This window comes from Juglans microcarpa x Juglans regia, chromosome 3D (assembly GCF_004785595.1).
Source record: "Juglans microcarpa x Juglans regia isolate MS1-56 chromosome 3D, Jm3101_v1.0, whole genome shotgun sequence".
Classification (NCBI taxonomy): Eukaryota; Viridiplantae; Streptophyta; class Magnoliopsida; order Fagales; family Juglandaceae; genus Juglans; species Juglans microcarpa x Juglans regia.
Window position 1 is genome coordinate 19,769,984 of NC_054598.1, and position 72,089 is coordinate 19,842,072.

The window sequence follows — 72,089 nt, forward strand, 5'->3', positions numbered from 1 at the left end:
TCCACATGTTCGAAATAAACAGAATCAAAATATCTTCATTTATTCAAAGCAAAACTTTTATATCTCATGCATCAGACATATTTATTTCATCAAAACAAATCTTTCAAAAAGAAAGAACCATATTAGTTCTTTTCCAGATCAGAAACAGAATGCAAAAAAATTAGCTCATGTCTATACCAATCATGACAAAAATACTCGTCTCTTTCTTACGAATCTCATGAGTAATGCAGAGCAAATAACTGATGTTATTTTCACATTTCTTTTTAAAAATAAATATATCATGCACATTTTCATAAATCAACATTAGTTCATTTTCTTTTCATACAGAGTCTAGCATAGGAACCCCACTTACCTGGACTTATTAGTCTTTCGAAAATTTTCTCAACAATGCCGAACAAATATTAATCGTCACCTATAAAATAATCACGTAATTCTCGTAAATTTTCAATCAAACACGTATTTCAAGATTTAAGCCTAAGATGCTAAAATAACCTATTTTAATTCCTCAAAACCTATAACCCTAAAATACCATCACTTCTCCAAATCCATCAATAACCACTTAAAATGCTCTGACTAAGCTATTAAATTCTAAGACATTTTCTAAAACTGTATAATAATATTAGTAATAAATTCAACTATGCCACAAAATACAATTCTGGTTTAAAGATTCATTATAACAAAACTGATTAAAGTAGGAGGGCAAATATTTCATTTAATAAAAATAGACTAATTAGTTTATTAAAGGGTTAACATAAATATTTCATACTTACTATTTACATACTGAACTTAGTTGTAAAAAAAATAATTAATTCATTAATCTAGACTTCTAAAATATTTTCTATATCAAATCTTATACTACAGACAAATCCTATGCACAACAAGTTTATAAAAACATGTTCAATAAACACCTATTTAAGGGCATTTTGGGAAAGAAAAAGAAAATATAACCTGCATGGTTCTTTGAAAACAAAAATTGGGATTTACGAACATGTAATAGTGGCCATGCTTACTGAGGAGGAAGGAGGGACGCAATGGTAGGGTTGGGCGGATGTTGCAGGTGGTCCACATGGCAGTAGAGCACTGAGAGATAGAGATACAGATTGATGAACGAGAGAGAGTGAGTGGTGGGGAGAGAGTCCAAAAAATGGTGAGAGAGATCGGAGAGGAAACCATGGCACGGCGTGACCTTACTAAGCTAGAGTGGTGACTTGTGGTGGCGAGAGGTTTCGGGTGGCACTTTCTGTGTGCCGTGAGGGACGACGGGGTGGCAGGTGGCGGCGTTGGTGGATGGCTTGAGGCTCACGGTGGGGAAGATCACTTCCTTTGTTTCGGTGAAGCAAACATAGAGTACTCTCTCAAAACTTTTGGTGGTCTTGGGCTTTGGTGTTGCTCTTTCCCGGTGGAGGGAGAGGCTATGGTGCAACGTTGAACATGGCTTAGCTTCCTTTTTTTTTCGATTCATCCAGGTGCAGCGGCGGAGGAGTCTTGGGCTATCTTCTATATGCTGTGATGAGGATCTTCACTTATATATATGACTAGAAACCCTAGAGAAAAAGAGAGGGAGAAAACTCCATAACGTGAAAGAATATCTCCTAATGCAAGCTGTTGCCGTGAATACCATGGGGATAGGAACGTGCATGCCATAGAGAAATTGACATAAAGAGTAAAGCTAGTTGAGGAAGGTTCTTCGTGCATGAGATGATGCCTAAATAGGTGGTTGAAACTTAGGAAAGAAAAATAGAAAGGAAAAATGCACGGCATGGGGCTTAACAAAACTTGGTTTTGACAAGCTAAAGCATTCCAAAGCATCTTCGTAGCTTATTCACATTTCCATCGATTGGATATATTCTAAATACTACTGGCCTCAACTCATATTTCAACTAGCCTAACTCATTACATAACTTTTCGGCCAGAAAACCAAATAAAATAAATCATGCTTGGTCCACAAAATATTAGCTGAATTTAACCTAATTATCAATCTCAAGAAAAACTCATAAATCGCCGAAATAAATCTTTGGGGCCCGTAACCTATTTTCAAAATTACTCGTTAAAACCCAAGTGGGCTTTTTATCCATATTAAAAAATTCGGACGCGAATTTCTTGTTGGGCCCGAGTGTTACAAAATCACTATGACCATATATTTTTATATAATATTAATATCACTATTAGTATAGTATATAGTATTAATAATAATTTAATATCAATGTATTATTATATAATATATAATATATAGTCTATAACGTATAACATATAGTATTACTATTAGTGAATTTATAGCAGTTTTTTTATTTTTACATAGCAGCTTTTTTAAAATAGTAACAAATTTTTAATAAAATAGATATTTTTAAAGTAGTTTTTTTTTTAAATTTTTATAAACATATTTTTTATGAGAAATTTGCATTTTATTAAAACTGAAAAACCGGACTGAAAACTGGTAAAATCGGAGGTACTAGTTTAGAAGGGTAACTGGTGCGTAATCAGTTTTGAAAAATGCAAAATCGGTGTATACCGGTTCGATCCTAAATTTTGTCCAAAACTGTACTGGACTGTACCAGACCCATTACAGCCTACTAGGAGCAACACGTCAATTAATGGGATCTAATTTTATTTCTTATTTATTTATTAGTTCTTGTACTATTTATTATTAGTGGCCCAACAAACATAGGTCTGTTTGTAGGTTATTGTCATGGTCTTTAGGAATCAAGGGCTTAGTGGTCCAATTGATAGGTTTGTTTGTGAGACTAGTTGTAGTGGGTTAGTGTTCCTTAATTGATGGTTTATGGTAATTAGTTCTAGTCGAGATATTATGGAGTCTTTGTATTTAAATATCCAATTTACGTTTAATGAAAGCATTTGACTCCTTTTGTTCATTGCCTTGCGTGCATTGTGGTGGATTGGTCTCTCGAAGTACCGTATTATTATTTGCTTTTGGCTGGGACACATAACATTCGGTGCACAGAGCCAGGCTAGTTTCCATGATAGAGAGGACCTGACTATCTCAACTCTCTGAATCTGTCACCTAGTTGAAAATTGAAAATGTTGGCTTGAACGATGCTTAGGCCCGACAACAAACCTTGTTGGAAGAGCTCATCCAACAAGTTGGCAACCTTGCCACCAGTTACACATACCTTTCCAATATCATAATCCATCTATTGTACAACTCTTCCCATACCCAAAACACTGACTCTAGCAACAGTAGCCATTCCGGATTACCTCACCACCATGTTAACCTAGTTTTTGAAGCACAAGGTGGAATTCATAGTCGTACCATGCGACTTGACTTTCACAAATTCAATGGATCTGAACCCATTGGTTGGGTCTTTCGGACCCAACAAGTTTTTGCTTACTATAGTACCCAGACACCTAAGAGATTCAACTACCCTCATTCCATATGGAGGGCAAAGCTTTAACTTGGTACTAGTGGTTATTGGTTTTCCATCCCATTCCCACCTGGCCTAAGTTTGTGCAAGCTCTGCAAATATGCTTTGCAGCCACACCTTTTGATGATCTAGTGGCTAACTTCATTAGGTTAAGACATACATCTACGATGGAGAAATATCAAACACATTTTGAGATTCTCTTCAACCGCATCTTAGGCCTCCTAGGGGACTTCCGGATTAGCACATTTCTTAGCAGATTGAGGGATGACATTCTAATTATGGTTACTATGTTTCAACCCACACTCTACCTAAGGCTTTTGAGCTAGCCCGATTGTGCGAAGAGAAGAGGTGTGGAACAAATTTAGAAACCAGAGGCCTTCTAATTTACCCTAACCAACCCCAATCTCAAACCTCCCTCCCAGAAATAACTTTTCTAGACTTCTAGCACCCAACACACCTACTCCTCCTCGTCTAATAGAAAACCAACCTCCATGCCCAAAACCAAAACACCAACTCCAAAACCAACCTCCCTGTTCAGTGTATTATCTTAGCCAAATGAAGGAAAGGCGTGATCGTGGACTTTGCTACTACTGTGATGAAAAATGGGCTCCTAGACATAGGTATTGAGCACCTAAATTTTTCTTACTGGAAGAGCTGAAACTAGAGATGGAAGAAGAAATTTTTTAGGAAGTTTCCAATAGACTGGATTCGGGCAAGGTTCAAGGTGCCAAATATATTTAGGAATCTCATTTATTGTACATACCGTAATTAGAAAGAATATTATTAGGTGATTATGTCTATAACATATGCTTAAATTAAGAAGCATGATTGTTATAAATAGTTCTATATAATGAAGGAAATGCTCAGAAAAGGGCCCACACTTTTGACCACAACTCTTGTATTGTGTCTTACAAATTTGAATATTGTGGTTTTGACATAGTATTAGAGTCCCTCTTTGGGTTCTAACCATCTTAGTCTTCTCATAGTTATCTCAGTGCTTTCGTGTGTCTTATTGTTACTCGAGTCATCTTAGTCTGATTCTTTTCTTTGTGACTTATTTCTTTGATGCAATCATGGAGAAATCTGAATTTACTTGCAATCAAAATTTTGGGTAAGAATTACTTTGCTTGAAAATTTCAATTCTAGATTTATCTTAAGGGAAAAGAATTATGGGGGCACATCAATGGTTCTGATCATAAGCCTGTTGACCCCACCAAGGTTATGGAATAGGAGGCAAAATATGCTCCCATTATGAGTTGGATATAGAGCTCCATGGATCCTGCTATTATTCTCAACTTACGACCACATCGGATAGCAAAGGCTATGTGGGATTATTTAAAATATGTTTATCATGAAGACAATTTTGCTTGTTGTTTTCAATTGAAATATGAACTGGCTAACTATACTCAAGACAGCTTATCAATTTAACAGTTCTACTCGACATTCATTAACTTATGGACTGAATATATAGATATTGTATATTCTTCCATACTCGATGCATCTCTTCTAGCTATTGAGAATGTTCATCAAACCAGTCAACGCAATCAATTCCTGATGAAACTTCAATCTGAGTTTGAAAATGTTCGTTCAAATCTCGTGACCAAAATTCCATCCCCATCTTTGGACACTTGTCTAAATGAACTTCTTTGTAAAGAAAGATTTTCGACTCAAGTCACCTTGGAACAACAAGAGAGTTCTTCCAACATACTAAATGTTGCATATGCCGCACAAGGAAAACAACGAGGTCAAGACATGACCAATATTCAATGCTACATTTGTAAGGAATGTGTTCATATTGCAATTCAGTGTCAATTTTTTTTTTTTTTTTTGCAATTATTGCAAAGGCAAAGGACATGTTATTTTTGAATATAAAAAAGGACCACAAAATCACAATCCTCGAGCTTTCCATACCTCTATGGAAGAACCAGTTTCGAAACCTATGACTTTAGCCTTCACACCGATGACCTCCCAGCCTACAGCACCTTCGGTCACACCAGAGGTTGTTCAACAAATGATCTTCTTTGCTTTTTTTGCTCTTGGTCTCACAGATAACAAAAAATTAATTTCTAATCTTTGGCTCTTTGATTCCACATCCTTAAATCACAAGACTTTTTTTCGGCTAATCTTGTCAATACCAAACCGTATAATGGAAACTTGCAAATCCAAACAACCAATAGGGATCTCAAAGAAGCCGTCTATATACGGCCTCTTTTGGGTATTTCTGGTATTGCTCCTTCAAATGTTTGTTGCTTGAAACGTTCTTTGTATGGGTTGAAGCAAGCCTCATGTGCTTGGTTTGAAAAATTCAGGCAAACATTTCTTCAACTTTCTTTTGTCCAAAGTCAGTATGACCACTCTATGTTTCTACATAAAACTTCCAAGGGCATTGTTATTTTACTTGTCTATGTGGATGACATTATTATCACTATGACTAACAGTGTTTTGATTCAGCAACTTCAAGCTTCCCTGCATACCTCATTCCACGAAAGATTTTGGACCTCTCACTTATTTTCTTGGACTTGATGTTCACAAAAGTGCCAAAGGTATATTTCTCAATCAACACAAATACATCAATGACATCATTCTCTTGGCTGGATTACAAGATTCTATCCCTGTTGGTACTCCAATTGAAGTCAATATCAAATATCATCAAGATGAGGGTGAGCTCCTTCCGGATCCCACATTTTATCGATGATTAGTTTGGAGCCTTGTCTACTTGACGATTACTCGGCCCGATATTTCATTTGCCATTCATCTTGTGAGCCACTTTATGACTTCACCATGTAATTTCCATTTAATTGCCATTCGACGCATCATTCATTATCTTCTTGGCTCTCCTACTCGTGGTCTCCAATAGTGATGCTGATTAAGCTGGTTGCTTTGATACACATCGCTCTACCACTGAGTGGTGTATATACTTAGGTGGTGGGTTGATTTCATGAAAGTGTAAGAAACAAGACCCCGTCTCTAAATCATCCATAGAGGCTGAATATCGCGCAATGTCTTTAGCTTGTTCTAAGATTACTTGGCTGCATGGTTTACTCTCTGAACTTAGGTTTCCTCGAACTAATCCTACTTCTCTCCACGGAGATAACACTAGTGCCATTCAGATTGCAGCCAACTCAGTTTTCCATGAGCGCACGAAACATATTGAAGTTGACTGTCACTCAATTCGGGAAGCCTTTGACAAGCATGTTATTATTCTACCCCATATCTCTAGCGACTTGCAAACTACTGATATCCTTACCAAGGCACTTCCTTGTGCTCGGCATCAGTTTTTTGTTAACAAATTGATGCTCCTTGACTCTCCAACATCACTTTTTTTTTGGGGGGGGGGGGGGTTCAGAGATATTTAGGAATCACATTTATTGTACATACCATAATTAGAAATACTTCACATTTATTGTATATACAATAATTAGAGAGAATATTTTTAGGCGATTATGTCTATAATAGATGCATAAATTAGGGAGTTTGGTTGTTGTAAATAGTTCTATGTAATGAAGGAAATGCTTAGGAAAGGGCACACACTTTGGACCACAACTCTTATATTGTGTTTTGCAAATTTGAATATTGTGGTTTTGAAACAAGGTGCCCTCGAAGGTGACCCCGAAGAAGGAGAGTTGCTAGGAATTTTCATCAATGCTATTTCGGGAACACCAGCTCCTCAAACGATGTGATTGTGGGGGCATATTAGAGAACCAATAAATAATTGTCCTAATTATTACAGTGAGCACCCACAACTTTGTAAATCTAAATGCGGTAAGAGGGGCCAAGCTACATACTAAGGGAAGCCACAATCTCACGATAATGGTGGCTAATGGGGATCGATTACCTTGTTCAGACTATTGTGAGGTAGTCCCTTTTTATTTACAAGGTCATTCTTTCTCTACCATGATGTACCTACTGCCATTGGGGGATGTGATTTTGTTCTAGGTGTGAATTGTCTCTATTTACTAGGATTAATTCTCAGGGATTTTACCAAGCTTACCATGAAGTTTAACTGGCATTACAAGGCAACTTAGCTCCAAGGGCTATCCCTGATCTCACTATGGAAGATGCTAAAAGTTTTTATTTACAATCTTAGGGAACTCACAGAGGGCTTGTTCTACAATTAATAGAGGCTTCTAATGGTAGTTCCTCAATTACCATCCTTAAGGAGTTGCAGCCATTGATAAAGCAATTCAGCTAAGTTTTTAATGAGCCTCAGGGACTTCATCCTCATAGGAGTCGAGACCACAACATTTATTTAATGGTTGGCGCCAAGCTTGTTAGCATTAGGCCTTACTATTATCCTTACTATCAAAAGGAGGAAATTGAGCGAATAGTAAATGAGCAGCTGGAAAATGGGGTCATTCGCCCTAGCCAAAGCCATCATTCATCTCCGGTACTCTTGGTATTCAAGGTCGACAATAGTTGGCGTATATGTGTTGACTATCAAGCACTTAACCAAGTGACCATCAAAGATAAACATCCTATTCCAATCATTGATGAACTTTTAGATAAGCTAGGTGGGGCTTCCATATTTTCTAAATTGGACCTATGTTCGAGGTATCACCAAATTTGAATGTATCCCAAATATGTACAAAAACTAGTTTTCCAAACACACCAAGGTCATTATGAATTTTTAGTGATACATTTTGATCTTACGAATGCACCCTCAACCTTCCAAAGCTTTATGAGTAATATTTCTCGTTCTTATTATTGAAAGTTTGTTCTTGTATTTTTTTTTATGACATTCTAGTCTATATAAAATGCATGAATGATTATCTCTCACGCTTGAAAATTGCGCTTAAACTAGTCCAACAACACCACTTGTATGCCAAAATGACTAAGTGTAAGTTTGGGTGTTATGAGATAGAATATTTGGGTCTTGTTGTTTCTTCACAGGAAGTTCAAGTTGATCTTACCAAGATTTTCAGCATGCTACAGTGGCAAGTCCTTACCTAAATTAAGGGGTTGCGGGATTTTTTGAGTCTCACTAGTTACTACCACACATTTATAAAAGAATCCTTCACTGCGCTGTTACGCTAGGTCGCTTTTCACTGAGATCAAATTGCCATTGAAGTATTCAACAAACTTAAGCAAGTTATGAATACACCTCCTATTTTGGGACTTTCAAATTTCTTCAAAACATTTGTCATTGAATGTGATACCTCAGGAAAATGCATTGGTATTGTGCTAATGCAAAAGGGATGGCCTCTGGCCTATCTAAGTCAAGGAATTAAGGGGAAGAACCTTTACCACTCTACCTACGAGAAATAGCTCATTGCTCTTGTGATGGTTGTAAAAAAGTGACGTGCTTACCTATTGGATGAGAAATTCAAAATACGTACAGACTAGCAAGAACTCAAATATTTGGTTGAATAGAGGATTGGTACACCCACCCAATAGAAATGGATTTCTAAATTAATTGGGTGTTACAGTGGAGTATAAAGCTGGCCGTGAGAACAAGTTTGTGGATGCCCTCTTGAGAATCAAAACTAAGGAGGGATCACTTTATGGTACAACAATCTCCCAATCATCAACACCATGAATCGACAAAGTTAAGTAAGTGTACCAAGGGGACTCATTCTTAGCTGCCATTCTTTGTGGTTGGGGTGGTTTTTATATACGGGTCGGCTCCACCTTGGTAACTCTCTTCACCTTCACCAGTTAGCCCTGCAGCAGATGCATGATAGTCCATTAGCTAGGCATTAAGGTTATCACAAGACATTAGCAAGGGTTTGAAAAGAGTTTTACTGGCCTGGATTAAAGATTTCAGTTTGCAAGCACATCCGAGAATGTGGTATCTGCCAGAAAACCAAAGTTGAACACCCTCACCCTGTTGGCCTTCTCCAACCATTGCCCATCCCCAACATTCCGTGACAAGACATTAGTTTGGACTTTGGGGAGGGGCTCCCCATCTCCCATGACAAAAAGTATTATCTTGGTTATGAGGGATCGCCTCATTAAGTAGGCACATTTTATTCCCCTCCACCACCCTTATACATCAAGCATAGTGGCAAACCATTTTTTGGAAGGCATTGTGTGACTCCACGGAATGCCCAAGTCCATAGTAAGTGATCATGATACGGTTTTCACCTCTCGGTTTTGGTCTGAGCTATTTCACCTACAAGGAACTTCTCAATCTCAGCACAACCTATCATCCACAAACGAACGGACAATTGGAGGCCATCAATCAAAGTTTAGAGGGATACTTGCATCATTTCACTAGAGAAAAAACCAAGGAATGGAGCAAGTGGTTGTTGTTGGCTGAGTTTTGAGACAAAACCATTGAGCATTCCTCAACACAAACAACCCCATTTGAAGTAGTGTACAGGTTTCCTACACACCAGACACAACACGAATCCAAGCCAACCTCCGCACCATGGATGAAATGTTAAAAATTCTGAAGGATAATCTCAAGGAATCGCAAGAAAGAATGACACATGTTACATATTTGAAATGAATGGAGAGAAATTTCGAACAGGCAAATGGGTTTACCTCCATTTGAAACCCTACCAGCAACTCTCAGTAACTATACGATAGAACTACAAACTAGCCCCAAGGGTTTTTGGCCCTTTTCATATTGATGCTATGGTGGGAAAAGTTGCATACTGCCTTAACCTACCGCCAGAGACCAACATTCATTCGATTTTCCATGTTTGTTGCCTCAAGAAAAATCTCAGTACCGCCTCTCTTCCTCAACCGTAGTTGCCCCCACAAGCATCGATGATTCATACACACCACACTAGTGAAGCTCTTGCAGAGAAAGCTCATACGTCATGGCAACAGAGTAGCCGTGTTACCAAGGTTCTGGTCAAATGGGCGAGCATGAGTACTGAGGATGCATCGTGGGAAGACCTAGCTGATTTTAGGGAGAAATTTGGGAACCTTATAGACAAGGTTCTTGAAGAAGGGGGCTTGTCATTACCCTTGCGCATGTGGAGCCATCTGAACTGTTCAAGAAATCTAACAGCTCAGTGATACGCACTTTACCCACCACTTGTCTCAAGACCCAGGGGCAACATGTGAGTTTATGGGATATGATTTTATCTCTTATTGACTTATTAGTTCATGTACTATTTATTATTAGTGGTCCAACAAACGTGGGTCTATTTGTGGGTTATTCTCTTGGTCTTTAGGAATAAAGGGCTTAGTGGCCAAAAGGATAGGTTTGTTAGTTAGTTCAATTGTAGTGAATGGTTTACCTTAATTAATGGGTTATAGTTATTAGTTTTAATCTGATTGTTATGGAGTCTTTGTATTTAAATATCCAATTTACGTTTAATGAAAGAATTTGAATCTTTTTGTTCATTGCCTTGTGTGCATTGTGGAGGGACTGGTCCCTCGAAGTACTAGATTATTATTTTCTTTTGGCTAGGACATGTAACATAGAGGAGAACGAGGGGAGAATGAAGCAAAGCCTCTCTACAATCTTGCAATTGCCTTGTAGTTTTCTATGATACATCATAGTTGGACAATATATGCTATCTTCTTCTACACTTAGGACAACTTCCTGATGAGAAACAACCATTTTCACCCTCTAATGATGAAACACTATTTAGGGAAACTGAAATGACTAGTGACCTACTCTAGAGCAACCCGGGTGACAAAGAGTATACACAAGCCATAGACTTTGTCATCTGCACATAAAACACTTTCTCGAGGTGAAACATCACCGACATCTCCCACTGGCGACAAACCACTATTCAGAGGAACAAAATTGATCAGCCACCTGTTCTAGGTTAACCCCAATGCCAAAGAAGCATCCATTGGCGCATAATGGTTCGACGATGGCAAACCCATAGAGACCAGAAATATTGCTTGACCCGCCACCAAGAAAAGGGCAAGGTTTGCTTCCAAAGGCTTTGCCCATTTTTTTTTACCTCCCTTTCTCACCGCTGAGCCTCGAGATATGGCCTAGAGACCCTTCCACCCCACAAGTTTTAATTGAGCCTCTGCCTACCTCTTGTAAACAAGGTGCCTTGTCAGGCAATACAAGAGTCCCTCATTGCTTAAGTGAGACACATGTATTGCTTTGGCCTCCTATATAAAGGTCACACCTACTATGCTACAACTTGCACAAAATATGCACTAGCAAATTTAAAAACTATGTTTTTAGTTTTTAAATTATGGTCATATTTACAAGTTTAAATTTAGAATTTGGGTAAAAAAGTATTTTTATCACTTTTGGGCCCAAGAATAATTTTTGGGCCTAGTGGGCCATTGACACTATTGGAGTGGGCGGGGGACGGGGTGGATGAGGATTTCGCCCGGGGTAGGGGACCCTTCCCTTGAATCCTGGGGGTAGGGGGAGGGGGACCCCTGCTAACACAAAACATATATTGAAGTTCTAAGGAAAACATATACGAATATCAAGACCATAGGAGCATGCTTTCACAACAAAAAATCCAAGTTAACTCAAAACAGAAACTGTTTTTACACCTCCAATTTCCAACTTTGTCATATCATGCAAGAATCTTAGTAAAAACTCTCAATATGCAACAAATTTAAATCCAAATTGCATGTTAATATGTTAAATCTAAACCATAAAAAGATCAGATGAAGATTTTGCTAGAACTTCATAAAAAAAAAAAAAAATCAAAGAATCACACACTGTCTAGATTATTGCCCTGTATGACCTTTGCATGCTTAAACAGACTTTTCACTAATAAAAACTTTATGAAAAATCACAAAAAATATAGCATTGGAAACTATAATCAAATATAAACAACTTATATTAATTGAGTTTAAACAATTCAAGCAAGAAAGGCCAGAAAAGCTGTCTAAAGTTTCTAATTGAGTTCTCTCTAAGAAAGTGTTTCAAAAGTGACAAAAAGTCTAAAGGACAAGCCATGTACGAATCATATACTGCTGGAGTGGTTGAGAGGGGATGAGAGGGTGACTTTTTGGTTATGGGTTGTTAGCCGAAACCATGCCCAAAACTAGGGGCTACAACATATGATTTTGTGCCTTAAAGCTGTCGTGTGATGGGGTGGTGGTTAGGTGGCTGATTGCCCTCTCATCAACCACTATTGGGGGTTGAAATGGATAGTGGAAGTACACTCATGGTAGTGGAAAAACTTCTCCAAGAAGCCTTGCTTAGGTGGAGGGTTTCGGTGGGCCTTAATGGGACTAAACACATTGAGCCTCATTTGGGGTTTCAATAGGGTTTGGTTTGGGGTTTCAATTTCTAACAAGCCCAAATATAGTTTTTATTGGCCCAATGGAAATACTATGGTGTTAAAGAATAGATAAAGGTGTAATGACTTGAATTTGAATGATTAATAGCATGTGTAAGTAATTTAATCAAGAGATTAAACACTAAACTAAAATCGGCTTCAATTAGGGTGTGGAAAACCATATAGGGTTTTGGTTTCCATAAGGTGTTTGAGAATTCAATTGGATTCTAAATATTTGGAGTTTTACTAGGGTTGAAACCCTATTTGGTTTGACAAAAAAATGAATGGTTGAATGGAATAATATTTGGCTAGGGTGGCCATGATCCCAAAGCTTGATTTCTCCTTTATTTTCCTCACATTTCCATCTTATAGTTCGTCTTCATACCAAGTGTCCTATACTATTCCCCAACTGTGGTTAAGATCTTACCAAGTGTCCAAATGAAACTTCTCTAGACTGATTTGGACATTTTACACTGGAAAGCGACTGGACTGTGTGCTAATACAAAACTTACTATTTGATCCAAAAATTGTGAAAATAACTTTGCACTATAAAATCCTAAATAATCCTACGAAACTAGTAGTATACTTTTTGTCAAGAATTTCAACTCTTAAGTGCATTGAATAAATCAAAATGCGTTTTAAAATAGTTGTTATCCAGAAAAGGAAAATCTCTTTATTGCTCTGCAAAATCTTAAATATTCATCTGAGACTAATGGCATAAATCGTTTCTCATTCTCACACTCTTAAGTAGCTCAAATAAATAGAATTACATTTCTTACACCTAAGTGGGTAAGAAACTGACTATGCTGATAGATTAAAAGCCTACGCGATGTTTTCACGATGTTCCTAGAGCTTAAAGAAATTCCTCCACTGAATTTCTTATGTTTTCACGATGTTCTTAGAGCTCAAAGAAATTCTTCTACTGAATTTCTGGCAGGCTGTTATAGCTACACAATCACTCCCACCTCCATCCTCGTACTACACACTCACCAAATAGCAGCCATAGGAATTGGCACGACGTTGCATCACAAAAGCTCGATTAGCCTCCCGTGAAGGCTTATAGAAGCTACTATTTGCACCAGCCAAACCACTATTGCATCACCGATGATGATGAGTTTTTTTAATTTTTTTGCTTTCTTTCCATGATACAAACATACTCAACAGCCGCACTGGAAAACTGAAAATACCTTGGAATCCACCAATAATCTTCTCACTAAACCCAAATTATGCTTGTTATGTTTGCTAAACAATGCTCAACTTAATCAAGAAGTTTATTTTAGGCGAAATGTGCTAAAAAAACAAGGAATGAGATTGAGAAAGTCATCAGGAGAGGGAGAGAGAGCTTTGCAATTTTATTGAGTATTATGCTATAATTGGGTCAACTTTTAATAATGTTGTGAAATTGTATAATAATGTGAGAAGAGTTTGTGTATTTTTTTCCTAAAATTTTATATCTATCATATATATAATATGTCATTCAAAATAAAATAAAACCTAAAACAAATATAATAACGTGCCCCCTCCCCCACAGCCACGGGAAGTACTGTACTCTGAAATGACTACTCAAACTCTACTTTGATTAAACTCAACTCACTCGATTTATTTGTTAAATGAGCCTATGCATAAACATGAAACTATGATTGATTATAAAATGATAAAACTGATAATAAAACAATAAAAATTGTATTAAACTCAACTTGACTTGATTAATATTCGTGAACAAGCTCGTATGAAGTTCAAATCAACTTGATATATATAATTTATAATTGTAGGTATTATATGCACGTAGTGTATCAGATATGAAGTCGTGAGATTTATTAAAAATTTAATATAAAACTATATACATTAACATATACTTGTGAATGCATACATAAATATATATAATAAACTGTTTCATTTCAAAAATCAAGTACCACTTTTTCCTCTTGGGAGGTTTGCTCTCGTAGAGGTTCTTCCGTATCTTTGTACAGGGTTTCAATCCTATTATGAGGTAGGTCCTTTGGGATCTAGGTGAAGACTATGGTATTAACAAAGCGAAAGGAATGGAAGAGAACATAGAGGAGCTATGCAGAAAACTTTCTCTTTCTGAGCAAGAACAAGAGGAGATTCTAGTTGATACCAATCTACTTGAGAACTCGATTAATAGAGGTGAAAAGTGCTAGATTGTGTCCCTGTTGACTGAGAAACATTATAACAAGTAAGCTTTTAAACAAACAATGAGGAAGATTTAGCGTCCAGTTAAGAAAATATCATTAAAAGATTTGGGTTCTCGATTGATGCTAGTAGAGTTTGAAGATTGCATAGAGAAAGAAAGGTGAAGAGAGAGGGGCCATGGTCGTTTTATAGGCACCTAGTCTTGGTGAAAGATTTTGAAGGGGAGCTACAAATAAATGAAATCACGATTACAAAAGCTTCATTCTAGATCCAACTTTATGATCTACCATTGCATGCTATGAATGAGACTTTTGGGAGACTAATTGGAGAAACTATTGGGAGTGTGGAAGAGATTGATGTCGAAAAGGGGGAAGTGGCTTGAGAAGAATTCCTCGGAGTAAGGGTCCGCTTGAATATCAAGAAACCTCTAATGAGAGGTAAACGAATCAACCTAGAGCCGCATGGATCATGTTAGGTTAGATTTGTATATGAGAGACTCCCTAATTTCTGTTATGTTTGTGGAAGATTTGGACGTAATCACAGGGACTGTAGTTGTTGGCAAAACAAGAAGGATTCATTCAACGAGGATTGCCTTCCACTTGGTTAGTTGTAACACCCCCTTCCCGTAGGTTAGGAGTGTCATATGTTTTTCACAAAATAAACCAAGCAAGAGATCTCATATTTCGTAGATAAAAATAGAATTTATTTTGTAGAAAAATTTCTAATAAAATGTCTTCTAAAAATATTAAATGAATAAACTGAAATTTATGTCATAAAAACAATTTTATTCTAGAAAGTTTGAAACTAAATTACTGCTCATTCTAATCTTGGCCTGCCTGCTCGTGTTCATCATCCTCACCTAGATGGTTTAAAAACATGAAAATAAACTAAAATGAGTCGAATACTCAGCAAGAAATCCATCACAACGTAAATATAATAAACATAAAGTTTTCATAAAAGTTTCCATGCTGAGAATTTAAAATTCATGATTGTTCATACTGATGTTTATGCATGATTGACTGATCTGATTTAACTGGCTGATCTGACTGATTTATCTAAATTAACTGATTGATCTGACTAGCCAACACACTTAACTCTATGTGCGAGGTTGTGCACCAGCCTCATATCTTGCTGCAGCAAGGAGAGCCGCTGATAGTATTTTGGCATACTATGGTAAACCACGCTTGAGTCTGTGGCTTGCACATCCACCCTGATCTGAACTGCATTTGTACCATGCATCTGAATGAGCATCTGATTAACTGATCTTTTCTTATCTTGTACTTGAACTTAAGATAGCTTATGCGTCTTATATACATAGGATGCATGACATAATACATACATAATTATAATTTCTGAATTTGAACATGATGTGGAATGACATGATCATATGCTATACTGGATGACACGTTTGCATATGACATGAGTGGTTCATAAATAATGGTTGTTAATAAACTGGCTTGAATAATACTTATATATAATTTGAACTGTGATGATCCTAATTTATGATCAAATTACTTATCTCGCTATGCTTTTTCTTGAATCTCACTTCGTAGCTCATTATCTATACGCAATATTAAATATCACTAAATCTATCTAGGAACAACATGTACTAATATCCTACTTAATTAAATTCATAATCCAGAAGATAGTCAAATGAATCTTTGTTTAACACCATAATCGATAAATCTTGATATTTAAATTACTTAAATACTAACAACATATTATAACTTAGTAGAATACTTCTACTTGGCTATTTCAAATAAATCATAAAAATCTCAATTCTTAAAATAGTTTTCATTTCTTAACATAATTATTCAATCTTATAAGAAATCTAATAAATATTAATATTGTTTAATTATTCTTAACATAATAATTTTTTAAAATTCTACTAAATAAACAAAGGAATATTAATAAAATATTAGGCTCAATAGTATACTTTAAAAATATATTTCAAATTATTTAAACACTTTCTTATAAAAATGAGCTTTTGACTAATATATTTATCTTCAAAATATTAATATTAAGCCTAATAAAATTACTAAAACAATTGTTGAAATAATATAAGATCAAGCCCAATTTAAATACAAGTTCATTTAAAGATCACTAGAATCTGCAAAAGTTACAACCTGGCCCGTAAAAACATAAGTCCACTTGAAATAAGCCCAGCATACTTAGGGCCCAATGGCCCATTGTGAATCAAAGTTTCCTTAAAAACTAAGAAGCCAAAACACACGGACACGGACAGAGCAAGAAGAAAAGTCTTGCGATAGAAAAAATAGAGGGCTCACCGAGAGAGGGGCACGCGACGGAGATGGGCTGGATGGCGATACTAGGCTGCCAGAAGTGGTCAACGGCGCGACTGGGTCTTCTGGGCAGGGTGGTGCAACTCTGAGAGAGGGAGAGAGAAGGGTTAGATTGAGAACTGAAATTTACGGGGAGAGAGAAAAGGGTGGCGTTGGTGAAAAACTTACTGAGGGAGAGAAGGGATGCGTGGCGACTCTAGGTGGCTGGATGTGGTTGGCGACGCGACTGGTTTCTCTGTGGTGGTGCGACGCCGAGAGAGGGAGAGGGAGTTTAGAGAGGGAACTATAAAACCGAAAAAGACTTAGGGAGGGAAAGTAGTGACCGACGGTGATGGGCAACCTGGAACGAAGGGAAGTGCTACGGCTGTTTGGAAGGTGGTTTACTCTATTTTTCGGTGGCTGCATAACGGTGGCTGGCAGGGGCTGTGAAGGAGGGAGGTTGCGGTGGTTCTGAAGAACAAGGCTTACGGGTTGGCAGCTTGCAGGGGATTGATATGAGGGCTTAAAAAGGTTATGTGTTTATTTCAGAGGCTTCATGGGTTTATAAAGAGTGAAGAGGAACGTTTGCTGATAGGATTTTAGACTTTAGAGTTGGTTTCCCATTAGGATGATCACCTAAGAGGTAAGAACAAAGATAGATTAAGATTATAAAATCAAGAGATATGGATGATGCTTACGGGTTGGGATAGGAAGAAATAAGATTTAAATTCAAACCAAAACTTAGTGGAACATAAAATCTGATAAAATCTAGTAATAATTATTAATAATAATAATAAATTATAATAGTAATTAATAAAATTATTAATGTAAAATCTGATAAGATTATATAAATAATAATAATAGAAAAATAACTATAAGATTTACTGATATACCCCAAATCTATGACTAATATGTTACATTAGTGGATGCGAATAGAGCTAGCTGCAGCTATGAATGAAAAAATGACAGAATGTCCATATATAAAGTTATGAAGGAAAAAAAACCAGGACTAGCTGCTGAGTTGAATGAAACTTGACCGTTATCTAAAAAGGAAAGGAGGGTAAATGGGCCATAGGAAGAGGGGTGTGTGGAGCCACATGAGCCTAGCATGATCCTTTGGAGGGGCTCACGAGGAAGGCCAATTTACCCTCCTTTCCTTTTTAGATAATGGTCCCAATAGCCCAGTTTATTGAGAAGAACAGATCAACTGAAGGCAAGAAATGGCAATGGTACAAAAGGAATGGTATGAAGGGACATATTAAGGAGAAGACGAACAACTACAGAAGAGGAAGGAGATAGAGAAAGAAGACCCTAACTCTGAAATCATGCAAGGAAAACCTAAAATTGCTAGATCTATAGAGGCTGGATCCTAGCCCCACCAGGAACAATGAAAATTAGAAGCTGGAACTCCTGTGAGCTTGGGAACCCATGTGGAATTCGAGCCTTTCATTATCTAGTCAAGAAGGAAGTTCCCGACATATTGTTCCTGCAAGAGACTAAATTGGTAGTTAAGAGGATGGAGACTTTGAAATTTCAATTGGCGTTTGATTGCTGCTTAGTTGTAGATAATGAAGGTTGTAGTGGAGGTTTGACTATAATGTGGAAGAATGATGTACAATTGACTATTAAGAACTTCTCTAAACACCTTATTGATGCAAGGATGATAGAAGCTAGGAGAGAAAGTAGAGAGTGGTAGTTAAGAGGAATCTAATCTGAGACAACAATAAGATTTGAAACTTGGAAATTACTTAGGTTGATGAAGAGGGAAGGAAACCAAGCATGCTAGTGTTTGGAGACTTTAATGAGATCTTAAGTAAAATTGAAAAGCAAGGTGGTAGAAACAAACCTGAAAAATAGATGGAGGATTTTAGACAAATTGTGAATGATTGTGAGTTGATTGATATGGCATATGAAGAGGTTAAATATACCTTGTGGAACAATAGAGGAATGAAAAATAGCATCAGTGAGAGATTGGATAGATTTCTAGCCAACAATGAGTGGTGTAATATGTTTCCCAATGGTAAAGTAGTACATGGTTTAGCAGCTCATTCGGACCATGCACCAATAATTATGCAAATGGAGGGAGACAAATACAAGAGAAGTGGTGGAAGATTATTCAGATTCGAAGCTATGTGGATTGAAGCAGATGATTGTGAAAAAGTCATTGTAGATTTGTGGAATAGGAACCTTGGGTATGCTGACATGGCAGTAGTAATTAGTAAAATATCTATGTAGTGAGAACCTGATGAAATGGAACAAGCAATCTTTTGGAAGAGTCCACACAAAGATACAACAGGCAAGAGTTCTCCTTTAACAGATGCAAAATAGTGATCCTCAACATTTGAGAGTGGAGGACCATTAGGAGGCCAAGAATAATTTACATTGTTGGATAGAAAGAGATGTTATGGAGGCAATGATCCAAGGTCCTGTGGTTAAAATTAGGTGATCAAAATACTAAATTCTTCCATAAAGCTTCTTGTATGAGGAAATAAAAAAAAACCAAATTGCTAGACTAAAGGATGGAGAAGCGGTATGGAGGGAGAGAGATGAAAGATATAGGATTATTTTGCAATATTTTCAAGACTTGTTCACTGCTAGCACCCATAGAGGAAATATGGAATTCTTACATGCACTCAATGGAAGAATCACTGGGGAGATGAACAAAGTGCTTATGAAAAACTTCATTGATGCTAAGGTGGTGGAAGCATTGCACCAGATGAACTCAACCAAAGCACCTGGGCCTGATCGAATGTCGTCCATTTTCTTTCAAAAGTACTGGCACATTGCTAGTAAATCAGTCACATGTGCTGTATTGCAAGCTTTGAATGGTGGTAAGTTTCCTAGCTCGCTCAATCATACTTTTATTGTTTTGATTCCAAAAAACAATCCTAAGAGAGTGACAGAGTATAGGCCTATTTGTCTTTGTAATTTGATTTACAAATTGATCTCTAAAGTGCTTGCAAATAGGCTTAAGATGGTGCTATTGATATTATATGTAGCTCTCAGAGTGCATTTGTAGCAGGCATGCTTATTGCTGATAATATCTTGATTGCTGACGAAATGATATACTTTCTAAGGAATAAAAGATCAGGCAAAAATAGATATATGTCCTTAAAGCTGGATATGAGCAAGGCCTATGATAGATTAGAATGGGGTTACTTAGAAGAAGTTATGCTTTAGATGTTTGCTACAAAATGGATAGAACTTGTCATGTTATGTGTTAAGACTATTTCATTTTCTATATTAATAAATGGAGAACCGATGGCCCTATAACTCATTCTAGAGGCTTAAGGTAGGGAGATCCCTTGTCTCCATACTTGTTCCTGTTGTGCACTGAAGCTTGATCACTTTGCTACAACAAGCTAAGCATGCAAAACAAATTAGTGGGATAACAACTTGTCGAAGGGCACCCATGGTGAATCATCTACTCTTTACAGATGAAAATTTGTTATTTTGCAAAGCAAATCTACAGGAAAATGTTGCTGTGTAAAATCTACTGGAGAAATGTGAGATGGCTTCTGGCCAAAAGATTAATAAAGAGAAAACAACTATGGTATTCAGGAGAAATGTCCCTACATTGAAGCAGGAGGAGATTCTATCATTTTGGGGTATTCAAGAGTTCCAAAATTATGATAAGTACTTAGGCTTACCACCTATAGTTGGGAGAGTAAGATACAAGGCCTTCTCTGACATTAAGCACAAAGTATGACAGAAACTTCAAAGCTGGAGGGAGAAGTTACTTTCACAAAGGGTTAAGGAGGTTCTCATTAAGACTATGGCTCTGTCAACCCTTATATACTCCATGAGTTGCTTTAAGTTGCTAGAATCTCTTTGCAATGAACTAGAGCAGATGATGACCAAATTTTGGTGCGGCCAAAGATAAGAGGAGAATAAAATCCGTTGGGTGAGTTGGAAAAAGATGTGTGCTCCTAAACAAGCTAGTGGAATGAGATTCAAGGACCTCAGAGCTTTTAATGGAGCCTTACTCGCCAAACATGGATGGAGATTAATGTAGAATGAAGACAGTCTACTTAAAAAAAATTTTTAAAGCAAGATATTTTCCTCAAGACATTTTCTAGAATAAAAAATGCAACACAATCTTTCTTATGTCTGGAAGGGCATCTGGGGAGTAAAAGAAATGACGCTAATGGATACAGATGGAGGGTGGAGAATGAGAAATTAATCCAAATCTAGAATGATTTTTGGAAACCTGGATTCAGGAAGTTAAGACAACACATGAGAGAGGAGGATATTACGAATAGTGAGGCCAAAGTGGAGGAACTGATAGATAACCAAACAAGGTGGTGGAATGTATCAAAAGTGAGAAGCCTACTACCACCACCACCACCAGCCACTGAAGTGTTGAAGATGTTATTAGCTCTAGAGAACATGAAGATACACATATTTGGGCACTTGAGAAAGATGGAAACTTTAGAGTGAGAATTGCATATCATTAGATATAAGAGCAAAGCAGGAGTGGAAGGAGAAAATTCTAACGCTAGTAGGCAGAAAAGCATATGGAAGGAAATTTGGGAAATGCAAATTCCAAACAAGGTGAAAGTTTTGGCTTGGAGAGCTTGTACTAATGGATTACCTACAAAATCCAATATGAAGAAGTGGAAAGCCATAGATGAAGACAACTGCCAGTTTTGTTCCACTTCAGTAGAAGATTCAACACATGCCTTGTATCACTACCCACCCCTTAAGGAGAGCTGGATCTAACACTTACCTATATTAAATACTTTTGTTCCTACCCAAGACTGTGTGTATATGGCTCGACAGATAAGTAAGAGGCAACAAGGAAGATCTAGAGCTATTTTTCTTGATTGCATGGGGTTGTTGGTTTAGAAGAAATTAGATGGTGTTTCACCTGACACTTGGATATGTGATCAACCATGCCCTATATGTGTTGAAAACTTTTAAAGACACCAAAAGAGAATCTCTAAGCAGTATTAAGAACTGTTGTTGATGGAAACCACCACCACAGGATGCCATGGAATTGAATGTGGATGGAGCTATGTTCCATGACCAACAATATGCAGATGTAGGGATCATCTTTTGAAATAGTCAACGGGAAGTTATAATGGCAACTAGCAAAAAAGAACATGAAGTAACTGAGCCCTCAAAAATTGAACTTAGAGCAATACTAAGAGGTTTGCAAATGTGCATTCGTCAGGAACTACATGAGCCTATAATAGAAAGTGATTCTCTTCTAATCGTCCAATAAATCCAAGGGACTGGTGAATCAGAATCACTGATAGGCAATATCACCAAAAAAATTCAAGGACTGATGCAGAGCTTTCTGAGATGCAAAATTCAACATGTGAGTAGAATGGAAAGTGAAACAGCTTATAAACTTGTCAGATATGCTTGGAATGTGGAAGATATCAATGTAAAGTCATTTCCAAATTTTATTTCTCAAGTCATCTGGACTAATAATAATTTGTAATTCGATTTTATTAATGAAGTTGTTTTCACATAAATACACACACACACATATATGCGCATATATGTAGACATATATTTTTTAGTTGTAAGTATAGTTATAAGTACAAATTATAATAAAATGTGAGTGGCACGTTTCCATCACGATTTCCTCTCTAGGTTTCCGAGGATTATCTCCGTAGAGGCCATCTTCCACTGTTGTCTGTGTAGTGCCCTGCTTTTCTTGATTTAGGTTTCCTGTTGCTAATGGAGGACTCTCTCCATGATCTCTATCAGTGTCTCACATTGACTGAGAAGGAAAATACGGAGGTGGTGGTGGAACCGAAGAAGTTGGCAGATGCTCTTCTGAATGGTGGTAAGTGTCTGATAATGAAGTTATTCACTACGAGGCATTATAATAAAGAGGTTTTCAAGAGAACGATGCGGAAAGCTTGGCATTCGGTGTTGGGGGTGAAGTTTAGAGACCTGAATTCCACTCTCATTCTCGCTGAGTTTGAAAATATAAAGGGTAAGGAAAAGGTGCTCCGAGAGGGTCCTTGGTCGTTTGAAAAAATTTGGTTTTAATGTCTGAAGTTGATGGTCAGAGTAAAGTTCACCAGATTCAGATGAAGATGGCTTCATTTTGGGTACGGATTCATGACTTACCTCTAATGGCTCGTACCGATTATGTTGGTCGTTTATTGGGTGAGAAACTTGGATCTATTGAGGAAGTGGATGTGGAGGTAGGGGAGGTGGAATGGGGGGAGTATTTGCGAGTACAAGTTACTTTGCCAATTGATAAACCCCTGCTTAGAGGTTCAAAATTGATGATTGGGGGTAGAGAACTAGTGTGGGTTGGGTTCTCTTATGAGAGATTACCGAATTTCTGCTGTTGGTGTGGATGTTTGGGACAAGGTGAGAGGGATCTTAGTTGCATACAGTGAAGAATTTTCCTTATGGTATGTGGCTTCATGCAGGCAATGGGTTTGGTGATCGCCCATCTGCAGGGAAAAACAGAGGACCTAATTGTTTAAAACACACTCCAATTTCTCCATCTGGAGATCAATATGCTTCTAGGTCAAAGGATGTATTTGAGATTGGGTCAGATACGGTGGAGAAAAAAGGCGTGTTTTCTTTGCCAGAAATTCAACCTGAACCTATGGCAGTTACAACGGAGAAAAAAGACGTGTTTTCTCTGCCAGAAATTCAACCTGAACCTATGGTAGTTACAGCCGGGATGGGTGCGGATTTGCAGGAACAAGGCAGTTATGGGAAGGCTGAGGTGGGCGAGAAGTTAAGGGCGGTTGTTATTGAGAAAGATCTTCTGAAAGCATCTGGCATAGAGTCGAGTAAGGTGTCCAGTACTGTTATTGGGCCTGGTGGGCCAGAATGGATGTGCTATAATGACAAGGCGGATGGTCGGGAGAGGGGTAGTGTCCAAAAACCTGATGGGCTTAGGAGTAAGAAGTGGAAATACACTTCTCTGCTATATGAAACGACACCCGTTGGTTATCTAGAAGTTCCTTCTGGGCGAGGTTAGTTGAAGGGGGTTTCCAGAAAAAGAAAGGGGGCTTTAGAGGAAGGCAATTCTAGTGGAAGGTCATCAAAGTGTCTTCAAGTAGCTCAAGTTCTTGATGATGCTGCAAAGTCAGTTACAAAATCTGAGATATCGGCGATGGCTGTGGATCAGCACTGTCGAGAGCCATGAAACTTTGCAGTTGGAATGCCCGTGGGCTTGGGAACCCATGTGGCATTCGCACCCCTCTGTGACTTAATTCAGAGGGAAGGGCCCGACTTAGTGTTGTTGCAGGAGACCAGACTCTCCACTCACGAAGTTGAATGCTATAAGTACAAGTTAGGTTTTCAAAATTATTTGGCTATTAGTTCTCAAGGTAGAAAAAAGGGGTATTGCGTTGTTATGGGGATGCTGATGTTGCTTTGTCTGTTATTAACTATTCTTCTACTCATATTGATGGTGTTATTAAAGATTCAAATATGAGGATGGGACACTGGTATTTAACTACTATATATGGTTTTCCTGAGACTCACCTGAGGCATAAAACTTGGAGTTTGCGTAGATATGTAGAGCTAATGATGAACCTTGGCTGGTGATGGGAGATTTTAATGAATTATTGTATTCTCATGAAAAATGTGGGGCTAAAACTAGGCCTGAAAGACAACTTTATGCTTTCAGAAAGGCTATTGAAAATTGTAATTTGAGGGATTTGGGTTTCTCAGGTCCAAAGTTTACATGGTCAAATAGGAGAAATGGGGATCAATGCATTAGTGAAAGGATTGATCGTTTCTTGGTCAATTCTGTTTGGTGGGACAATTTTCCTAATGCTCGAGTAACTCATGGTGTGGTAGCTTATTCAGATCATTTACCTATTTGGGTAAATTTGGAGGGTGCAACTTCTTTCCGTTAGATTAAAAAATATTTCAAATTTGAAGCCATGTGGGTTGGTGATAAGGTTTGTGAAGATATTATGAAAGGTGTTTGGGGGAGGTGTGCTGGTCCAACTACTATGGATGATGTTTCTATTTTGATTAATGATTGTGGAGCTCAGTTACAGGGGTGGAATAAGCACTGCTTTGGAAATGTTCAAACTCAGCTCAGTAAAGCACAGAAAATATTACACAGTTTACAGGAGATGAGCCCAAGATTGGTTCCTATAGAAGATATGAATTTTGCAAGGGGTGAGGTGCAACTTTGGTTGGAGAGAAAAGAGATCATGTGGAGACAACGTTCAAAGGCATTGTGGCTCAAAGATGGTGATAGTAATACTAAATATTTTCACATGAAGGCATCTCAGCGAAAGACGAAAAATCAGATTTTAAAGATCCATGATAATGGTTGTTGATAGGAAGGTTCTCAGAGGGATTGGGTTATTCTTGACTATTTTCAAACCCTTTTCATAAGCTCTTCTCCGTCTGTTGATACTAGTTCTTTGGCTTTCTTAGAATCATTGGCTGGGAGAGTTTCTAACGAGATGAATCTGAATTTGATGAAGGAGTTCACAGCTGATGAAGTTAAGGAGGCTTTGAATCAAATGAAGCCTACAAAGGCACCTGGATTTGATGGCATGTCTCCAATATTTTTCTAAAAATATTGGCATGTTGTTGGTGAAAATATTACTGCAACAGTACTTGAAGCGCTCAACTCAGGTTTTTTCCCCTCTACATTGAATCATACTCATATTACTTTGATTCCTAAGAAGAAGTGTGCAATTAAAATGAGTGACTATAGGCCCATGAGTTTATGTAATGTGGCCTATAAACTTATTGCATAGGTTCTTTCAAATAGACTTGAATCTGTACTGCCAAGCATGATTAGTGAGAGTCAATGCTTCTGTATCTTATTTTAATAACGTTTTGATTGCTTATGAGTTGGTTAATTTCTTAAAGCAAAAAAAGAAAGGTAAAAAAGGGTTTATGTCCTTAAAATTAGATATGAGCAAGGCATACGACCGGGTTGAGTGGGGTTTTATAAAGTCTGTTATGGAAGTGATGGGGTTTCATCTGAGGTTTATTGAGCTGATTATGTACTATCTGTATCTTTTTCTGTTTTGATCAATGGAGAGCCAAGGGGTCCCATTATGCCAACTAGAGAATTAAGACAAGGAGATCTATTATCCCCATATTTATTTCTCATATGTACTGAAGGACTGATTTCTTTATTAAGAAATGCGGGGCTGAGAAATGAAATTTCTGGTTTGAAGATTTGTAGAAGGGCACCACATATAAATCATCTACCCATTGCAGATGATAGTGTTGTTTTTTGTCGTGCGGAGGTGGAAGAAAACAAAAGGGTTAAATTGTTGTTGGAGAGATACGAAACTGTTTCAGACTAAAGAATAAATAAAGAGAAAACAACTATTGTGTTTATTAGCAATGTGAATGTGGATATTCATAATGAGATTAAGAATCTTTGGAGTAATGGTGAAATACAACAATATGAAAAATAGGACTTCCACCTGTTATTGGGAGGTCAAAAAAGAGTGCCTTTCAGTCTATAAAACAAAGAGTATTGCAAAAGCTTCAAGCTTGGAAGGAGAAGTTGTTGTCACTAGGTGGTAAGGAGATTCTGTTTAAAGCAGTAGCCCTATCCATACCAACTTATATAATGAGTTGCTTCCTTCTACCTTCTAGTTTTTGTACTGAGTTAGAAGGTATGATGTCTTGGTTTTGGTGGGGTCAAAAAGGAAATGAGAGGAAAATTCATTGGTTGAGTTGGAACAAATTGTGTTAGAAAAACTTTGGAGGGTTAAGAATCTTTAATCTTGCTTTACTCACAAAACAAGGATGGAGGTTATCCCAACATGATGGTTCCTTATTACGTAAATTACTAAAGGCTAAATATTTTCCTCATACCAATTTTCTGAAAGCAGGTTTAGGCAAATGTCCTTCTTATACTTGGAGGGATATTTGGGAGGCATGAAAATGGCTAGATGCGAGTTGTAGGTGGTGAATAGGGAATTGGAGGTCTGTTAATATATGGCAAGGCCAGTGGATTCCAGGGCATCTATCTTTGATATCAAAAGGGGTGGCTAGAAGTGATGGTATTAATTTTGGTTTGGTTGATTCTTTATTTGTTTGCAATGACAAAATGTGGGATGTTCAGAAGTTTAGATCTCTCTTCAATCCAAATATAGTCTCAGATATTCTAAAAGTTCCTTTATGTTCTGACAATGTAGAAGATAGAAGGGTTTGGGCTCATGAACGTAATGGATTGTTCAGTGTGTAGAGCTGCTATAGATTCATCTATGCTCAATTTGGTCTATAGTGTGCTGAATCTTCAAATATCCATGCTCAACAGAAATTTTGGAAACATTTGTGGAAAATGAAAGTGCCAAATAAGATAAAATTTTTTACATGGTGTGCATGCAAGGAAGGCCTACCTTCTGCTATGAATTTGGTGAAGAAACATGTCCTAACAAATGATACTTGTAGACTTTTTTTATCGAAAAATGAAGATATCACTCATGCAATGGTCAATTGTGGGGCTAAATGCCTCTATTCTGTTGAGAAGTCATGATCAAGTTAGCCATAAGACAAGAGTTCAGATTTTGAAACACTATAAATGGCAACCCCCCCCCCCCCCCCCAGCTGGTTGGCTGAAACTGAATGTTGATACTGCTATATTTCCTGAATGGGATAAGGTAAGTGTTGGGGTCGTGTTGAGGGGTGAAAATGTTAGAATTCTTATGGCACTTAGCCAAGTAGAAATTCCTATCGAGGGTTCAGAAGGAATAGAGCTACTAGCCATTTTTAGAGGCTTGCAACAATGTGCTACTATGGGTCTCCAATATTGTTGTGGAAAGTGAGTTTGTTAAGTATTGATGCTCTAAATGATGATAGCATGACTAATTCCCTATTAGGTGTGCTTTACTATGAGATTAAGAGACTTGCCACATCTTTTGCTGCTTGTATGTTTTCCCATGTATATAAGAAAGGCAATATGGTAGCACATAAGTTGACTAGAAATGCCTTTAAGGTTGAAAGTATGGATGTTTGGTGAAATTATATTCCAGACTGTATTTCTCAAGCCGTATAGTTTGATGATTGTCTATAATCATTTTTTTCCAGTTAATGAATGATATTATCATTTTCTATATATAAAAAAAAGTACCAATTATAACATTGTACTAGTGTATAACTTTGATTGACCAAGAAATCAATCAAAATTGCAATTTTGATTCTTTTCATTTATTTTTTTAATTATTTTATTTATTTACCGTTTATTATTTTTTAAATTGACAAAATAACAAACAAAAAAAAAAAAAAAAAAAAATCGAAGCGAGCAACAAACCCAACTCACCCTAGCCCGAGGTGCCTTTTCCTTTGGTCATCTTCTTCAACACCAAAACAACTTAGTCCGTCTAAGTAAATCACTAATTTCCTCCTCATGTATATATATATATATATATACATACATATATATATATATAAGTAAAACATTTGGACAATTTCCCAATTTGTGTGTCCTCCTTGCATAAGCCATGTTAATCTTCTCTGTATCGTTCAAATTTTATCAAATGTCTCCGGAAAGACCACTAACAAATTTCCACGATGTTACCACATCCTTCAAATAGAGTATAAATTTTTTTATCCACGCACTACCAATGTTGCAGGCATACTCTCAGCTATTGGAGATTTTATGAAATAACTGTTAAATATGATGGAATAATATACACATTAACATGTTCCTGCCAAAAGAAAAAAACTCTTTTTAACTAAAACTAAGAACTCCAATCAAAGTTAAAAGACAAAAACCAATCTGCGCTTAGTCCACAACGTGAATGACAAATGAAAATTAAGAGTTGAAAATAATGAAAAGTGGCATCTCAATCTATACATATATCGGTATTTGTTTCCACAAAATAATTTTATTTATACATCTGCCTGCAGAGGAAACACGATACATCGGGGGAGCAGTAGATTCGAAGACAGGTCGAAGCCCAAAAATTGACGAGGCAGTTCGTAGTGTTCTCGAATAAGCAAGGCTCCTAAGTGCATGTATACAACTCGGCTTCCCGGTAAAGAAAAAGAACTTGTATACTGCTGAGCTCTGACACTTTAAGGCAGTCCATTTGAGGTCATTGAATTGGTAAAAGTCGAACAGTCAGTTGTTTTTAAAAGCTTGATGATAAAGATAATCTCCTCACAATACAAACAGATTGAGGTCAAATATCGGATAAGACTTCCTAAGAGAAGCATTCAGCAAAGAGAAAAGACAATGCTCCACCCAAATAAATGGAACTCTCTCTATAAGACACAACAATAAAGTATATTGAGGTAACTCAGGTGCAGGCTTACCTAAGTTGTATAATGCAAAATACTATTTGCAAGATCCTCGTTTATGGATTCAGGCAGCGGTGGCATGTGGCTCATTATGCCAGGCATTTCTCTCATGCTACAAAGATTGAAACAGAATTCACACACAGAGTGAACTCTTATCCAGACCCAAACATCTAACAGAACAGGAAAGACAGCATTTAAATTAAATTTAAGATATAATGAGCATCCACGTACTCGTTTAGGATAGCAGCAATGTTGTTTCTCGTACGGCAGAAGAGATTGATGTTGTCCTCCACCTGTTGATAGCAGTAGAAATTTATTATTCAAAGCGCGCCTAAAATGAAGTAAAGTACACATTTTTATAAATAATAAATAATATCAAAATATTAAGAACATACAACAAAAAGGCTTAAGAAAGCAAGATAATAAAAATGTATAAATTTAACCCATTACTCAATTTGTTAATAAGAGTATTATGCAACATGACAATCAAGTAATCAATTAGTTACACATTTAAACATCCCAAGGACAATAACTAAAATAGCACAAGAATCGAATACATTTAAATCGATGCTAACATAAGCAATACAGTGTATAAGTGACGTATATAGATTATTTTGTCAAATAACATAAAAATTAAGACCATCATCATTGAAAATTAAGTTTACACCCATAGAAACCATAAAAATTTGATAATTTATTATATATAATTATTATAAATTTAAATTATATGAGATTATTTTTTTATCTACTGTGTCTATTAGTTTGAAACCATTGAAATCACCATCATCATTGTCATCGAAAGATTTGTAACTCTCGTCATCTTCCTCATCTACTTCATATAATGTTATGACAGGTAAGTTAATAGTTCAAACGAATAATAGCTAAAACTAATGTTTTTAAAGGCTTTGGGAACAAGGGGTGTATGAAAATTTCCACAAATTTCTCACCCTCTCAACCAAACATCTTTACACGAAAATAATTATATCTGATCTTGATTCTTGTAAAAAAACAAAAACCAAACCAACTTTCACAAAACTCAAAAAACCTCACAAAAATCTTCTTCTCATACATTTTTAATAGGTCCCACCACCTTTCCAATCACCAATAGAAACATCTTTCAAAAAAATATTTCAATCCAAACATTTTTAAATGGGTCCCACTACTTTCACAAAACCTCACAAAATGCAATTTTAAAAGTTCTCTTAAAAAGTTGAAATTTTCTAGAAAATCTAACATCTAAACATCCCCTAAAAGGCCCCAAAAGGCACTCTTAATATGCACTTTTCGAAATTCACTTATGGTAAGCATAGTGCTTTGGCCTTGGTGCTTAAGCTCACTTTAATCAGGATTGGTGAGATGATCTAAACACATAGCAAGTGGACCACAAGTTCCGTGTTTTGTGCCCTATTACCCAGCATGCTCGCACTAACCGTTAAAACAAGAAAAGGCACAACTCTTGTTTTTAGATTAAAAAAAAAGAGCTAAACAAGATCAATAAATAGAAATTTCAATTAATATGTTACATCCTAACATGTACCAGAATGCTAAAGAATGGGAGAAATAAAAAGTAGGTCAGAGCCTAATACTACACTGCAGAACTTTGCTACTCTAGCCATATATGTAGAAAGAATTTTTCAAATGCTAGTTTTATTTTGAATGTCCTGATACCATTTTCATATTTGCACTATGAGCATTGGCAATGGTTAGCCATTGCCAAGTCCAAAATTTGACTAAAAGTTGAAGTTTTGCCAAAGCCATTGGAGAAGTTAATCGATATTGGACTATCCATCCAAAAGTCAAAATAATAATATAATATTAGATATTTTAATAATAATTTAATTTTTTTATATTTTGCAAATACACATAATATATAAATTAATAATTTAATTTTTACTTAAAATTATTGTTTCCCAACTATTTTTTTCCTCAACCTAATTATCTAATAGTAGCCATTGGGAATATTTTTAGAGTAAAATATTATTTTGGAGATGAATAGTGGCAGACCAGATTTGAAGAAAGGGATTGATTTACTGTAGCTCAAAAGTGATTGGAGTTTTGATTACTCCAATGTAGACCACTTTTGAGCTACTTAGCCAAAATTTGGCTAGGCACTGACATTTGGCTAGGCCAATGCCAGTGCTCTATCAATAGTACATAGCTATTTTGGATGTAAAAGGAATAGGAAGCTTTATGTGCTTAATGCTTATCCATCATATCACTACTTGACAAAAAGAGAATGGTTTCTTAATTAGTAAATTACAGAAAATACTAAGCTACTAATTAAATTGCTAATTAGATATGGATAATAATATGTATAATTTAATGGCATTGTCAATTTCTCACAAAGTAGACTCAAAATTTTTTAATATTGTCATTCTACTTTTTAAAAATATTTTATTAAGCAAAAGTATCATCATCTATAGCATCTTATTGCAGGAAAACATGGGTTCAGATTCAGGTTGGCCCACTGAATTACGAGAATCAACACCAAGTGATATAAAGGATATAAAGGACACAAGGTTGTTTACATGTTGAGTCCATGGTCTTCCATAATAAACAGGCAAAATTTGGTAACAGCAAATATGAAAGAATCTGCTGCCCTAGAGGGGTTTTCTTTCCTTGGGGATAAGTTATACAAATTTAAACCAACAAAGCAATAAAAGTCAGATAAATTTTTTTTTTTTGATAAGTAAATAAAAGTCAGATAAATTAGCTGACACAAAATGATCATTTGGGTGAATGGTATTGAATGGCAGGTCCACACAAGTGGCAGAATTACCAGTGATGTCATTTTTTCTTCAAATTGACAATGTCACATGTGCACGTGCTCAAACTGTATATCTCCGTTCATTGGAGGCCACTTTGAACATATGGACTACACAATGGGAGTTATCTTGCATCTTGGATGAACAAGGAGCTTTTTAAATAACTAAAGTTCACCCTTATGGTATATAATATCAACTCCGCAATTCTTTTCTTACCCATATCTAATATTTACGGTTTGCATTAATGACATTTGCAAATTTACTGTAAAAGAATCACCTTGGATATAGAAAGATTGGCTGTGATTTTGTTAAACGCTTGAGCATTCTGTTCCAAGAGATGCTTTGTTTGGCCACCTATTCCGGAGACTACCAAAGAAAACAACAATCTCAGTTAACTGGATAAGTTGCAATCAATGGCATTAACAATTAAATGTATAAAAAAGTAATAACAACATATTTGCAACTTTAACAGATAGGTACGAGGTAGCATGCATCAGTTAAGGGGTGTGAAAAGAAAGATGTGTAACAAAAGCATTATTTGTGATTTTACAGAAGATTTTTCTTTTGAAAAGTAATGTAGAATTTTATTTAAATATGAAAAGGGTGCAACCCCAGAATACAAGAACAATACATGAGATCTACCTAACTCGTAGAAGGAAAAAGTGCTAATAGTTCATGAAACGTAAATAACAAAAGTACCACAATTTTGGACTACATCAAAGGGGAGAGTATTAAGAAAGAAAGACTTGAGCTCCAACATCAATACGCAATCCTTGAATCTGTGATCATTTCTCTCTCCAAATACACCATAATAGACATAATAGGGTAATTTTCCATAAAAGTGTATATTGATGACAACTAAACTGCCCTGTCCAACATGTTAAAAGACCCAGCACACAAGAAGGACTTACCCAATCTATCCCATGGAGGCCAAAAACCATGTTCCATAGAGGCCAGCAATCTCACAATGTAGAAGAAGGTGATCCACAGATTCTCCACTCTTCTTACGCATGTGACAACAACTAACGACTACTATCACTCATTTCCTCACATTGTCCAACAATTAACAACAATTAACCATTGCTATCTTCTAATATTCTTCCAGAGACCAACCCCAAATGACCCATTTTCTTCGTTTGAGCACCATCCACCTCCAAAACTTACATACTTCATGTCTATCAACACCCAAAAGGCTCTCTCTTTCATAAGCATAACACTAAAGCCATTTCCCCCCCTACTCCTCCACTTCTATTCTCATCTTCTTGCCTTCATGGGCAGACCCTCGGCGGGGCCGTGAGTCTCTCCATCCACTGCATTGCACCGTGGATCTCAATCTCTAGGTCAGGGTCTATAGAATCAGAGACCTGATTCAGCTCCTGGTCTCTAGATCTCGGGTCCTTGAGCGCTGTGATTCATTTCTGAGCAGCTTGAAGGTTTGGGTAGACAAAAGGGTGAAAATTCCACCCGACTAGTCAACAGGGGCAAGCAAAGCAGACTAGGAGTGGCGTGGGGGTTGCATAGCTCCCCAGCTGTATAGTGTGGGTAGCAGCCATGCTTGGGAGGGTGAAGTTCAAGCCTTTCATAATGATTCCAAGGGCCTCCAATTGTAACCTTATTAGATCTTTTGGAGTATATATCTAGATGTGGCTTGGGCCATTCTTCGGTTCTTACAAATGGTATCAAAACTAAATACAACCACAAGTGTTTGGTATAGAAATGTGATAAATGTGATCACACATTGCTTGACAGGGAGAAGTTCAAGCCCTTTATAATGATACCAAAAGGCCCTAACTGCAATCTTGACTAATCCTTTTTGGAGTAAGAATCCAGACATGGCTTGAATTACCTTGGGTTGTTATAAAGGATAAATCAATTTTTCTACCAGGCAAATCTCCTCCAGACTGAGCAAAACTAAAACTCTCAAGCATAAAGGAATTTATTGTAGCACATAAATTTACAATGGTAAATTATAATAAATACTTGAAATACATAAGAAGAGACAAAAACCACAAGTTCTCGCCATGGACCATATATAGGGAAGTGGAGCTTCTCAGGTTGTTGTATGATACGAGTATTGATAGAGGGGAGATGAATAAGTTGTGTTGGATTTATGATGGGAACAAAAGTTCAGTCCGTTTTTGTGCAAGGTGATGTTAGATCAAACCCACAACTTCTTCCCATGGAAGTGTATTTGGAGTAAGGTGCCTTCCAAAGTGGCTTTCTTTGGTTGGATGGCCTCCCATCAGAAATTTTTACAGTGGATTAGCTGAGAAAATGTGGGCTTATTGTTATGTATTGATACTATATGTGTAAAAAATATGGTGAATCAGTGGAACATTTATTACTCAATTGTGAGGCGGCAAGGTGTTTTTGAGATGATATTTTTAACAGAGTTGGAATTACATGGGTGATGCCAAGGAGGGTGGTGGAATAGTTTTGAACTCCGTTCCGTTCTGGCCAGAACAACTGGAATTTTCTGTTCTGGTGTAGTATCCGGTACAGTATACATCCTCATTCCGTTTTGTTCCAAATTCCGGTTCGTTCCGGCCAATTCCGGATTGTTTTAATGTCAATTTTGTAATTTTCTTGAGTTTGGGTGGCATTTTTGTAAATTTCAAATTTAGATGACATTCATGTAATTTTAAAATCTAAAAGGGATTTTTATATAATTTAAATCTTTTTGTAACTTTAAATATGTCCCCGCCATTCTTTTTTTTAAATCTCATTACTTTTAATAATTTCTCGGCTCTTTATTTTTTTTCTTTTTTTTGCGTCTCAACTCAAGTTTGTGATTTTTTTAATACTATCTTTTGACACCAATATCTCTACCTTTTTTTTAATGATTTCAACGTATATTCATTTTAGAAATCTTCAATTCTTCTATACACAGACACACACACACATGATACATAATTACATATACATGAATTTGTTTTATTAGTTATCAGTTTATATATATAAATATAGAAAATTTCTATTCATCATCCTCACACACCACACTTTTTCTTATTTTTTTTATTTTTATTTTCTTACCAAATGTGTGGTATATAGATGATGAGTAGAAGAATTCAATTAGTTTAAATATAATAAAACCAAAATTTAAAAAAAATAAAATAAAAAAAAGTGTGGTGTGGTGGTGTGGTATGTGGGGATGATGAGTAGCAAAACTCATAAATATATATATACAGCTAATCCCAAAATGGTACACCGGAACGCACTGATATTGAAATATTTTGTTCCAATACTTAAACCGGATTGATCACCAAAATGGAATTTAAAACATTGGGCGGTGGATCTCCTAGCTTGTTGGAGACACTGATTGGATAATCCCCAAATTGCTGTTTTGTGGAAAATGATTCCTCTATCTTAAGTGGTGCATTTGGGTTGAAAGGAAAGGCCTAAGTTTTGAAGATGAGAACACTCTTTGGATGAACTTAGATTTTTTTTTATCATACCTTATTTCTTTCAGACTCTACCATTGTCTTCTCTAGGGCTTGTTTTCATAATTTTCTTCATCTAGCTCTTAATTTGTAATTCGGTGTTCTTAGTTGTATACTTCTTGTGTACTTGGGCTATGCCTTATTACTTGCTTCAATAAATTTTTATTTTCTTATAAAGAAAAATAATTTCAATAAAGGCACTGATGCTTAAAAGGAATGCAATCCAAAACATGAGCAGGAACTCATAAACTTCTTCTTTTTTTTATAACTTTTTTTAACTCATAAACTAAGGCCTCGTTTGAATTCAAAACCCACTTTAACTCATCTCAACTCATCTCATCTCATCATTACAACTTTCTCAAATTTCTACATAAAATATAATAAACAATTCAACTTTTTCAAATCTCAAAATAACTTTCCCAAATTCCCACACAAAATATAATAAATAATTCAACTTTTATTTTACTATTCACAAACCATCTCATCTCATCTCTAAATCCAAACCGCTCCTAAATTCTATTCTACAGTAACCACTTCAGATTGTGTATTATTAAACTTCCGATACAGCAGCCTGAAACACTTCGTTGCAATGGTAAAAGCACACACAAAGGAAGAAGCAAAACAGGAATAGGCAACTAAATAATTTTATGTACAACATACAAATAACGGGGATATTTTCACAAATCATATGAAACATGCTAACCTCCATAAGCCATGATCTCATTCTGATCCATATTGCGCATCATGAGGGAATTTGCAGCTACGTTCAGTGGCGGAGCTGAATGTATATTGGTTTTCGAGGACGACTCCACCAGCTTATCCTGAAGAAGCATGATCTTTAGAATCCGGTTCTTCAATCAATATTAGATCCTAAAGACATTAATTGGCTCAATAAATAAAAACAGATTAAATCTATGGTTTTACAACAAAGCAAATTGAGGAGTTAAAGAATAAGTTCACCATATGTAAAGTTTTATCGCTCGTCACAGGACAGATCTATGAAAATTGACACTGCATGGGATGATAAGCAATATCTTCATGTGGAAACTGACACTAGAATTTCATGAGATGAAACTGAAAGCACATTGACAGTATCAAAAGTTGGTGACAGGCAAAAGAGAATGTGTCCGTAAGAAAAATACATGGGTGAGTCCTAAGGGCCCCTGTCATAAAAAAGAAAAAGAAAAATACATGCATATTAACTAGTACCAAAATATATATAGCTTTTGATTTAATGAAGACACAAGTACTGGCAATGCAGAATAGCAGAGTATGCAAAGTTAAAAACACTGGGGAGAATAAAGATAAATGTTAAGATAAATAAATTATCAATCTCAGAAGTGGCAAATTTTCAGCTTAAGAATTAATTTTAATTTTCTCAGAAACATCTCAAGTCTTAAAATGATAGAGATTTAACATAAAGAAGTAAATATAAAAAAGATAGCATAATTTCACTACCATACCTTACGATTGTTCACCTTCTTTCCCACATTATGTTCCTCAGATTTTCTTCGCTTTCTCTGCACATGGCAAATACATAACGTTCATAGATACTCTACAATCACAAACAAATATTGATAAATACAAAATTAATCCACATCTCTATGCAATCATTTACACAAGTGCTCACATTGACTGTTCTTTCAAAAATTCTTGCTAAGGACACATAGCAAGGCATGATTATGCCTTTTCACATCATTTTCCATGCCATAAGGCATATTTAACCAGAAAATCCATCAAATAGAAAAAACTTATCTTGTCAGATAAAAAATGCATCACACAAACTTCGAAGCATAATTCCTGTAAAATTCCCATAAAAATTCTCCATTGAATTGAAAGGCTTCATCAATATTTACAGAAGATTAAACAACTAGAACTCCATGATCTCAAACAACTACAACCCAAACTAAGCCAGCTTAGAGTCAGAATCGTCTTCTTTGCAGTCAATGAGGAGCACAAGACAATGCCCCACTCTGGCAGTTCTTTCTCTAGAACAATTCGGGTGGAAAGTGTAAACAAGAAGACGCAGAGGACAAGAAGAAAGCAAAAGAGAAACATGGGAATGAAAAGTCTTTGAATTTCAACACAACTAGGATTGTAGGAGCATGGGAGTGTAACTCTTTTATTCTTCTTAGTTAATGGTGTCAAATTTCTAGTTGGAGAAGGGGTCTAATAGCATTTTGCTTGAAAACAAAGAGTGAGTTCTGACTAAACTCAACCTTTAAAGTTATGATTAACTTGCTCTTGCAATAACATCCACATAATACTGCAGGGTCAACACACCAAATCTCATAACTATCATGGGACCAAACCTCTTTCTCAAACATGTCAGCAGCTCCAAAACTATGCTAGGCATCGCCCAATTCATCCCAAAGAGAGACAAAACTAGTGACCAGGCATACAATGTAAATTTTTTTTATCGGTACCAGGCATACAATGTAATACAAGTAAAATGCAGCAATAAGTTATTTATTGTCTCAACAACACTCTTGAACGTGCACCACTTTTCCTCTCTAGCTAGATTCTCAATTATCTAAACTTTTCCCACTAGCTAAGAAAAAAAAGATCCAAAAAGTTTCCACAAGATCTCAGCACACATGTTTTTCCAAGAAATCCCAACACATACAAAGTATCCTATAGTCTCCGTAAGTGATCACACCTCAAACCTTACGATTCTAACTAACTGCACCATTATCACCTACACTTCAAGGGATGTGCAAGTATTATAGCTTACAACTCTTAACTCACAATCTTAAAACGACCATGAAAACCTACAGTCCAACGTCCTCCCTCACATATTCGAAGCTACAACAATGTCTTTGTAACACACCAGATCAAGTATGAGAGTTTGGTGAACGAATCCCACATTGGTTGAGAGGGAGAAGTTCTTGTGATTTACAATGATTCTAAGAGACTCCAATTGTAACACTAATTAGTCATTTTGGAGTATAAGTCCATATGTGACTGGAGTTTTCCTTAAATTATTGCAAATGGTACCAAAACCAATCTCAATAGAATGTTTGACGAGGACATCAGGGATTTAAAGGGGAAGATTGTAATACCCCAAATTTAGTACAAAATAAATGGAATCCTATATTGCTTCAGGGAGAGAAGTTCTTACAGTTTATGATGATTCCAAAGGGCTCCAATTATAACATCAGCTGGTCCTTCTAGAATACAAAGATATGGCTTGAATATTACTTGGTTCATTACAATCCCTTTCGTTAGCTCAAAGGGACAAATCCAAGAACCATTTCTTCGAGAATACATCAATGGACCAAAATATACCCAATTGACCCATCCAGCTTATCCCATACCACAAAGTTAAGAGACCTTGAGATGCTCACCAACACCACTAGAGCTTTTCCATTGTTCAAATATAGGAACCTTTCACCATTGTAGATGTCAACACAACCCAGCCTTGACCATTTTAACACAACTAATGCATCTCAACGTTAAATCCACTTGTATCTTATTTTCCAAAATCAGCTCCCTAACAAGCTTGATTGGAGAGTCAATTTTCGGATTCTCAATCCTCCATTTAAAGAGAGCACAGTGCATTCCAATCTAATGGAGAATATTTAAATTCCTAATGCACGTCAACCCTAAAAAATTAAAAATACCTTTGCAACTTTGCCAACTTTAGCCATAGAATAGGAATAGGAATTGCAAGTAAGAAAGAAAATAGGGAGGGAAGTTGGATAATATACTCTCTGTTTATAGACTAGCCCTCCTACTCATTCGCCACATATAGTGTAGTTATTCATGAGAATATGCATCTTGACCAGCATAAAGGAAACCACGAAATCACACATCATCATCAACATAAAATAGGCAAAATGTGAATAACCAATACTCCCTGTGCAATTCAAAATATCAAAAGCTATACACAAAGCTCAAATGACATCCAACATGTACTGAAGATCTTACCGTCAGCCACCTACACCTCAAAGCAACATCACGGACAGTTTTATTATGCAATGTCGCCGCAATCTTGATATACTTCATAATACTTGGTTCATCAACAAATCTATAAATTGACACACTACGAGCACATTAATATTGAACAAATGCATACTAAATCCAGAAGCAAGAGAAATTCAAAAAATATCAAACATTGAAGTGGTTAATACTACAAGCATTCAAAAGTTTTACGGAAATAGTGGTTATTGTAGCAAAGCTTGGCAACATAAACATTGCACACAAAAGGTCAGAATAGAAGACAGAAAACGCTCATAACATCGGAAAAGAGAGACTTTGGGAAGTTCTAAGCAAAATTGAATCTATGAAAAAACTCAGATGTTGAATTGCAACAAGTTCATGGCACTAATAAAAAACCGTGTCTAAAATAACCAACTCCGCAAATTTGTGCCATGAGAAAATTGCACGAATATCAATCCACGAGAAAATTTGTGAATACATCACGTGTATGTATGCGTTTGAATGTCATTACATGTTTTGTCGTTTCAAAACTTCTACAACTGGCATCAAAGACGAGTCTTCAACATGCCCAAGAAATCTTCCCCCTCAAAAGTTCAAAACATTTAGGGGAGAACCGGAAAATAGTTAACAGAGAACAATTCGGAAACAAATAGAGGACAAGACCAGCATAAGTCAAATACCATGTAATAAACAACAGAAGTAATTATACGAGTTATTTTAAACTTCTTCTTCTTTTTCTATCGATATACGAGTTATTTTAAACTTGCATCACGTACAAGACACAAAAAAAAAAAAAAAAGAAGTCTACAAAAACAACCAATTCCTGAAAAAGGACCTACTTGTCAAGGCCTTCCTTCAATTTGCACTGTTCCTCGACCGACCACTCCACGGCCAACTCAGTGTCTTGCTTGAGCCCGGGAACAGAATCATGAACAAGAGAAGAAGCAGATGGGTTCCCAGGCTGACATATCACGGGACTGTTGTTAATGAAGTTGGAAGAATTCCCAAAAAACAGCAGGTCTGCGGTGCTGTTCATCCCATAGTAATTACCCAGCGGCATCAACTCGGTCGAGCTGTTGAACTCTCCGGACTGAAACGATATAGCGTGCCGATTCATTACAGAACCAAAAGTTTGCTGAAGGTGAAACCCGGTGTTCGACTCAGCTGCCATTTGGTTAGGAACTGCCGAAACTCTACTACCAAACCATAACACTTTTCAAATGTTGCAACTCATGCCGCTGGGGAAGAAATCTGAAATTTAGTATCAAGATTCCGGAACCCGCAACAAATTCACTACTTAAGGGCTCAAAGACAGAACTTTTTGGTCATGAAAAACCCAAGAAGCGTCCATGAACTCGCACGAATTAGAGCGAAATATTACACCGAACTCCGAACAAAAGCGAAAAGTGCTAAAAGAATCTGAAAAACCAACATCCCAACAAGAAGAGCAACTAGAATCAACGTAGGAAAAATCAAGGATAAAATTCCCCCTAAAAATTAAACTGCAGAAGCATATTTTTCTTTTTCTTTTTTACGCTTTCATAATGATCGTGGTGTCGGGATAGCAGTGAGGATGGGTGGGGACGAGAGGTGGAGAGAGAAGAAAGGGGAGAAAAAGGGTCGAGGCTGAGACGCCTAACCTCAACCTTTTGAGGGTAAAACTTGCAGACGGTGCCCTAATTGGCTCTTCTTCTTTCCTTCTTCTTCCACTTTTTCTCCCACTATCAGTACTGCTGCTCCTACTGTTACAACTTTTCTCTTTGCTGCTTCGCTTCTTCGTTTTTTTTTTTTTTTTTTTTTTTTATTTGAAAAAATAATAGAGTAAAATAAAATTCAGATATATCTATCTCTCTCAAGTCAGGTGAAGAGACAAAAGAGATAAAAGCTTTGTATTTCCGCCAATGGGAGACTGAGAGCCTGAGGGAGAGAGAGAGAGACCAAAAATGGGTTTTTGAGCTTGAGGGAATTTTATTTTAATTTTTTAATAATTTTTGTAATTATTTAAAAATAATAATAAAAATAAAATAATTCAGCAACGGTGCGAATCCCAAAAAGGCACTTCAATTCGATGCCAATTATTGTAGACTTTCTCCATCGTCGCTTTTGCTTAACCTCATGCCCGGAGTTTTTAGCTTCTACCGCTTTTTGTCTTCTTGATTTGATGTGCACTTCACTCCATTATCTCTCTTTTATTTTACAGTAAAATATAAAATAGATACCGATCTCATTTATATTTAAAATTCACTTTAACTAATCTTATTATTATAATTTTTTTAAATTTTTATACAAAATATAATAAACAATTCAATTTTTTCAAATCGTAAAATATTTTTTTTAAATTTTTATACAAAATATAATAAACAATTCAATTTTTTCAAATCGTAAAATATTTTTTATTTTACTATTCACAAATCATCTCAACTCATCACTGAATCTAAATCACTCCACAATTATAGGTTATATACGATTACTTCTAATGAATTCTTTATCATATTTTTTAAAATAAATCACTAAAATTTATTTATTTTTATTTTATATACTGACTTTTATAATATATCATACTTCAACTTATCTATTTTTTCTTCATATTATTTAAATATTATATTTTTTAATATTTTTTATTTATTTCAAATATTTTATTAACTATCTTCGTATCAATATCTCTTTGTATATAATGTCATATAATTATATTTTATTTTAAATTAATTTAAATTTATAAATTAATCTAAAATATAAATTAATTTAAAAAATAAAAAGAAGAGATTATAATATAATCAAAGTATAAAGATTGTAAACTTTTCAGAGAGATTAATTAAGCACTGCGGCTTTGGATTATTCAAAGAACAGAATTATGCAGCAACCGGAAGAAAAATTACTTGAATTTCAAATTGTCAAAACTCGGACAGAACAAGAATCACGTTTCCTGGTAGGTAATACTCTTCATTATCAGAAACCCAGTTTGAGATCTGTTGTTCTCTTCACATATCCATATCGTGATTTCACCGTACAAACGAGTTTTATCATGCTATTTTGAATGCAAAATTCTGATGGGTTAGAGATAACAGGGGAAACGAGTGTTAAATTGACTTTCAAATCCAGGCACCAGAGGATCTATGTTGAATTATTTGAGAAAGGGAAATGATAATTGTAATCGTGAGTGTGCAAACGGAGTACAGTCATTTTGAAAAAAGTGAATAAATCTAAGATTCACATAAAAAAAATTAATTTTTTAATAGTAGATCCTACTTTTTTTTAAAGTGACTGTATAGTATTTATACACTCCACGATTATATGTAATATTACTCTTTGAGAAATTGAGGATTTGAAGAGAGAGAGAGAGAGCCTCTCCCAGAAAATAAAAACAAAGGAAGAAAGTGTCTCACAGAAATATAAAACCATTGGCATCGCACCGTGTTCCCAATACGTGTAAAATTTCAGTACTCCTGCGTCCAGTCCAATAGAGATGTTGGGCATAAAGTTCACCCTCATTCTGCAGACTTTACATCTAGATGTTTGACTTCAAAGTTCAAAACAAGCAAATTTGAGGTGTCTATGTATTTTATGTATGAAAGGCTTGTCAATGAATCAGAATTTTTGACACTCACCCTCATTCAATTTTGCACGGTTTATTACATAGTCCTTTCTGTACCAACTTGCCTTTAGACTATTAAGACAATAGATACTAAAAATTTAGCCATTAAAATAATCCTTATCAATACGAGTGTATAATCTTTATCAATAAAATATCAAATGGTATATACTTACTACTTTGAATACATTCAACAGACAAAGCAACTCATTCATCCAAATAATATTCATTCCATGATCCACATAACACATGAAGCAACTCATTCATTCACATAATACTCATCATGCTTATTCTAAATACTCATTCATGCTTATTCATTCACATAATACTCTCAATTCATTCACAACGACACTTTAGTTCCCATAATAACTCATAGTTTAGTGTGCCGCCATCATAATTTTCCAACAGAGAACACATTAGATTATTAAGACAGTTTAGTATGCGAATTGTGCTGTGTTCTATACAAAAAAAATCAAAATATAACTATTCATTGGCTGCATTATGGCTTCAGGTTTGTGCTGGGTTCTATACAAAAAACTATCAAATGAGTATTTCCAAAAGTGGCTACATTGTTACCTTTCAAAAAATATTCATTTGCAGCACATGCCAAACTCAATCATGGTTTTGTAGAACTTTGCTTCTCAAGTATTTCCATTTGGAAGTTACAAAAATACTCTTGCTGCATTGGAGACAAACTTGAGGTATCCATTCTCATAATTTTCTTATCTTCTCTCCATTGATCTAAATCAAGCCTCTCTTTTGTAAGGCGAAAAATCTCTTTCCTATCTTCTCCATTCTTAACATTTGCTCTCTTTTTCTCCTCTCTCATCTCAGTCACATAAACAACAAGATTGGAAGATGTATTATCTTGCCTCTTTCGCTTCTTTTCAGCCTTCTTTCCAATGGTCTCTCCAGATCCATATCTATAGATAGAGATAGGGTGTCTTCATCTAGACATGTAAACTCTGGCACATTAGCATATGAGGTTACTGATCTTCTCTTATTTTTTACTATGCCCTCAGCCACAATCTATTTCCATTTTGGATGGTGCCTTAGAATAGTCCAACAATGAAGTTGAATGTTGTAGACTGATTACTTCAATAGAGCTCATTTGCTTGCTCAATCTGAAAAATAAATAAATGAGATTGTGAAATATATCTAATACAATGTTATTTAAATGATAAAATTAAAGGATATTGTTTGTGCACCTTATCTTGCTCAGTAAGCCCTCTTGGAGACTTTCCTTCGCTTTGAGCTAAGGCCCCACAAAACTTATTTGTAGCATGTTGGATGATTGACCATCTATTTGTGAGAGAGCTAGAACTACATTTACAAGATGTGGATTTTTTGTTTTTCTCATAATATTCATGTACTCTAGCAAAAAAATGAATGTTTAGATTGATCAACCCTATTGATCGGGTCCAAACTAGTATTAAGCAAAGCTGACACTAGTAAGTTGTCATCTTCTGGACTATAGATTCATTGTCTAGATTTTATTTTTCTAGCAGTCACTTGTTTCGAGTTGAGAGGAGTAACTTGGGATTCTAAGTCATTTAAAAATGTGAGGAGGTAGTCATTGTAGCTTTCTTCCCCCTCCTGTAAAAAGGTAGTGAAAGAATGAACTCCAAAGAGTTGTGAATCCATCCTTCAAAGAAAAATAAAATGGGATCATGGAAATCAATCAAACTCAATTAAAAATTTTGTGAAATTCTAAATTTTGATAAAAACTCAAACAAATTTTAGAATAGATGAACATGCTAAACTAAAACATATAGTAGGCTAAACTAACAAATTTCAGTACTTCCAAACAGTCCTATCTCAGCCAAAAACAATACTTGTTTCATAAGTCGAACAATGTCATTGGTAAATGTATAGCATGGATAAAAATCTCAGGCTCGTCGGTGTGTAGCAAGTGGAATTTGACTGTATAGGAGTTATATACAAGCTTAGGGTATCATGCATATATGACCAGCACATTCATTCTTTAGTGTTTAAATCATACCCCACCTTTAACGACAAAAATAATTCCATCCTTCTATTTTATGTCTTGCGTACTAGGTTTGTGCCCCTTGCAGTTTCTAATAAGATTACATTAACTTGGTTGAATTTAGAAGCAAGTTTTAGCAGCCATTAGACCTAAAGCAATTTTTCTTGGTTGAGGCTCTGAAAATGTAGAATTAGGATAGTAGAAACTAATCGATAAATAATATAAAGTAATTCCACAACATTCATACATGGCACTTAATATTTATACATCTATAATATTCATCAAATCTTCACTATCCAAAAAGAGATATATTAGAGACACAAATTGGAACTGTTGCTTCTTCTCCAATTTTTGTTTTTGACATATTTACAAATACTTTCAGTCCAATTTAAATCTACACGGCCCCTCCAACACACTTTCCACGACCAATAGAATATAGATCACCAAAAACCCAAACCAAAATCCCAAAGTTTGATCTGGAAAATGAAGCAAAGTTTACCTAATGTCTTTGAGTAAATATTGTAATTCAAAGACAAAGAAAGAAGTGTTTTATAAGAAACAATTAAAGCCTCTTGTAAATATACAAGGGGATAGTTCAATTGTGCATCAGCAAGCAGAGAATTATTTTTTAGATTAAAAAACAAAGAAAGCATAATGCTATCAGTTGGAATATATAGCCTAAGAATCCTCACATGAGGATATGCACATACAAACACATACATGAGGAACACATAGTCGTTGCGAAAATTGGAATTGCTTCTTCTTCACCACTTCTTGTTTTTGACATATTCACAAACACTTTTAGTCCAATTTAAATCTATACACGACCGCTCTAACAGAACATAGATCACCAAAAACCCAAATCATTGATACATGGAAATCGAAAAATCACATGACATCACAGCTGAAATTAGTGGTTCAAAATCCATGTAATACAGTGAATAAAAGTAAAAGATTTGGAGATGAGAAAATCGACAGCCTTCGTGGAAAATGATAGGTACATCTTTCCTTAAATTGTGGCACCATGATTAGCACTAGATTTCTAAATTTTGCCAAAAAAAAAAAAAATGCACATGATGCTACGCCCTACATTACTTACCAATACATAAAGATGATCATAAAGGCAAAATTCTACGACATTCATATTTCTTTCAAAACACTAACAGGACCATCACCACCTCATCAAGTCCAACATTTGTTTTCCCAATATGGTCTCATTATTAAAACGAAGGTTTTGTTTCTTTATTCAATTAAGTTCAAGTTGACAAAAAACCAGACAGCCTTTACTTTCCCTTTTTCCATTCTCTTTTTATGTTGTATGTATATATATATATATATATATATATATATATATATATATATATATATATATACAAATTAAGGAAATCAAAGAAGAAATAGAAAACTCAATGAATGAAATGGCACGCAAACTCCTGACCCATATTCTGAGAAAAAAAAATCTCTAAAATTTTATCTTCTTCAAACCAAGAAAAAAGCATAGAAAAAAATAAAGAAGAAGAATAAATCCAATGCTTTCATGCATTTTGAAAAGAGAGAGAGCTTCCCCGAAAAACTTTCCCAATGTTCACCTCAACCGTGGATGGAATGCTTAACCGTAGAGAGGAAAGCCACAACTTTTAGTCCAATCTCCCAAAGGAATGCTTGAAGCACGAGAACAGCTTTTGATGGAGATGACGAGCAACAACGAAGTTGAAGGAAGATGACGCCTTTAGTCACAACTTTGTCTTTGGTGCCAAACACTGAGGAAATCATGGGAACAAGAGAGAGGGTCTAAAATGAAAATAGGGACTTTTGAAGAAATGGCAAAAATCAGCAACGAGGAGAGAGAAATTAATTTAAAATGTTTACAGTCATGAACAGTTACCTTCATACGTAGAGAGAGTACTGTAGCAAAGTGTAAAGTAAAGATGAAATACAAGATCCATTGGAGGGCACTTTTGAACAAATTTCTTTATATTTTAAAGAAAACTATATTTTACAGCATCCATTGGGAATGCTCTAAGTATTGTGTATTCATTTTATAGCAAAATTAAGTCTATTATTAAAAAATTAATTTTTTTTATATAAATTTTATTACATCTTATATATTATTAATACACCTTTTGGGCTAAAAGGCTCACTGGCCCAAAATAATGACTTGAGTATGTCCGAAGCCAATTCATCAAATCAAGCATTATAATCCAAATTCACTCATATCATTGTAAGAATTTCTGACACTCGCCACCAAGGTGGTAGCTCAGTTGGTACAAGCTAATATTTCATGGCTTCGAGGTCAGGAGTTTGAGTCAGGACATAAGTTGAAACCATTTGTAATAGTAAAACTTGAATTTTAGTCCATAAGATGGGCTTTGAGTAAAAAAGTATGAAACTTTGATTTTGGTGGAATGAATTCCTTTGTTTGCATTAATTAGAATATAAAGAATTTACATGATAAGATGATGAGTACAACAAATGATATTTACAAAGGATATGTACTACAGTTAGAGACTTCATTCTATAGTTATCTAATTATCTTTTGTTCCTATATTTTCTGAACTGAGAATAGCTAGAACTGATCTTGAGTTTATTGTTGTGTTAATAAGACTCGGACTTGTGGCAACTGTTTGAGTCTAAGTAGGATCCTTAACATGCTCCTTTAAGCTCATGGGAGGTACAACAACCATGAGTTTGTCTCTTAGAATTATAAACCTCTCGGCAGTAAGGCCATTGGTGAAAATATCAACACACTGATCATTAGTGGAAATGTAATTAATTACAATATCTTTATGAAGAAACTTCTCCCTAATGAAATGATAATCCACTTCAATATGTTTAGTCCTTGCATGGAGAATTGGGTTAGAAGCTAATGCAATAACACCCAAATTGTCACACCATAAGCGAAGAGGAACAGTTAAGTTGATTTGTAACTCCTTTAATAACATCCTTAACCAATATCAGCAGTTACAATAGCCACATAGTGATATTCTGCCTCTGTGCTTGGCCTAGACACCACAAGATGTTTCTTACCTTGCCAAGAAATCATATTTTGACCAAGGAAAACATTGTAGCCACTAGTAGACCTATGATTAACTGGATTTCCTGCCCAATCTAAATCACAAAAGGCTTCAAAATGAAGTGGTCCCAATGTAAGGTAGAGTCTAAAATTTGTTGTACCATTCTAGTATCTCAATACACGTTTGGCTTTAGTGAAATGTGTAATGGTAGGACAATGCAGAAATTGACATAGTTGATTAATAGAGTAAGATATATCAGGTCTTGTCAATGTACGATATTGTAAAGCCACAACTATATGTCTGAATTGTGTTGGATCAGGTAGTGGATCCACATCCAACTTGGTGAGTTTCTTACTTGATGTACAAGGTGCAACATAAGGTTTAGCCCCCACCATATTTACTCTGTCCAGCAAATCTACAATGTATTTGGCTTGATTAAGATGAATACCCTTATCATCTCGATGAACATGGATGCCAAGGAAGTAGGACAAGTCACCAATATCTTTCATTTAAAACTCAGTTTGTAGGCTACCAATTAACTCAATAATCCTTGTTAAATGAGTTCCTGTGACAATAATATCATCCACATAAATTAGAATGAAGATATGAACATCAAATTGATGAAGCATAAACAATAAGGTGTCAACCAAGGAACCTGTAAATCCAAGGTTAAGAAAGGACTGAGTTAACCTATGGAACCAAGTATGTGGAGCTTGTTTAAGCCCATAGAGAGCCTTGGTGAGTTTACACACATGATTAGGCAACTTTTTGTCAATGAACCCAATTGGTTGCTCCATAAATACTTCTTCATTTACGTATCCATGTAAGAAAGTATTGGATACATCAAGTTTCTTGATTGGCCAACCATTGGTGACAGCAAGGGATAATAAAAGTCGAATTGTAGAAGGCTTAATAACAGGGTTAAAGGTGTATGTGTAGTCAATTCCATCTCGCTGCTTAAACCTTTTGGCTACTAATTTAGCCTTATATCTTTCAATGGTGCCATCAGGCTTTTGCTTTAGCTTAAATACCCATTTATTTCTTATAACATTTTTATCTTGTGGTCGTGGACAGAGAGACCAAGTTCCATTTTCCTGCAAGGCCTAGAACTCACTTTCCATAGCATCAAACCATTTAGGATCTAACACAGCTTGGGCAGAAGTGTGAGGTTCAAGAGGTACTTTGGCAACCAACATTGCTTTCAATGGATGCTTAGTGGATTTGGCAGAGAGATAAAGGTGGTAGTCTGGGAATTCTTTTGGTTTAAGATTTCCTATCATGGATCGATTTATGATATGAGGTGAGTTTGTTGCTGGTTGTGAAAGTATTTGAACAAGAGAAGTTTCAGCAGCTGGTTAAGATGGTTTAGTAGAGGGAAGGAAGTGATTTTCTGTTTGCTGAATAGGAGATGCAGGTGTTAAAGGCTCAGTATCCAATTCAAGAGTTGAGATACTCTGTAGATTGGATTGTACAGGTTCTATGGATGTAAGGGAGTTAGGTGGAGTTTATATGATTTTTTCTTGACCTAATGGTGTTGAAAGAGAGGCACGAGGATGGTCATAGCTAGTATTTATTGAATAAAAAAATGAGAAGGTAAAAGAGCAATACCTCTTTGGGAAGATGCTTATCAAGCAGAAGCTATAGATGCAAGTTGATCCTGTGCTGGGAACCGTAGCTCATCAAACATCACATGCCTTGAGACATACACTTTATGTGAGAAGTCAAGATATTTGTAACCTTTTTTATTTGAACAGTAACCCAGAAAGACACATTGTTTACTTTGAAACTCTAGTTTGTGCTTGTTATATGGTCTTAGTAGTGGGTAGCAGGCACAATCGAACACCTTGAGGGTGGTGTAGTCTGGTTCTTGATGAAATAACTTAGTGAAGGGTGATGCAAATTTAACTGTGGCTATTGACAATCTATTTATCAAATAGACAACGGTGTGAAGAGCTTCAACCCAATAGGTCATAGGAAGCTGAGATTGCCCCAAAAGACTAAGTCCAATCTTAATAACATGTCTATGTTTTCTTTCAGCTATTCCATTCTATTGGGATGTAGGTTAATCTATGATAAATTTCATGATCAGCAAGATACTTAGTGAATTGAGTTGATGTATACTCTCCTCCGCCGTCTCTTTGAAGTTGTTTAATTTTGGTTGAGAAGAGATTTTCAGTCATACACTTAAATTTGAAAAATGTCTCAAACACCTCGGATTTGTGTTTTAATGGGAATAACCAAGAGTAATGAGAGCAATCATCAATAAAGAATACATAAAACTTGTAACCATTTATTGACAAAATAGGTGATGTCCATACATCACTATGGACAAGCTCTAAAGGACATGATGAGACTCGAGTTGACTCAATAAAATGGAGTTGTTTGCTTTTTGCAATTTGACATGAATTACACAAAGACTTATTTAGACTTAAGTTGGACATAGGCAACTGTTTGGTCTTGACAAGGTGTTGCAAGACTTGAGAGTTTGGATGCCCCAATCTATTATGCCAAACTGCTTATTCCCAACAATGCCATGTGTGCTTTGGTTTTATTTTTGGCTAGAGGGTTCAACTGCACATGAAACAAACCATCTCTACTAGCCCCCTGCAGAAGGATCTTCCTGGTGAGGTTGTCCTTCACAACAAAATGAGTATCGGTTAGTTTCAAATAACAATTATTATTTTGACGTAATTTATTGATAGATCGGAGGTTAGTTGAGGCCTCAAGACAATGTAAAATATCTTTAAGATGGCAAAAGGGGTTTTTAGAATGAAAGGTAGAAGAACCCGTGTGAGCAATGTGGAGTCCACTACCATTGCCTACTGCCACTGTGTCAGTTTATTCAAGTCTGCATCAATATGGTTGTTAGCTCTACTATCCACAAGTCATTCTTTATTTTCTTCATGCATATAATTTGATTGGGCAGCCATAGCAGCAAGTTCACGTTGTGGATGGCGACCTTGGAATGCATAGTCCATGAGGTGGAAGCAATCGAGGGCTTGATAATTGTTTCTACCACATATTTGACAAGGGACACTGTTAGTGATCGTAGTGTTTTGTCCAATTTTCTGCTTACCTTGGGCTACAGGATGATAATTCTTCTTTGAGTTTGAGCCTTTGGTTGCAGGGGAGTACTTGTGCTGGCTGTGCAGTGAGGTACTTTCATACTTCTACTTATTTGTTGGCTTCTGTGAGTAGAGTGCAAAGGAGCCACTTTCATGAGTTGTTTTGATTATCCAACATATGTTCATAGCTTAACAATTTCGACTGAAATTCCTCCAAGGTCATAGAGGTTTCCCTTATAACAAAGGAAAATGAGGTCACAAAAGTATTGTATTGAGAGTTGAGGCCTCCTACAATGTAGGAGATCAAGTCATCATCTTCTACTGGCCTACCAACAATAGCCAACTGATTAGCAAGGTACTTTGCAGCACGAATAAACTTGGCACAAGTTCTATTCCCTTGGTGAGGATTTTGCAATTGGCGACGCAAATCATTGATATGAGATTGACATGGAGAGGCATATCGATTTGCCAATGTAGACCACACCTGCCGTGAGCTATTTAGCCCATAGACAGTAGAGGCTACTTTCTCAGACAGTGTGGAAATAAACCAACTCAAAATATACTGATTCTTCTCCCAAATGGTGAAAGCAAGATTGAGAGTTGGTGGGATTTGATCAGACTCCTTTGTGTCAGGCACAAATTGATATTTAGGTGGGCATGGCTTTGAACCATCAACAATGCCCAACAGGCCGTTGGATCACAAGATGGGTAGAAACTGACATACCCACATCATGTAGTTTGTATCATCTAGCTTGATAGGTGCAGAATGTGTGATGCTAGGAAGAGAAAGGCTAGCAGGAGAGATTAGTGATAGGTTGTTGGAGGATGCTATTGATAGAAAATGGTGTGAACCTGGAGGCTCTGGTACCAAGTAAAAAAGTTTGAAACTTTGATTTTGGCGGAATGAATTCCTCTATTTGCATTGATTAGAATATAAAGAGTTTACATGATAAGATGATGAGTACAACAAAGAATATTTACAAAGGATATGTGCTACAATTAGATACTTCATTCTATAGTTATCTAATTATCTTTTGTTCCTATATTTTATGAACTGAGAAGAGTTGGAACTGATCTTGAGTTTGTTGTTGTGTTGATAAATCTTGGAGTTGTGGCAATTGTTTGAGTCTGAGTAGGATCCTTAATACTTTGGACCAGCAGGATACTTTGGGGGTTATGTGGTGGTGGGCTCGCCCTTGGAGAAGTAGCTATGGCTCAAATCGGACATTCTGCAGCAGGAAGGGGCTCCTATGGTCACGCCCAAGGAGAGTTCTAAGTTGGTTGCCTTCGTCTCCCCTTTTTGCTTAGGAAAAAAAAATAATTCTAACACTCTAATGTGTGTCACACACTCAATATGTCCTAATAAAGTTATGGGCTTATATTAGCCTAATTAGTGGGATTAAAATTATGTGCGATAATAGAATAATGACCCTACTACCAGGTCGCCCAGGTGTACTCTAGGCGTGCTCTAGGGCTATGCAAATGCTCCGACGGCTCCGACTCTAGCTGACCTCTGCTCCGATTCTGACTCTAACGAAGTCGAAGTAGTCATAATTCAGAGTACCTCCAAAATTTCATGTCGAAGTCAAAGTACGGAGCCCAGATGAGCTCCGAACTCTGACTTAAAAAAAGATCATATGTAAACAATGACACATTTCAAATAGAAAGACGTCATTTCTTCATTTGTGGGTCAAAAATGTAGGACCCCCTTCTCCCCCTCACTCTTTCGCAAGCCTTCTTTGTTCTCTCTCTGTTTCTCTCTTCCCATACACCATTTGTCGTCATTGTGCCGTCATCGCGAGCCCAGCCCCACCGTAGACTACTTCCCATCAGCTTTCGCGACTCCGTAAGTATATTACCACCTTAATTTGTTTGATTCGTAATTGGTATTTAGTGTTTAATTTGTGATGAATTCGGAATTTAGGGTTCCTAAATTTTAGAGATTTTGTTGTCATGACTTCACTGTAAATCTAATTTAATGATACTAGTGATTTTGTTGTTTAAGGGATGCCTAATTTATTGATTTTGCCATGACTTCACTATAAATCCTCTTGATTTGGGAAAAAAACGTAGAATGATGAAAATTAGTGGAAAGCCCCAACTAATTTTCATTTATTGATTGAAGGCACTTCACAATATGTCAAGGTTCTTTGTTGTTAGCAAAAGTATTGCAATTTGCACTTGGTTAGGCTGAGCACAATTTACTTCAGAAACCTTTTGCCTTTAAGTTTGTCTTTGCCAATAATGGCATCCTCTAAAACATTCCAGTAGCTTGGAGAGGAGTGATATTGGAAAAATCCTATATATAAATATATATTTTATTTATTTATTTCTTGGCCTCCAGTCGTATTTTCAAATACATGTTGCATGTTTACCAACATTAAAATCTCCAATCTAATCAAAATATAAACTAAATTCAAGAAACCAGATCTCTTAGGAGGATATCTACAATTGCCAAGATGCGAGGATCACTAAGATCCAAAGGGGTGCCAGAGATTGTCCAGCCTTCGCTGCAACAATGCCCACCAAAGATTTCAAAAAGACAGATTCAAATTGACATCTATGCTACACATAATAATAATAATAATAGTCATGAAAAAAAAGAAGATAATTGGCAAGAAATGGGACAAATATAAAAAATAAAGTGCTCATGGAAAACATCATTTGTACAATGATTTTTGGGTATGGCTTCAATTTCACTTAAAAAATTAATTTTTCATATGAGAACAAGAGACTGGTAGTTCAACCCATGCTCCATATAAGCCTTAAGCATGGTATATCTAAAGTCAGTTATTGTTTGAGACCAGTGACTCTCTCATTTCCCATGGAGTACTAGAAAGAGGGCTCTTTTCAATAAATTTGGGCCGGGGTCACTCTTGGATAGGTGACCTTTATCTCTTTAAAAAAAAAAAAAAAAAGCATACTAGTACCCGAAAATGGCATAAAAAAAAAGCTTTGAACATCATTTGATAACCTGGGGAAATGTTTCTTATGTATATAATATTGCTTGTTCAATGTGATTATTGAGCACTAGTATGCTCTCTATGCCATAAAAAATAATAACTTTGATAATTTACTTCCAAATAAGAAGCAAGCATGCTAGTGTCACGGAAAATTAACTTCAATATCATGTTTACTACTTAGAAATAGCATAAAATAGATATTAGATATAAAGAGCATACCTGATGACATATTTCACATGTTATACCTGACTGAATAAGTCACTACATAGTGCACTTGCAATCTCTCAATAACGTAAACCCTTATCGAAACAAGGTTCCTAATTTTTCTTGGTTTCTTTTTACTATTCTTATTAGAACATGAATTGAGCCCTCTTACACATTAATTCAAGGCCCCAAACCACTTTTTTTTAACACTTCTTCAAAGCCCATATAAGAACCGTACCGTTCAAAGGTTAAAATTCATAAGCTCATGACATGTATTTGTTGAGGAATAATCTCACATTACCTGTAGATAAGATCTTAAGCATGTTTATAAGGAATGAACAATCCTCTCTTGTTGAACCAGTTTTCTGATATGAGTTAGGCCCATGAATTTCTTCGTGGTATCTAGAGCCTACATGAAAAGATAGAGAGATTTTTTTTTTTCAAAATATGTCAAGCGACTTCTCCATTTCATCCTTTCTTTTGAGGAATACCCCTATCCTGTGACAAAACATTTCAAACTTTGTGTCTATTAAGCTCTCATCCACCAACTTCCTTTTATGAAAAACCCAAATGATCAACATCCTTGAATGCTATGATCTTCAAGGCTTCCTTACTGGTGAGATTTCAACTCCACAAGAGACCATGGTCATCTTTGATTCTGAGGTGCAATCCAAGGATTGGCTTACTGCTACCCTTTCAGAAGAAGTGCTGGGCATTGTTGTTGGCCTAGGCATTGTTGCCGAAGTTTGGCATGCACTCATTTATGCTTTTGCTCGAGTGTCCTCAGATCGAAGCCTTGGACTGAAGCAAAGACTCACTTCTATTACTTGTGGCACTGATAGTCTAAGTACATATCTTTGTCGTGTAAAAAATATCTGTGATGAACTGGCTGTCATTGGCAAACTTGTTTATGATCACAAGAAATCTTGGTGGTTGCTCAATGGCCTTGGCAAAGAATTTGAAATCTTTACTACTACCATGTTACGTCCTCCTATTCCGTCCTATCCTGAAGTTGTTACTCTCCTTGAAAGCTATGCTTAAAGGCACCAAATCGAGAGCTCTCCAACACCTGCTATGGTGTTCTATGGCCAAAAAACCTACAAAAACAATAAGGGCCAAGGAAAATCTGGCTCTTTTAATTCCAAGGGAAGAGGTTTTGTTCAAGGGAACCAATCTGACAACAAGACTTCCTCTTCTTCTCGACAATTTTCTAGTAGCAGCCAGCCTCATGGGAACACACACTACTCCACCAAGAAGGATGACATTCCAATCTGTCAAATTTGCAACAAGAAAAATCATACAGCTCTAAAATGCTTCAATCGCTTCAATGATTCCTTCACTACAAATAATCTTTCTCAAGCATTTGCTGCTATACAAGTTGGTGACTCACAAGACTCTTCTTGGTATCCTGATACAGGTGCTACTGATCACATGACAGCATCCACAGGTAACCTTATAGAAAATCTGATGGAGTTATGGTTGGTAATGGATATATCTTACCTATCACACATATTGTCACTGTGACACTATGCTCTAGTTCTTCTTCTCTAAAGTTAGAAGATGTCTTAGTAGTGCCTGATATATGGAAGGATTTACTATCTGTTAGTAAACTCACTTATGACTATCCTCTTATTTTTTAGTTTAATGGCCCTAGCTTTGTGCTAAAGGTCAGGATCTCCAACCAAATCATAGTGAAGGGGTGGAAAAAGAAGGGTATATACACTTTTGAGAGATCACACGTTCATTCTACCTCTCCAACCGCTCTGTTTTCCACAAGGTTCAGACAAGCATCTCCTCACTGTTAGCACCATAGACTTGGTCATCCTTAGCATCGTATCTTAAATTACTTACATTCCAAGAAGTTTATCAATTGTACTTCTTTTCAATCTATGAGTGTTTGTACTAGTTGTCAAATGAGCAAGTCTTATAAACTCCCATTTGTCTCTAGTAATAATAAATTGACCACTCATTTCTCTAAAATCCATTGTGATCTATGGGGACAAGCCCCTGTGTCTTCTCGGAAAAAATATAGATTTTATGCCATCTTTGTTGATGACTATACCAACTTTTTGGTGCTTATTCCTCTTTGACACAAGTCAAATTTCTTTGATGCTTTCAAACAGTTACATTCTTATGTCCAATGTCAGTTTGATGCTAAAATTCAAACCTTCCAAAGTAATGAAGGGGGTAAATTTGCAAGCAGTCCATTTGCAACATATCTCCAACAGCATGGTATTCAACATTAGTCTGCCTACCCCAAGACCCCAGAACGAAATGGCAAAGCTGAGCGCATGCATTGTAGCATCACAGAACTTGGTTTAGCCATGACGTTCCATGCAAAACTCTCGTCTCGCTTTTGGCTTGACTGCTTCTCCTCTGCTATTCTTCTTTTAAACAGATTTCCTTCAATCATTATTGGTATGGATTCTCCCTACTCTCGGCTATATGGAAAGACACCTAACTATGGCATTTTTTGAGTTCTTGGCTCTCGATGCTTTCCTTATCTTGGTGCATATCATAGCAATAAATTGGAACCGAAATCTCTGCCATGTGTTTTTATTGGCTCTAGCACTAAACATAAAGGGTACAATTGCTTATATTTGCCTATTGGTCGTGTCTATGTCTCAAGCCACATTGTGTTTGATGAATCCATGCTCGCATACTCAAAACCCACTGCTTTGTATGGCCAGTATCCTATTGAGGGGGAGTTCTGCACTTTTGCTGAGAGTACTAATCTACTACCTCCTTCAGCTTTTGCATCTCCATCAAACTTATGTGACTCGACCTTAGTTTCTCTCAACTTACCCTCTCAACCTGCTACTGCATCAACCTTGTGTCATGAGCCTCCTCAACTTGTTGCTGCATCAATCTTGTCTCATGAGCCTACTCAACTTGTTGTTGCATCAGTTTCATCTCCTGAGTCAGCTCAACCTACTTCCTCCTCTACAGAACAAAATTAGCACACCATAATCACAAGAGCAAAAGCTGGAGTTTGCAAGCCAAATCCAAGGTATGCTAATCTGCTTGTCACTCACTTGATCCCTTCCTTCCCAAAGTCCATTAAATCTGCCAAAAATCACCCAGGGTGGTCTGCTACTATGGATGAAGAACTAGCAGCCTTGGCAACAAATAAGAGTTGGACGTTGGTTCCTCCTCATCCTAAGATGAATGTAGTAGGATGTAAATGGGTCTACAAGGCTAAGCTACAGCCAAATGGTTCTCTTGAGTGTCTTAAGGCCCGTCTCGAGGCAAAAGATTTCAATCAAGTGGATGACATTGATTTTTCATAAACCTTTTCTCCAGTTATTAAACTTGCAATGATACATGTTGTGCTTACATTGGCTATTGTTAAACAATGGGATCTTTAGCAACTTGATGTCAAGAATGCTTTCTTGCATGGCTATCTCAGTACCCTTGTGTACATGAAACAACCTTCAGGATATGTTGATCCACACTGTCCGTCCCATGTATGTCAACTTAGCCGAGCACTTTATGGTCTTAAGTAGGCTCTAAGGGCCTAGTTTGATCAACTCAGTGATTTTCTTCTTTAGATGGGTTTTTTCTGTAGCACTACAGACCCCAGTTTGTTTATATGCCAGTCATCCTCTAGCATTTTAATTCTTCTTCTATATGTCGATGATATGGTGATTACAGGAGATAATAATCAGCAGATTAATGATTTCATCCCTCAGTTGGCTCAGCAATTCTCCATTAAGGACCTCGGACAACTTTATCACTTTCTTGGCACTAAAGTTCACAAGTTCGGAAGTGATATGTTCTTATCTCAGCATCGGTATGCTTTGGATCTCCTCAAATGTGTAAACATGGCTGATTGTAAGCCTATTGCTACTTCAATGCCTTCTAAAGGACGTCTCAAATATGCTATTGAAGCCCCGTTCTCTGATCCAACAATGTATCGTAGCTTTGTGTGTGGCTTGCAATACTTGACATTCACTCGACCTAATCTCTCCTACAGTGTCAACTATGCATGTTAGTTCATGCAATCCCCGACCATTGCTCATTTTCCGCTAGTCAAACACATACTTTGATACATTCAGGGCATTGCACACTATGGCATGCATCCTTGCTACAAGCACACTTGATCTCTATGCCTACTTAGACGCCGACTAGGCATGATGCCCCTTAACTCACTGCTTAACCTCTAGTTTTTGCACCTTCCTAAGGAGTAATTGTGTTTCTTAGAGTGCTAAGAAACAAGCTACAGTAGCATGATCAAGCACTGAATCTGAGTATCACTCCATTGCTACCACTGCCGCCGAGCTCACGTGGCTTTCTTTCCTATTACGAGATCTTAGTGTGTAACACCCCATAAATTAGTGCATTTTTAATGAAGTATTTTTATTTATTTATTCAAAATTTATTCTCTTATTTTATAATTATCGGGGTATTTTAAATGGGTTATTTTATGATCTTTAAATTGTGAGAATTAAATTGTTATATTTATTTATTGTTGTATATATAAATTGTTCTTCTTTAAAATTAATTGATTGTGGAATTTAATTATTTTATTTTCATTGTATCATTACGTTTAAATTATTTTAATTGATTTGCTGTTTTAAAATCATTTCCGTTGGATCATTTTCGTGACTCAAGATGTGAGGGTTGGACCTCATTTCTTTCACTTCATTTTCTCTTTCCTCTTTTTTTTTTCTTTTTTTCTTTTTTTTTTTCTTTTCTTCTTTTCCTTTCTTTTTTTTTCTTTTTCCCCTGCTTTCCCCCCCTCCCTGTGCGACCCAGCTCCCTCTCTCTCCCCTTCACCTTCGTCACCTTCACCCAGACCGCCGCTGTCGCGCCGCCGTGCGCGACACCGCCCGGCTGACCAGCTCTCCCTCCCTCCGGCGACCTCACCCCCTAAATCCCAGCCCCTACCTCGCCGCCGGTAGCCCGCACGCACCCCACGAAGCCTCGACATTCTTTGCGCCGTTGCGCCGCCGTCGCGCCACCTCCGCCACCATTTCTTCACTACTTCATCCCCGATCTCCTAGCAACCCAATGGACCCAACCCCAGCTCCGATCCGTCATCGGTGAAGCCCCACCAAGCCCATTTTCGATTTGTGCATCTTTGGCCTAAAACCACCCCTTGCGCCGCCACCCACGGCAAACCACCACCACCATTGGCTTCACCGACCTCTCTAAGCCCTACCCTATCAATTTTGGGTCTTAGTTTGTCCCCGTTGAAAAGTGGGTATTTGAGACCCACGGCCACAGCGTATTTTACACTGTGTTGTTGCTGAGTCGCTACCTTTTGCAACTCCGTGATCCTCCAGAAATCATATTATAGCGTTGTAAGTATTTTCCTTAAAGAACTTTCGTGATTTAAATATATTTTTGCACTAACACATATTATCTGTGAATTGGTTTGTTTTGCCGGACTGAGTCCGAGGAGTTTCGGGGGTCGGATGGATTGTGGACGGTGTTGTTGTGTATTTGTTTGCATTGTGAATTGTGGTTGTTGGTTGTTGGTTATGGCTTGTTCATGTACATCGCATATTGCATGCATGATCATGTTTGTAAAGAAAACTGAGTTTTCGCATGATTGCATACATGTTTATGTGTTTATTAAAAATTGGATTCTCATGTGAGTAAAAGGAAAAGAGACTGTAGGGATGGTGGTTGTGTCCCGCCTGTGATTCCCGCCTACGGTGCACGCGATAGGGATGGTGGTAAGCAGGGATGGTGGTTGTGTCCCGCCTGCGATTCCCGCCTACGGTGCACGCGGTAAGGATGGTGGTAAACAGGGATGGTGGTAGAGTCCTGCCTGCGATTCCCGCCTACGGTGCACGCGATAGGGGTGGTGGTAAGCAGGGATGGTGGTTGTGTCCCGCCTGTGATTCCCTCCTACGGTGCACGCTGTAGGGATGGTGGTAAGCAGGGACGATAGTAGAGTCCCGCCTGCGATTCCCGCCTACAGTGTCCGATAAATGGTTTGTTTTGTGTGAATCATTTTCTGGAAAAATGACAAACTATATTTTTGGGCCAAAATGGGATTTTGGCGTGTGTTGGAAATAATTATTTTTTGGGAAAAATGGTATTTTATGACTAAATGTATTTTGTCATATTGTTGGTTGTATTAATGTATTTTTATCTCGAGAGTTATTTGGTTTATACTTACCTGTGGTACCATTTTATGGTATCGCAGATTTTGATGCAGATGATGATGACGAGTTTTAATTGGCTCCGTTGGTGGAGTGATCTGGGATTGCTTCTGTTTAGCGAGTTATTTTTTTATCAATTTATATATTGCCTTTGTAATATATTTGGGATGACTGTATAACTCTTTAAAGATAAATTGTGTTGAATATTTGTATTTAAAATTCTGGTACTTAGTTGACTATTATAATATCCGCTGCGAATTTTTATTGTGCACTTTTGCATGTTGCACACACACTTGAGCACTTTTCGTTGGGATGCATGACCGTATTGTCATCATCCCGACGTCACGATTCCTGTTCTTTTGTACGTGGGAGTCAGGGCGTCACATAGTGTCCCTCTAAATACAACTCATGCTCTCCATTATGACAATCTCAGTGCATTGTATATGACCGACCATTAAACTTGTATTGCATGGTCGAACAAAGCACGTCGAGCTTGATTACTTCTATATTCGTGAGCATCTTGCTCTTGGCTCTTTGGAGACTCGGTTTGTCACTTCATGTATTGCATGGTCGAACAAAGCACGTCGAGCTTGATTACCTCTATATTTGTGAGCGTGTTGCTCTTGGCTCTTTGGAGACTTGGTTTGTCACTTCACCAGACCAACTGGCTGACATCTTCACTAAACCGCTGCCCAAACCACTTTTCCAGACTTTCCATATCAAACTTGGCCTTTTCCCAAATCCACAGCCATGTTTGAGGGGGAGTGATAATGTATCTGCACAAAATCAACCACATGATGAGAGCAAATCAACAGCATATCCTCCTAACGACCCTCATTGACAGAGTGGCTTCACCATATTTGGAAAGTCAATTGTATATGTTTAAGACTATTGTATATGTTTAGAAAGTCTAGCTGTACATTCACATTTCTTACCTTATATTTCTTTCCTACTGTACAGAGGTATTGATGAGCTCCTTGTATCCATGTAACTAATATATAAGCAATGCAATACTCTTTCTATCTACACCCTGTGAGATATACTTTTCTCAAACTTATTCATGGTATTAAAGCCTATCATAGGACGAATGGGGGGTCACATTACGTACCCCGTGATAAGGACAAAAAAAAAAATACTAGCCTACACGTGAGGGAGGGTGTTGAGGAATAATCTCACATTGCCTGTGGACAAGGTCTTAGGCATGTTTATAAGGAATGAGCAATCATTTCTTGTTGAATCAGTTTTATGAGATAAGTTAGGTCTATGATTTTCTTCAGTATTGTTATTAAAAATAATTTATTATCTTGTTGTTTTTCTTCTAATTTTTTTGCTTCAAATTTGTTTTTTCAGCACAATTGATTTAGATATGGATGCTACACCTACTGGAGTTGATTGTCCACAAGGGGATGCTATAGTTGCTACACCAACAAGTACTTCCACCTCTAGACCCACATCTAGAGCAACTACTTCATGTGCAAGTAGTCGAGTCCCAATAGATGTAAAAGATGAGAATACACTTAATGAGAAGGAGGAGATGCATATTGATGTCGATTGACCACCACGGCCTAGTAAAAAAAGATCGTGGACATGAGAACATTTCACCAAAATTTTCTGGTGATCGTGAGAACTCGCAGACAAGATGCCACCAATATGGGCAACTTTGTGGTTGTCATTCGAAGAACCAAGGCACATATGTATTAATAGCACATCTTAATGGTTGCTAGTGGTATAAGATACACAAGGGGTTGGTGGCTACTAATCAGACCAAGCTCAATTACAAAACTTCTACAGCCACTGATGGTACGCAAATTAAGAAATTATCAATCCCTCAATAAAGTGAGAAGATGTCGAGGGACTTACTTGTGGAAATGATCATTTGTGATGAGATGCTTTTTACCACAGTTGACAAAAAAGGCTTCCGTAAATTTGTACACATTCTTGAACCACGACTTTTCATGCCTTCATGGTATACGGTGATGCGAGATTGTTTGAAGAGGCATACCACGGAGAAGGCGAAGATGAAGGATTTGTTTATTATCACTGGCCAGAAAGTGTCATTCACGACTGATACATAGATGTCCATACAGAATGTTAGCTACATCTGTATCACAGCCCAATTTATTAACAATGAGTGGATGTTGCACAAGAGGATTATTGATCATAAGGGTTCATCCATTGGGACAAAGATGAATGACTGTATAAAGGATTGTGGGATTAGGAAAGTTATTTGTATCACAGTTGACAATGCCAGTACCAATGACACTACAATTGATTGGTTCAACCAGAATACGATGGTAAAGAGGATATCATTCATGAGCATGAGTTTATCGATGTTCGATGTGATAATAGCTTAGTTTTGAACATTTATCTCATTCGTAGATAGCTTTATTATATTTAGTTTAGGTTAATTTATGAATATTATAGGTTGTTTTAGAATAATATTATTTTCTTAAGTTTGTGCTTAAAATGAGTCTTAATGCATAAATATGATTTTTTATAGGGTTTGAGAGTAATTTGGATCAAGAAAAAAGAAAGAAATCACAAAAATAAACTGCAAGAAATCCAAGTCCGAAACGTGCTAGGAGATAGCCTGGACATACCTTAGTATTTTTATCATAACTTTCCACTCACACATCCGATTGATGTGGTTTTTGATGTGTTGAAAAGCTACCTGGGCTAAAAATTCCTATCTGATAAGGATGTATAAATTCTGAATCCTGAAGCACGTACTTGGCTTCTAATCTGAGTCCTAAAAATTAGGTGGTTTTTTATGCAGGAATCAAGAAAAAGTTAGGGTTTCTTTTATACCCGAGAGAAGCATAATATTGGGGAGAATTGAGGGAGGAGGCGAGGAATAATTTTTAGTTTGTTATTTTATTTTCTTTTGCTGATGGATTGCTAAACACCTTGCTAAGTAAGGGTGGGCTCCGACTCCGACGGAGTCAGAAAGCTGACCTCCGACCTCTGACCTCTGATCCGACAAAAGTTGGAATCGAAGTTGGGCTCTGACTCCAACTCCAATCAAAAGAGGAGTCCGACTCCGATCAAACTTTTTAGAGTCGGAGTCAGAGCGTCAAAGCAACACATGAAGAGAGGGAGGGGGAGAGAGAGAGAGAGGGGACTCAGTCGGCCGCAGCCGTTGAACTCCACCATGATGATATGGAGCCTATAAATTTAGGTGACACATGATGTATTCCAGTGCATTTCTCCCTTTACATGATGATTTCACAAAAGTATAAAAGGAAATGGGTAGAGAAACGGTGTTGAAGAGGAGCTTAGATACTGATGATAGGGTGCCTTCTCGCGTGTTGGAGCAGTTGAAGAAGGAAGTCTATTTTTTCTTTCCTTTTTATATTCAGAGCCAAAGGGGAGTCTTTAGGCCGTTGGTGATTTCGAATCTCTTTTAATATCATATAGAAGTCTTTCAGTTGGCGCAATTCCTTTCAATTTCAGGAAAAGGAGACGTCTTGTCACTTGAATTTGCAGTTTGCACCAGCTGGCTTAATCCAAAGTTGATAAAGTTGCTTGAGGAGTATGACACTTTAGCGTTTATGCTAATTCTTAAAAACAACCTCGTAAAAAGTAATAAAGTTGGTTCAGACAATGAAAACGAGCCAATAGAACATGGTAGAGGATTGCTACGAAATTTTTGGTCGGAGTTTGGAGCTCATAAGGACTCCAATTCCGACATTAAATTTCAGAATGACTCCGACTCCATATTCTAACTACTCTGATTCCGTTAGAGTTGGAGGCGATGTGGGTGTCGACAGAGGATTTGCACAACCCTATTGCTAAGGTGTAGGGTATAGCCGAACCATCTTTTGGTATGTTCTTAACAATTTGTTTATAGTTTTTATTTTTAAGTTTTGGTGTTTTCTAATTTCTTTATCATTCCAGAAAATAGATTTATTCTCTATAATTCTTTGATTTATCGTAGACTCTAGGCACGTTGAATGCTTAGAATTCTCTGCGCATAAATTCTCTAGATCTATTTTGCCTAAAATCAATACAATTCATGAAACTATCATTGAAAAGTAATATGTGTTTTAATGGCTAAATCATCCGACTAAGATTATTCTTCGTATGAATTTTAGTTGAGTTATAAAATATATTGTTTAAACTATTATAAGATGTGTTGTGTGCAAATCTCAAATCCTTAGTGTTTTAAGATATTGATATTTTTCTCCATGGTTTTTTTTCCAACAACTCAATCAATCCTTGATAATCTTTTTCTATTAAGTTTTCTTATTTTGGATTGTAATTCTACACCCTTCCCTGTGGATTCGATCTCAGACTCACTGAGTTATTACTGTGCGACAATCCTACACTTGGGAGCATTATTAAAGTCGTAGCAAGTTTTTGGTTGTACTCATATCATCAACCTCGTAGTTGCTAAGGGGTTGGAGGAGGTTGATGAGATGTTTTTTTCAAATTTTTAAGTTATTTTATGAAATAACTCTGTGGATATTTGGTACCAAATATACTACTGCGAACATGTACTTCGACGAACTCTCAGGACTTTATGACCACTTGCAACAGAGTTGTGTTGACATTATAAGATTGTTAATGGGGGAATTTGAAGACAAATAATTAATATTTGTGGTTGCGATCCTTGACCCTCAATATAAGTTGGTTATTATAGAATTTTGGATTAAGGACGTCCTTGGGGATGAGAAGGCTGATGAGTTTATTGGATAGCTGAAAAGTGATATTGATGACTTATATAGTCATTGCAATAGCAGTGGTCAGTCTTCAATCGAAGGTGGTAGCTCTTCACGCTCGACCAACTTGACATCTTTCTTAAATGACACATATGCACATAGTTCATTTGTTTGATGTGAAGGTATCATCAAATATGTGTATTGAGAAACATTATGCTATGTAGATCTGAGGTTGAACATTATTTTGTGGAAGATGTCGAGGCACCTAGTGATGCATTTCATTTATTAACTTGGTGGAAAGTTAATTTCACCAAGTTTCCAGTCCTTTCTCAAATAGCCTGGAATGTGCTAGCCATTCCTATCACTACGGTTGCCTCTGAATCGGCGTTTAGCACTGGAGGTTGCGTGTTAAATGCTTATCAAATTTCATTGGCTTTGACCACCGTCGAAATCCTTGTTTGCACACAGAACAAGCTGTGTGAAGCGCCTATTGGACTAGATACTGTTGATGCCGAGGCTTGAATTGGATAACTTTATGCTTTTAAATAATGATTTACAAATTTTGTAATGTTTCAATTATTTGACTTATAATTTTTATGATTTTGTAGACCCAGCTATTACGGGTGGACAAGAGCTCCGACCACTGTGACTTCGTTCGAGCTCCAATGGCACTCTGACTCCGATGGAGTAGGAGTTTTCGAAAATCGGAGTTGAAACCGAAGTTACTTTAACTCCTTTAGTTGGAGTTGGAGTTGGAGTCCGAACTCCAACACGTTTTTTAAAAAATTGGCCTAACTAAAGCGACGTCATTCAATTTAAAGAGAAATGACGCCGTTTTATTCACAAGGGGGTCTAAAATGCAGGACCCCCTTCATTTCATTCTTACTTTTCCCCCTCATTCTCGCAAAGGAACTCTCTCCTCTCTAGTTCTCCTTCTCCATCGTCTTTTCTCCCCATCACCTGCACCGCCGCGAGCCACTATAAAGGGAATCCATCTGTCATTCTTTCTTGTAAACCTTACATCTTAATATTTTGTTATAAGGGTTTTAATTAATTGTTAATTGAGTGATTTAGGGTTCGAAAATTGTTGAAGTCGTTTGTGAAATTTGTTGTTTTTGTGGTTTTTGTTGTTGATTTATAATTTGAATTGGGGGATTTCTATTTTTAGGGTTTTAGTCATGAGATTTGTGGGATTTTATTTGGAAAAAATGAATGGTGCCCTTTAGACAGCGTTCACTCGATGTTCGCTCGAGCTGTTGCTCGAGCGAACATCACACAGATTGTTTGCTCGAGCCGCTTAAGTGTGGCTTGAGTGACTTTTACACAGGTTGTTCGCTCGAGTCTTCACTCGAGTGTGGCTTGCGTGAACGTTATATTTTTGTATTTTATTTATTTTTAAAACTACAAACACAACTAGACACATATGTTTTTCATTTTCAATATATTTCCAATGTGGGATGGAGATTCCCTTTTATTGGTGAGAAAATGAAATACCATTAGTAAAAAATCCTTTTTGTTTTGGTTTGTTCAAAATAATGTTCTAGTTCTAGCTTTTTTCAATTTCCAAAACTATGCAGGATGCTTGGGATTGGAGGCTGATGTTTCTGAAAAATTGAAAATTATTGTCAATCTGTAATTTCTAATTCTTAGCTTTTTGTTTTATTCGGATACATTATTATATTTTAAAGTGGTTCAGGAATTTAGTGAAGTTGGTTAGGGTTGGTTGTGATTGTGATAGACAGGTGGCTGCTTTGTGTTTATTGTCATTGTCATTGTGGTGATTAACATGTTGTGAATTTGTGATTGTGGAGGTTGTTGTTTAATGTTTGGTAGTGATTGTGCTGGTTGTTTGAGGGTTCTTTTGCATTTTTTATTTACATTGTGTTTGTGATTTTGCATTTATTTCTCTTTGATTTTGTAATGTATGTAATTTAATCATTGTATTTAAGTTTTTTAATTATTTTTTATAGCATTTCTTGGAAGTGGGAAGCCAAGTAGGGTGTTGTTATTTTTTTATAGTATTTCAAAAGGCCAAATACCATAATGGGCCTTGGGCCTTTGGAAGTGGGCCCAGTGCATTCGAAATTCGACCTAGGCCCAATCACACTCCGATCGGAGCTCCGAACTCCGTTCGGAGTTGGAGTACATGATGACCTCCAAAGTCGGAGGTCGGAGGTGGGCTTTTCGAGTTGGAGCCCACCCTTAGCGTGCTTCCTATTACAAATTGTATTTTTTTTTCTTTTTCTTTCAATCTTTTTTGAACATATTTAAATATTTAAAAAATTTACAAATCACTAATAGTTACTTCCTTAACCGTTAAGTAAAAATAAAAATAAAAATAAAATACACGAGTGTTCAAAATGAGAGGACAAAATCATGGGGCAAGTTAGCACTTTTCATAGAATAAAAATGCCCCAAAGGTTTTATGATGTTTAGAAAACCTATTTAAGTAATGAGAGGATTAAGAATTTACACAATATAATTGTTTATGCCTATACTTATTGGGAGACACTATGAGCTAAAGTTGTTATGGTGACTATTCTCTCATGGTCAGATCAATCCTCTAGCAATTTGTTATCGAGATAGATATTTTTTCATCTCATATTATTTCATTAAATTCAATATTGTGGGGAGAGACTACCGAAGATCCTTTTATAAATTAAAGTTTCGTGTTAAAACATTTAACAATCACATCATCTATGCCAAAAACACAATAACAATATGTCTAGTAGATAGGGTACTAAATAAATATGACTACTTGACAAATTGTTTGAGATCAATCTTTCAAATCGAGTTCGACTTTATCAATTTATTAAATGAAGAAATGCTAGGTAGAATGTCTCACACCTCCGACAGTATGTCTTACACCTCTCCCAACCCTGACACCGTTGTTCGTCCTTTTGATAATATTTTAGATGACTCTAATTATAATATGTGGTCCCAAAATATGGAAGTTTTTCTTAGAGGACGAAAATTGTGGCACTATGTTTCTAGTCATATTCTTGCACCCAAGCAACACGATAGTGAGAGTCTTGATGTTTTTGCATGCTGGCTTGAAGATTGGCATAATATTCATTATAAAATATTGTTTTGGCTTATCAATACTTCTGTTCCATCCATCCATAGCCTACTTCCTATGCTTGGCAATGCTAAAACTGCTTGGGATTTTCTTGCTAAACGATACAACTGCACTCATGATGCTTCATTGCAGTTCCAGCTTGAGACTAGGCTTTATTAGATGCGTCAAGAATCAGGTCAGTCCATTGCTGATTTCTATTCTCAAGTTAATAATCTTTGGGAACAGTTGTCTGCTGCAGATCCTCAACTCAAATGTTCTGAAGACATTGAGTTGTTTGCAACCTACCGCGGTCGTTGCAAATTTATGCATTTTATGATGGCACTTTGTGAGGATTTTGAATCTACTCAAGCATCTCTTTTGCATCGCACACCTCTTCCCTCTCTTGAGATTGCAGTTGTTGAGCTTATCTTACAAGAGAATCATTGTTCGACCATGAAGATGCAAACTCAAGAATCAATTGTTGCAGCCATCCCTAAGACTACCTTTGGGTCTTCTCTAGCCTTGGGCCGTTTTCCTTCTCAATCTTCATAGACTGTCTTCTGCAAATACTACAAACGTCTTGTTCACTCTGTTACAAAATATCGTAAATTGCAGAACAAAAATTAGTCTCGGGCCCCTTGTTGCAAGCTGCTGTAGTGGCTCCAATTGTTCCTTCTACTCTTGAGTCTGCTGCTGAGCCTTCTTCAGTATCCATTACTCTCACTACTGCTAACATTGAGGCATTAAATCATCAGATTTTATCCCGGTCTTCTAATGCTTTGTCTGTCATCTCAGGTACATCTCCTTGGTTTTTTTATTCTGCATGTTGTAATCACATGACCTTTGATTCTACCATTTTTTCTCAAAAATATGTTTTGTCACCCAATCCTATCATATATATTGCTGATGGTTCTCATTTATCTATGAGTCACATTGGGTCCATTTCCTCCCCTACCTTATCTGTTGACAACACCTATCTATTCCCAAGTTGTCCTTAAATCTCGTTTCAGTTAGTCAACTTTGTGAATTAGGTCTTAAGCTTACATTTTCTAATGCTGGTGCTGATGTGCAGGATCCATAGATGGGTCAACTCATTGGGACAGGCCGTAAGATTGGACGTCTGTTCGAGCTCGCTTCCTTGCAGCTTCCATCCCATCTGTCTCACTCTGTTGTTGCTACTGCTATCTCTTTCCAATTATGGCATTCTAGGCCGGGTCATGCCTCTCTACCTCGCATTTTCCTTTTGGCCTCTCAAGGTCACCTAGGTTCTATAGGGTTTGAGTCTTTCGATTGTGTCTCCTGTCAACTTGGAAAATAAACGCATTTACCTTTTAATATAAATGAATCTTTTTCGACTGCACCTTTTGATTTGATTCACTCTGATATTTGGGATCCTGCACCCACTCCTACTGAGGGCGGATCTCATTATTTTGTTATCTTTGTTGATGATTATTCTCGTTATACATGGCTATACTTGTTACAATATCGATCTGAGCTTGTTCGTGTTTACCAAACTTTTCACAAAATGGTACAAACTCAATTTTCTAGTACTATTAAAGTTTTTCGTTCAGATAATCCCATGGAATACAATGACAAAAATATCCTTGAGTTCCTGAATCAACAAGGCACACTATCACATCGTTCTTATCCCTATACCTCTTAACAAAATGGTCTTACAGAATGAAAACATCGTCATATCCTTGATACTGTAATACCTCTTTTACTTTTTGTTTCTTTACCTGAAAAGTTTTGGGGTGAAGCAGCTTTTACTGCTGTGTACACAATCAATCAGGTCCCCTCACCTGTACTTCACAACAAATCTCCTTCTGAGCTTCTCTATGGTATGGTTCCTAACTATTCCTTACTTTGAGTCTTTGGTTGTGCTTGTTTTGTTACTCTTCATCCTCATGAATGGACCAAACTTGAACCCTTTTCTTGGTTATATTGTTTTCTTGGTTATGGTTTAACTTAAAAAGGTTATCGTTGTTATGATCTTATTTCCAAACGTTTTCGAGTCTCTTGTCAAGTGGAATTTTGGGAACACAGTTCATTTACTAGTATGTCCACGTTCTCCCCTTCCTCTTCTACCCACTTACTCTATTTTTTGACTCTTCTACAGAGATTCTGAGCTCCTCAAACAGTTCTTCCACTGCTGCATCCAATCCAGTTGATGCATTTGATGGACCACCTGTAACACCACCCATTCCTCAGTCTTCTCAACTCCCTGAACCTCGTCGTTGTAGTCGGGTAAGTGTTCCTCCTACTTATCTTCGTGATTATCATTGCTTCTCTATCCTTGCCACCCTCCGTGAACCTCACTGAACCTCTTTGGCAGCAAGCTATGTCTGATGAATTGAATGCTCTTGTCAAAACACATACTTGGGATATGGTGGTCCTGGTAAAGCTGCAGTGGGATGCAAGTAGATTTATAAAATCAAGACTCAGGTAGATGGATTTGTTGAATGCTTCAAGGCTCAACTTGTTGCAAAGGGGTTCACCTAGGAGTATGGGATTGGCTATGAGGAGACCTTGGCTCTTGTTGCTAGACTTATCTTTGTCAGATCTTTACTTGCAGTTGCTGCTATCCGGTGTTGGAAACTTTTTCAAATGGATGTTAAAAACATCTTCCTTAATGGTGATCTTACTGAATAAGTTTACATGAAGCCTCCACTTGGCTAAGAGCATTCTCCACGTAATGTTTGTCGTCTTCGTCGCGCACTTTAAGGGCTTAAACAGGCTCCTCGAGCTTGGTTTGAAAAATTTCAGTCATTGGTTTCTCAACAAGGCTTTCTTTCTAGCCCATATGATTTTGCACTCTTTCTTCGCACTACTTTGGCAGGTACTATCCTTATTCTTCTTCTCTATGCAGACAATATGATTATTACTGGTGATGATATTGTTGGTATTCGAGATCTTCAAACTTTTCTTAGTTAGAGTTTTGAGATGAAAGATTTTGGACATCTTAACTACTTCCTCGGCCTTGAAGTTACTTTGAGTTAGGATGGTTATTATCTCACTCAAGCCAAATATGCCTCTGATTTACTTTCCAAAGCTGGGTTGATAGATCGCAAGATAGCCATTAGTCCACTTGAGTATAATACTAAGGTCCTGGTCACAGACAGTTTCCCACTAAGCTCCTAGTACTTCTTTGATTTCATGGTGTAGTAAGAAATAGTCAGTTGTTGCCTTTTCTAGTATTGATGCTGAGTATCGTGCCCTTGTTGATACGACATCTGAACTTTTGCTGTTATGCTGGCTTCTTAAAGATATGAGTGTTCCTCAATCAATAATTTCTCATCTTCACTGTGATAATCGTAGTGCCATCCAAATTGCACACAATAATGTGTTTCACGAGGGTACCAAACATATTGAGATTGATTGTCACTTAATCCACCACCATCTTCAGCATGGTGTCCTCCAGTTACACTCAGTTTCTTCTAAAGATAATCTTGCTGACATTTTTAAGAAATCACATCCACCTGGTTGGCTTGGCGATCTTATTTTCAAACTCCAGTTGACTTCACCACCAAGAGTTTGAGGGGGGATGTTAATGTATATATTTGTATCATAGAATATACCTAGAATATTAGATCATATCCTTAATTTCCTATAATTATGCTAGTTTAGAATCTTTCATTTTAGTTGTATTTCCTTATTGGCTTTCGCCATATTCAACTATATATAGGCCTCCTTTGTATAGTTTGATACACACTGAAATATACACTTCTATGATTCTCCAAAATTCTCTCTGCTTCAACATTATCTATATATACACGCCGAAAGAAAATGGAGAAATCAACGTGCATGGAGTTATTCACGGGTCTAAAGTAGTGCTTTTGGTCTTAGTTCGTGTGCTTTGAATTTTGGGTCCATTTTAATTGATCCAAATATCTCCTGAGTTTGCCCATATTCTTGTCAGCCAAGTTCTCAATAATTTCCAATGGGCTGCTTCTCAAGTCCAAAATTAATCCAATAAATAAATTCTTATGGGCTTTTAGAATAATATCTTGGGCCACTACTAATCAAAAAGGGCTCACTTGATCTATAAATTATTACATTGATTTTAACTCATTTATT

The 72,089-nt window shown here is 36.7% G+C and overlaps 1 protein-coding gene and 1 non-coding gene across 4 annotated transcripts; both read right to left on the reverse strand.

Annotated features, from left to right (window-relative positions):
- Positions 1-28,359: 28,359 nt before the first annotated feature.
- LOC121256795 lies at positions 28,360-28,458 on the reverse strand. The gene has a single exon (XR_005939086.1). It is a non-coding gene; the product is annotated as a U6 spliceosomal RNA (small nuclear RNA).
- A 196-nt stretch (positions 28,459-28,654) lies between these two features.
- On the reverse strand, positions 28,655-41,259 carry LOC121255779. Of its 3 annotated transcripts, none has more exons than XM_041156283.1 (9): positions 40,996-41,259; positions 40,195-40,774; positions 39,344-39,443; positions 36,877-36,933; positions 36,117-36,234; positions 32,251-32,339; positions 29,440-29,501; positions 29,224-29,320; positions 28,655-28,981 (listed from the first exon to the last, which is right to left on the reverse strand). In XM_041156283.1, the coding sequence occupies exons 2-8, from the start codon at positions 40,524-40,526 to the stop codon at positions 29,224-29,226; spliced, it is 855 nt and encodes a 284-aa protein (XP_041012217.1). In that variant the 5' UTR covers positions 40,527-40,774; positions 40,996-41,259; the 3' UTR covers positions 28,655-28,981. The 3 variants fall into 3 exon arrangements, with proteins under 3 accessions (XP_041012217.1, XP_041012219.1, XP_041012218.1); XM_041156285.1 differs by having other exon boundaries at positions 28,655-29,064; XM_041156284.1 differs by having other exon boundaries at positions 28,655-29,320; positions 41,002-41,259.
- Positions 41,260-72,089: the final 30,830 nt, after the last annotated feature.

Excerpts from the sequence above, each read along its gene's own strand:
- LOC121255779 (XM_041156284.1), bottom strand. The coding sequence starts at position 40,526 with ATGGCAGCTGAGTCGAACACCGGGTTTCACCTTCAGCAAACTTTTGGT. Across the intron at positions 36,235-36,876 it reads AGAAGGTGAACAATCGTAAG|GATAAGCTGGTGGAGTCGTC; the intron begins GTATGGTAGTGA and ends ATGCTTCTTCAG. Across the intron at positions 29,321-29,439 it reads ATTGCTGCTATCCTAAACGA|CATGAGAGAAATGCCTGGCA; the intron begins GTACGTGGATGC and ends CAATCTTTGTAG.